This window comes from Pezoporus occidentalis, unplaced genomic scaffold (genome assembly GCF_034315485.1).
Source record: "Pezoporus occidentalis ecotype Australia unplaced genomic scaffold, CSIRO_AGI_Poc_V1 ctg43, whole genome shotgun sequence".
Taxonomy (NCBI): Eukaryota; Metazoa; Chordata; class Aves; order Psittaciformes; family Psittacidae; genus Pezoporus; species Pezoporus occidentalis.
The window spans coordinates 2,723,433-2,795,521 of NW_026915758.1; the positions used below are offsets into that span (position 1 = coordinate 2,723,433).

Consider the following 72,089-nt stretch of genomic DNA (forward strand, 5'->3'; position numbering starts at 1 on the left):
ATTACAAGAATGCTAGCTAGCTACTAAGTAAGACTTTGCCGTCATGTTGAAACTGTCTGTCATAGAGCAAGACATTCCACAACGGCTGTTATAGCATAACTTGGTGTACAAGTATTTTCCAGAGTGCTGAGCCCACCAGGAGGCCCTGTGTCCTCATCCCATCTGGTGTGGTCAGGTCTGATATCATGCAGCTGTGTATCATTGGGAAAAGCTGAGGGAGAGAAGGAGCTTTGCCTAGAGATGCTCCACCTTGGCTCAGAAGATGCACAGCCCTCACTTTGGTCCTTGTCTGAGGAACGGTGGAAGCATGTTGTACCAGCTGTGTACCTTGCTGCTTTTGACCTGGCTTTGCTCACTTGGATTCCTGAGTCCTGCCACTACAGATATTCCTACATATGACTGGGCTTTGAGCTGACCAGGGTTACTGTGATAACCCTCTTCTGCTCACCTTGTTTGAAGGCTGTGAGATGGGGCCTGAGTCAGCGAATACCCTACCCAGGACCCTCACTGTCCTACCAAGCTCCTGATGCCTCTGCTCTTGTGGAGAAGTCCCACTCTTTCTGTTCTTGGATAGTACTGTCTTCTGGACAAAAATAATTTTTATTTTACTCATTCTGAACACAATAATTGTTTTGGAATAAAGTCACTGTGATGACCAATTTCTTCATGTAGACCAGACCTAAATGGATTTCCTACTTTTGGGATTGGAGATTTGATAGAGGTCACTGTCCATAACCTTGAAAATCATTTGCAGTATGGAAATTACACGTAGAGAATTAGCAATACTGTTGTGAGAAGCATTTGCAATAAAGCCAGACGGCACAAATTGACCTCTATGGGGATTTTATTATGAAAGCAAAACAATAAGTCTGTTTTGCCAAGAGTGTTCCCAGTGTTTGCTGGCAATGCGGGTCAACCTTGCCACCTTGTGTGTTGCCTTGCAAGTCTTGCAGTGTTTGCAATTTCTTGTGGCTTTTATGCAATGTCAGATATAATATATTTTTACTACATTTTGCTTTGCATTGCTGAACGGATTTCAACCAAGTGCTTAGGAGAGAGAAAGTGAGTTGACGTAGCTTGAAATTGAGGGAAAAAATGACAAAAGTCTCAGTGAAGAAATATCAGAATGTTTCTCATAAAATGTATGAAAAGCATTTTCTTATGTCAGCATTATATCAAAGACAGCAAGCAGGACAGTTCAGGTGACTAGCAGCCTGTTCTCTGATACCAGTGAGAGCAGAATAAAGGAAAGGGTTGTACGGATTTTAATTAATTAAAAATTGAAGGATCAGAATATATTTAATGCCAGACAACACAATATAATGGAAAATAGGTCTTGTCACAAAAATCTGAATTCATTCTCTGATGTTATTGCAAGTTTGGTTGACAAAGAACCTATGTAGACATAATGTGCTTAGTTATGCCAGGACTTCTTACTTCCTTGGGTAAAAGAAATATAGACTTGAATTATGTCAAGAAGGCACACAGTAAATGAATTCATAATTGGCTGACATTTGAAAGATATCTATGGTTTGCCATAGCTATCTATGGCAAACAATCGTCAAAGAGAGAGCTTACTGGTTGCGTTCTGCCAGGATCAGTGTCAAACCTGGCTCTATAAGAGAACTTTGCCGGTTATATATTATAAATATATAGTTACTAATGATAAATTTTTCTACAAAGATTAGTGGAATCATAAATAACAATGGGAACAAGGCATTCAGAAACATCTGCTCTGAAAGACCTGTGGTTCTGATTAGCATTTAAAAGGAAGATTCAAGGTGGGTTGATTTCATTGCAAACAAATCATCATGGGAAGAAGCTGATAAATCCTAAAAGACAGTTTAATCTGGGAAAGAAGGGTAAAACAAAAATCAACAATAGAACATTTAAAGTCAAGAAAATTCAAATTAGAAAAATTAGGCAGAGACTTTTAGTAGTCAAGCTGATTGCCATTGAAATAAATTGCTAAGAGAATTATTTTAGTCAAATAACTCTTCCTGGATTAAGTGTAGCAGTAAACCATAAGTTTGTAATGTATAGGAAATCAGAAGAGATGTTCTAATGTTTCCATAAATGTAATAAATCTCAGAAGGTTGATCAATCATACCTAAAATTATATCTGTCTAAAATGTTTCAGATGTGTTCTGAAACTCTGCTACATAGATGGCAGATCAAGTCTAAAGGGCTCACTTTTTCCTGTTCCTGGACCAACTTTTCCATGGACTCCGGTGGCCATATTTGGAGGTGAGAATGAACAGCTGGGACAGAAGGACCCCTTTTAGTCAGATCTTCTGCCAAAAGTCGGGAAACATAGCCTAAAACCGTTCACAGACATTTTTTACTCTCCTGAATAGGATTTGCCTTATATTTCTCTGTACTTGCTTGTGCAGGTGATTTTTACAAGCAAAAGTCTGTCTTCACCTGAACCACAGCTCAGGACAGTCAACAGGCTCAGAATCAGAGCTAAGATATCTAAACTTATTCTAATCTGCTATATTTTGATTCCAAAATATCACTAATTTACAAATATTTATACATCAGCTTAATTTCACATACTTTAAGTATTTCGACAATGATAAACTTGAGAAAGTCTAATGAAACTGCAAACATGCCTGAAGAAGTGTAAGAACAAGAATAGAAGAAACACTGAACCTACATAAATATGCCTGTTATGGTTCTAGCTTCTGACTGCTCTTAAATTTAGGGAGTGTCTTAAGCCCTTTTAGCTTACCAATTTAGTTATCCTCAATGGATCTTTCTACCCAGTGCCCATTCACTTTGCTTTTGAAATCCTGTAAGCTACTTGCACGCACAGCGCTCTTCAGCAGGGAGTGCCATAGGTCTGCTACCTGTGGGGCAAAGAGCTGACTCCCAGGACTTCCTTAAATGAAGGAAGAAAGTAACCACTCAAACCTGACAGTATCTGAAACTACACATGCATGACTCGTTTGAAATTTGATGACTTAGGTAGTCCTATTCCTTTTGCTTACATGTATATATAAGAAGACAGTATGAATGATTCATAGCATGTAATGCAGCATTCATGGCAGCACCATGACTTTCTTCATTTGGTAGGCTGCCTTACTTACAAACCTTCAGGAAGTGAATTATGCCTGAAGCTTTTCCAGTACCTTACGGCCATCTTCACATTCAGCATGGCCAGTGGACTTTAAATTTCTTAGTCACAGAGTGCTGTTTACAGCCAGTTATGCCACCTTTTCACCTGTTTGTACTTGTCTCAGCCTGCTACATAGGTATTCAGCATCTTTAAAAAATATTGATTAATAGAAAGCTTCGTTTAAAACGTTTTTGAAGTGTTATTAAGCGCTTTTTTTTCCCTACATGTATGTGTTTTCCTTCTGCTATCAGTAATGAAAATACGCTATAGTAAATTTTAAAAAGATTGGCTTTGAAATTCCTGAAAGCTAGATAAGGACTTTGATACAGCACCTGTAGAGGGCAGAAGTTAAGTTAATTTTTCTTTCATAATTTTTAAACAAGATATTGTTTCTTCCTGGTATACATTGAGGATGATGCCTTTAAGACCTTGAGAAAAATTGAATGCTAGGTCCCATTAGTACTGTCAGGGCAGCTAGGTAACGATTTGGGAAGTGGCTCATGAATGGGAATTTCTTAAATGTAATTCCTTTGTTACAGATTTTAAAAGTTATTCTGAACAAATAAATTGTGCAAACTCTGTCTTTTACAGAATGTAGCAATATTAGAATAGGAAGCCTTTTTTCAATTTAAGCTAGAATAATTGGTCTGCCAGCCCAAGAAGCTGTAGTAGGAATCTGGTCTCATCTCAACTTTTATTGAATCCTGGTTTCTTAGCTGGAAATGAGACCTCAAATCCGATATTGATTGCAGTCCAACAACCTTTGGAACCCCAAAGTCTCTTCAGGTCACTACTACAGTATATTACTGTAGTAGAATGAAAGCATAGAGAGGAAGTGTTCCTGCTCCTTCTGTCACTGCTGCTCTGCTCAGTTGTGCCTTGAGACCACAGGGAAATGACCTTCTCCATTTTAAGCATAACTAGTTAAAATGCATCATGGTAAAAACATGAACAAAATGATTGTTTGCTCTTCTGAAACATTATGAAAAATTTTCATTTTATATTTATTGTGTGGTGACTATAAGGAAAAGAAACACCAATACATGAACTGAACAAAAGGCAAGCTATGAGATAAGAACCTATGTATTAAAAAGCAACTAGTAATTTGCTAGACTAACATCATATCCCTTAAGATAACCTAATCTTCAAATACATGTTGCTAAGTTTGGTCTAAAACTCAGGAGTCTTTACAGTCTGTTCTCTGTAAGGTCAAAAAATGGAGGCAACCAGAACTGCTAGCAATCCCAAAAATATGTCAAGATGATTATAGCAAATGAATTTGAAGATTCATTCTTAGTCCTTGATAATAATAATTATTATTAATGGGGATAATGAAATAATTAAGATGTCTGATCTCATATTATTTTCTGAAAAAGTAATTTTAGGAATACTGCCATCTGTTATTTACCACAGTGGTTAAGAGACAGGCAAAATTGAAGTCCTCCAGTTTCAGCAGTCTGGAGACCATGAATGTAAGTCATCAAAACATAATGAGAAAAAAACCCTGCATTAATGGGAAGAAGACTGCTACATTTAAATAAATAACTGTATAGCTTCTCAACATTGAGTAGCTAAAACTAAAGAGCTCCAGGGTACAAAACAGAATCTAATGAACAACCCCCTCTCTTATGACGGTTCCATACAGAGTTGTGCCAGAGTTATGGTGAGGTACAACAGCAATCTATTGTTACAAGAAAAAAAGGTGTTTTTTTTTAGGTTTCATTCCTTGCAAACTACTCAGAAAGTTTTCCCCTCACCTATTTATCTAGACAAGGTTATCTATTAATTAAACTGCATTATATCTGGATGAGAGAATGGATGCATTTCTATTTTACATTTCAGCAGAAGGAAGGTGTAGCCTGCAGTCAGGTTTCTCCTCTGAGATGTTTTTCAAGGGCACCATGGTGTGGGTCCCTGGCTAAGGCTCAGCCTGCCCTTAGGATAGGCTTAGTTCTAGGAGAGATATCAAGCCAAGAGCCCCAGTGGGAGTGGGCTTCAAAGGGATCACCTGCAAGCTGTTTTATTGGAATACACACCTTTTTTGCTATGTAACAGTTCATCCCACAGACTCAAGCTTAACAAGTCGTTCCCAGGTGTGCAAAATAAGGCTTCACTCACAGAAGTGCAGTGTCCTCTGCATGCAGGGGTATTAGAGGTCTTCAGTGGTACTCCTTTCACTATTGAGTCCCAACAGAGACAGAACAGCATGGCAGAAGATCATTAGCCACAATTTTTGTTTAAATGAAGTATTGTTATACTGGTGAACTACTAACTTTGCACTCCAGGGGTGCTTCTCCCATCATTTACACTGATTGCCATGAGAACTTGAGGGCAGTTACTACATCAGCATGTTCTCATTAAGGACAGAAGACTGAACCTGAACTAAATACATTCCATGGTGGAAGGAAAGAAGCAAACCTTAGCATATTTAGAGAATATTATTATCCATTACTCAAATTTTCAAAGCAAGATAATTTGTCATGAAAATAACATGGGTTTGGAACCAGATTTTCATTTAAAAATGTCACCTGCCTTGATATTAAGTCTTTTCCCATGTAAACCTAAATTTACTAGGAACTTTTCACATGATGTTATGTTAGCACCTTCTGTGAGACTTTGGTTCTGGTAAGGATAGACTGTACCTACACACCAGGTTTCGGGGCAAGCACAAAATTATATCTGGCTTTTTGTGCTACTTTGGGCAGTCCTCAAAAACCAGAGTCACTGTAACTGTAAGTGCTCAGTTTGAACAAAGTGTCTCTACCTGTTTGGCAAGACCCTATTATGTTCCAAATACATTGTTGGCCTGGTCATAGTCTCTTGATAATGAACTGCATAAAACAAGGATTAATTCATTGTTAACTGCTTTATCTCAAACTATGCAGACATTACAAATTCATTTGCATTTCAAAGCAGGGATTTGCTCAAAATATTCAGATTGGCTTGAGAACACCTGCTTTTCAAATGCAGGAAATAGCATATACACACTGCTTCTGAAAGGCAAGCTTCAATCTTATCATGAAATTCAGTGTATAAGAAACAGATGAATGGAAAAAGGCAATAGTAAATAAAATCAGGTTTGAAATGTGTGAGCAGCGTTGTAGAGATTTTTTTTTTCTCTGTATGAATACACAGGCATACATTGGAGGTTGGAGGCTTTTGCCAGGCATTTCTGTTCTTTGAGTCACCTCAACAGCAGGACAGAAGCATCAGCAAGAGGGGAGAAGTGTGGGGTTTCCAGTGCTCTCGCACATGACTAGCGTCTCATTGTGGAGCTGCTCAAGGAGCAGCTGCAAAGGAAAGTAAGTGTGCTGCCCCCCAGCCCCTCATCTAGCTCATACATGAAGACAGCACATGAAAGAAATGTGAAAGAAATAAAATTGCCAACAGGGTATTTCAAGCAGTGTTAGCTGAAATGCAAAAACCAGAAGAAAACCTTAAAGCCTCCTACATGGTATGCAAAGGAAGCACAGAGGGGAGGTGTGCCAGGGGGATTGAAAGTGATCTGGCTGAATTTTCAAAATCATGAAAGTAACCATCAGGAAATGTTTGACCGTAAAATGCAGAATGATGCAGTGGATATCACATTTTTCAAGGATGCAGAAAACTTAAATTCTGTCTCTTTTGAGGGGTTTGTCTGGCTGAACATTGATATAGATATCTGGGTTTGTCATTTTTAGCAATAGAAACAAATAGGGTTTTTTTGATTGTAATTATTTTGATTTAATTCAGGCATGTGTATTGGGAGGTGATGACTCACCACCAAGTGGTTGCTGTATATCCAGTATTTGGTCAGGAGGATCCTGTCTCTGGCTTCTTGAGACATTGCAAACCCTTTTGCAGTTAACCCTAACATGTTTCTTTTTTCCCTTACTGAAGTAGGGATATTTGTCTTGGTGAGAAAAACAAAGCTTAACCACTTATTTTTAAGGAAAACTTGTATGTACAATTCTGTGAGTATACAGTTAACACTATTTTAAATAACCAAGGCAATGTCATAATAGTCACTCGCAACCAAAAGAAGCTACCCACTGGAAAGCCGCATGAATGCTGATACATTCAGTGACAGAATCTTTTGTAATAACTTCACTGAATTGAAGATGGTTGCTTCCAATAGCCTTCTTACACTGCACATGTGAAAAACATTATTTGACCTTACCAACTTAAACACTATGCTTGGAGAATCATAGAACATTGGGGAAACTTTTGCCTTTAAATTTATTTTTCAAATATAGGATGGTTCAAGAAACATTTCAGCTGATGTCTGGTCATTCATTTGAAGGGAATTTTTGAAATGGACTTTAAATTTTAAAATTTGAAATGTGAAACCTAAATTTTCCTAGATGTCAAGAAAATTTCCCTCATGAGGAAATTCTCATGAATCTCATTCATTTGTACCTTGAGCTTCCACTGGTGTCACAAGCTGGCAAGATGCTTGCAGATCCAGAAGAGAGGCTATGGATGCAGATTAGTTACATTCCATCAAAACTGAGGCCAAGGCTCAGGCACTTGTGTTATGATGACAGTCAACTGTGGCTTTCTGGAAGCCATAGGTAAGCTGGGGCTCTGCATAACCTTCTAGAATAGCCTGTTTCTTCAGGTGCAAGACAGAAACACCAACCTGGCCTTTTTCCATTATGTCACATAATCTACCTCATTGAATACCCCAAATTTTAATGTAGTAATTCCAAAGCTATATTTCCATAAGTAATCCCATAACCACACTGACCTTCTGAATTTGGAGGCACATTAGCAGACAAACATGAAAAAAAATACTTCTTCAATCATAAAATACATCTGCATTCTAAAGGCATAAGGAGTTTGTGTGTTACTTTTTTTCTTTAATCACAGCAGTGGATTGTAGATGACCTCCTGAGGTCCCAACCAAAAGAAAAATGTCTAAGATGCTTTCTTGCATGCAATTTCCTGCAAGATGCATTGGATGTAATTCTCTGTGATTAATAATCACTAGAACTACAGTTTTCAAAAAAATATTTTCTGTCTTGTGTTTTTCAAAAGAAAAAGCTTAGTCACAAAAGGTTTAACAAAAAGGCCAGTCAAAGTTTTGTTTTGTTTTTTCCTTTAATGATATTTAGGAAATAATTTAGGGTTGCTTAACAAAATCCAATAAGATGAAAGCTTTTTTTCAGAAGTTTTTAAATGTAAAGCTGTAGTGTTCAGCATTGTTTAAAAAAATCAATTGCCATTGCATTTTTTTTCCACACAGTTTTCTTTTTGGTTTGTCTTAAGCTTTTTTTCCACTCTCTGAAACTGGAAGAGACTTTTGCTTTGATCAGGTAGACTGCCCATCACATGGAGATTTCATATCCAAATTGGAGACTTCTCTGAAAGACAGACTGCAGTTCAAGTAAGCATTGGTGTTAAAGAAGTTACTGGGTAGAATGGTATTGACTTAGTCAAGCAGGAGGTCAAACTACCTAATTATAATGGCATCTCTGGCTTAAAAAAAACTATCTCTACCTGCATAAATAATGTGTCAGGCATTATATATGGTACACAATAATGATATGATTTGTTACCTCTGATTTTCATTACATGCACAGCAGCTGGTCTATACTTCTCAAAGTTCCTTTTTCATAAAAGTATGATCCTTGAAAAATTGAAGATATTAAGAAAAACAAAGTCAGTGTGTTGCACAGAATTTACATTCATGAGGAGGCTGACAATTTTCTGACTGTCTTGTCTTCTCTTTTTCAGTTGTTTTTATCTTTTTTGTTTTCCTGGCTACCAGAATCAACTAATAAAAAAATTGTTCATAGAGAAATTCTTCTTTCTTTTCCTCCATGCCAGTCTTTCTCCAAGTTTGCCCACCAATGTAATTACCCATGTGTCCTCAAAAGTGTTCTGAGCTCATTTAATCATGAAACACAGGAATTAGACTTTCAAAAATGTTCTCTTTGTGTAACTCATGCTTTGAAATTTTTATCTTCATAGACATGTCTGTGCTTTGACTCCAGTGAGAGTAAGGATTAGAAAGACAGGGATTCAAAACATAGATGAAATGCCACTAACAAAAACTAATGGTTCTTTGAAGGTAGGGGAGGAGGAAAGTTCTGCAGAGATACCACCCCACCAACAGTCTGAAATGCAGGAACTGGGAGATGTGAAATGCACAAGCAAGAGCACTCCACCAAGAATTGCAGAAGCTGCTGGTGAGCATGCAGGCTTGTTTGGGGGCTTGTTTTTTGGGGAAGAAAATGAGCAGCAGCTCAGAGGCATTCTCCAAACTTTTCTGATATGTCAAAGCCACATTTGGCATTGCTATTATAGGTGAAAAACTAAGTTCCAGCAGAAGGCTGGTCAACTCACACAGTCAGAACTGGAAATCAATGGTTTGCATTAAAGCCATTGCCAAAGTTTAAGTCGATTTCAGTAGGAAGGAAGGATGTGAGTTGCCACAACATTTCAATATGTACTTCAACAGAAATAACCCCTTCAAAAAAAATATTTTATTAGAAAATACCTGAAGCCAAATAGAAACACCTGCACAAAAATTTCCTGGAAAATGAAGGGAAAAAAGAGCTCAATATGATTTATTTTCTTTTAGACATCAGGCCACTTCACAAAAACATCTATTTCTGCTGGAAGAGCATAGAATGTCATGTGTCAGCAAAATAAACAAAGAAACCAACCCAAACAAACAAAATCACACAAAAAATATAATACAAGGAAAGAAGAAACAGATCATGCTGCCAGGAAATTTTAAGAGTTATAGCTGGAATCTTTAAAAAAGTCAAAAGGGTTGATGTATCGGAAGGGTGTTACATGACATTTGGTATGTGCTTTCCATGGAAATGAGGGCATAATCCTGCTCCAGAGATATCAGTAAAAGGTTCCATATTGACTTCAGTGGGAGTCTCTTAAAAAGCAAGGTCCACATCTGTCCAATTCCACCCATGTAATTTAGACATTTATCTCCAGTTAATGTCACAGAGAGCCAAAAGCTTCTCTCTGATATTACATAGCTGTGGAGATGTCTGAAACTTACTGGGATCTTCCCAATCAGCATGAAAATCCCCAAGGTGCCTCAGCTTGTGTTCCTACATATTGTTAGGAGCACCTGGCTGGGGAGTTGGCACTGACTGCTGCTTCAGGGCCACTGCGATTAAAAGTTCAGGTGGAGAAGTGCCTGGGGCTGTAACTTTGAATGTTTTTCTGTTTAATTTGGTGGTGCAGCTGGCTGCCGAGACCCCTCCCCCATCTGTCGTTCCCACCCTCACACTGCAATTTGCTTTCTTTTCTGTCGTGCACTGGCAACTGTCTGTGGGACTCTACTGGAAATGGGACTCTTAAAATGATCCCTCTCTGAAAAAAAACTTTGGAAAATACCTGTGTTTCAATACAGCTCACTCCTGTGGTCTGGCTAACAGCTTTGCTCCATGCGCAATTACATCAGGAAAACTAAGCAGGCAAAAATCGGTGATGCGAAGGGAGCAGGAGGCAGGAGGGAGTGAAGAGGCAGGAGGGATGCAAGTATGTCTAATAGGGTCTGCCATGGGAGGGAATCTCGGCACAGGTTCCCTGAGGGACACAGCCCACCAGCTGCACCCCGAGCATGCTGAATTCCTGCTTACAGCACTGTGGTCATTTCAACCCAAGCCCACTTTTTGTGCAACAGTCACGAGGACTGATTTTACAGTTAAGATGTATCCATGTATAGCTTTTAGGCCTTGCCTAACATGATGGAACTTATGATGTATATTTTGGAGAATACCAGAATAAACAGGTACAAGGGTATGCCCATTTTGTCGAAGTGAGGCTTTACTGAACTGGTCATTTGATTGTTTCTGTGTAAAAGGGAGTAACAATGAAACATCAGTAATATAGTCAAACACTGCTGAAACTGCAAATGTTTGAATATTGGGATCAAGATAGTTTTAATTGCATGGAATTTAAAAACAAAACAAAAAAACAAACCCAAAACCAAAACCAAACAAAAACCCCAAACAATACAACCAAAGTTTACTTCTGTGAGTCATCATAAAACAAACTCTGCTTTCTGAGCTATTTTGTACTTGTAGAACCGCTTTTGTGTTAATGTTTAAACCAACAGTTTGATCAGAACTGCTAATTTTTAGATCTGGAAGATGAAAATCGTGATACTTCAAACACTAGGCTCATTAATGTAGTTCTGCTGTCTGTATGGTGGCCAAGGATCTTAACAACAGTAAAATGTAAGACCACATGTAGGCCCTTCCTTATTGAAAACTCAAAAATTGCTTATCTTACTGTGGCACAAGAAGCAGTGAGAATCAGGAAAGAAGAGTTGTAATAACAATGCCTGAAGTCAAGTTCTTTAGTGAGTTGCCCTGTGCTAAACATGGTCTATAAATCCTTTGCAGCAGACTGATTTGAATGTTTTCTTGCACTGCTGATTTCCAGGTGAATACTTGCTTGCACAGAAGTAGGTTAGAAAGAAAGCAGACTTGAGGAGAGTGGCCTGTGCGTTTAGCTGCACAGTTAAATGTGCCAAACTGCACTTTCAGGCAAGCATTTTCAGCTTCCAGTTTGGTTCACTTCAAGTAGAGATTCACATGCACTTGGCACAAGGCAGTAAGCGGTAGCCAGGAATGAAGTCGGGAATTCGTTAAAAAAGCCAGGAGCACATCACGGAATAGAAGCATTCACCTTAAGGATCAAAGAATTAACGTGACTCAAGAGGCACAGCAGTATTGTGTATCTGACAGTTATCTTCTGCAACTCACAGTTGTGAGATCTTCTTGCAGACGTCTCTGAATGTCAGCCTGATTGTTGGTTTTTTGTTTTTTTTTTTCCTGTGGCGTTTGCCTATGATGTATGATGTGGAATGAAAGCAAAGACCCCATGTTTGAAATCATTGAAAACCCCCCAAAGCTCTTCAGGATATTGGGTGATGTTATCCATGTGTGTTTGTCTGGGGGGTGGCTGTTTTTCTCGAAGGAAGCAGGGAAGTTAATTAGACCCTACTGAAGTAACAATGAAGATTTAAATCTTCTTCCTTTGCTATTCATGAGCAAATAGACTAAAGATGGTTGAAGCTGATCTTACTGGGGCCCCTCACATGTGCATCTGGTGGCTTTTAGTGCTGCAGATATTTCTTATTTAAGGTTTTCAAAATGCTTTCAAGCCTGATACTTATCTAGATCATCCAAATGTTTATTTACATGTACATACATTTGCACCTAGAAAAGAATTGATTGATTGATGAAATGACTATATGTATATTTATTCTGTGGACATATGACAGTGTTTTGGGTTTAGCTATTTCAGATTGCCATCGGATGTTAAAAAACAGCCAACTGAAATAGAAAGTACTGTACAGTATTTCATTCCTCTGTTACACTTCTTTATTACAGTGCAGAATCTGATTCTAACCTGAAAAGGATCTCACGGATGACTTGAGCAGCATTTCCCACAGGACAAAAGCCTGATCTGTGACATAAAGTGGCAGAAAAGGCCCCTACAATCACAGAGGTGCATTAAAACAAGTCACCTTTCCTTAATTTCAGCCTAGGGTGCTTTGCTAACCACTGAAGTCCTGCTTCATATATTCAGTGTCTGGAGGACAAACTGCCATGAAATGTACAAATTACCCCTTTCTCTAGCTGACATACACGAAGATAATCACCCCTGGCTTGGAAAGGCTCATTACTGGTGCTCATGTTAGTAGCTGGCCAGTCAGAAATTTTTCAGGGAAATATTTTTATGTCAGAAAAAAGCTGATGCACCAAGGTGGAACCTCTTACAGGGAAATGCTGAGCTAGACAGAAGTTTTGGTAAGAAAGGATTCTCAGGGGCACTTTGCAGTGTCTTGTCAAAGTCAAATCTAATGAGGGAGGGAGAAATGTTGTCCCTTGCAGGGGGACAACAGGGCTGACACCCACCCTCAGGACATGGGCTGACACCTCAAGCTCCTGTGCTTGCTCTGGCCACTGGGAACAGAGATGGAGTGGGGTCCAGAGGAAGTTTCTGCAATGCAGGGCACCTGGATGCAGCTCCAGGGCTGATGCAGCTCCAGGGTTGCAGCAGCCTCCTGCACCCCCAGACACTGACTTTGATGGGGAGCCTGGTGGTGTCCATGTGAAAATGTTCTGCATGTGGCATAAGGAAGAAACCCTCCAATTTTCCAAAATATTTATAAAACAGGGAAACAGATTCTTGTTCAGCTGTTACCCATAATTTATTGGACAGATTAGCCACTGCAGTTAGTATCAGACAACCCCTCCTAAGACATCCAGTCATGCAGTAACACTTAGTACTGCTTTACATTTAACAAATGTTTTTCAGAGGGCTTCTTAGACAAAGTAGACTTTTCAAAATTAGACTTTCAGTCCACACAGCAGATTGAATAATTCATTTTGCTACTACATAAATGGCAGTTTACTAATTTCAGCTTCTGAACTTGACTGTCGTAAGGAACCTTCTGGACCATTTCTCAGCAGTCCCTCCCCACAGAGCTTTGTGGAGGCATGAAAATTCCCTCCCCTGGCTGCAACCATCACAGCCATTTCTTATATATATGTGCCTGTGTATTAATATAGACATGCAGTGCACAAGCAGGCACACATCACTACACAGGAACAGCTTGGCATACTGTATGCGGGTGGAGAGTTAAAGTAGCAAAGGGATGGTATGAATATACAATTTGGGTCCTTTTAGGAATATTCCAGAGTAGCAGTTTTAAATGCAGAGCCTGGCTGTGATTTTTGTTTAATTTATATTTCGATATTACCATACTTTTAGAAGCACATAAAGATTTGCAAATAAAAAAAAATCAAATGTGTTTTTTATTAGAAAATGGCAATCTGATACTCTCCATTGATACCTACTACATTCAACGTGATCTTGTTTTTGAAGCTGTAGATCCTGTAGAGCAAGGCTGGTAGGCTTTTTTACATTTCCTTCCCACAAAGGACTCCTTTGCTCAAAGATCTGCAGTGTTGTGATACTGACTTGCAAGTGGGTCACTGGTAAATCTTCTCTACACCCAGGACCTTGAGGCAGCATGTGATGCAAACTTGATAATTTATGAGCCCCAGATCTGACTTGATTAGCTCGTGAATCTTTAGTAAGAAGGCTAGGCCCCCAGAAACCCCCAGGCTGAATTAAGTCTGTTGGGAGCTTACAGACTGACATATGTGGTCAGGAGCTTGTAACCTCTGCTTTTTTCATTATTTTATTCTCCTTCCCATATTTAGAAATCTTGGGTCAGTCTTGCAAAGTTTACAATTCTATGGTAAATCTGGCAGAAAGATTCCCCTTCAGTGGGTATCCCAGGGCTTTCAGACTCTCAAACCTTGCCTTTAGTAGCAGCAAAATCAGGCACAAGAAGCTCTGCTGGAGGTATGCACCAAGCCTGCTCCAACCTCTGATGGATCATAAAGGTCCAAAATAGTGATTGGGCCTTTGGACAGCTTCAAACCATATGTATCGTGGTGATATTCAGTCTAGACTAAATTTAGTCCAAAGTAAAGCCCCTGGACCACATATGGTGCAGATGTAGGGGCCTCAGCAGCAAGGGCTTTGATACACTGATCTGCTTTTATTGTGCTGAAATGCATATAAATATAGATAAAACCTTGCAATATTAAAATTTAGCCTGTGCTGAAAATCTCCAGCTTTAGTAAATCTGATCAGTTATAATCCATTGGTCTTTCAAAACTCATTCATGAAGCGCAACAGAAAGTTCACATCCTGGAAAAAAATATTAATGTGATTTTTATAACCTATAGCATCATTTATTTTTTCCGTATGTCAGATAAATAAAAAGGGTCATTCTTCTAGTGACAGTGTTACCCACTAAGATAAAACAGATCTAGATTCTGTCTAACTTCAGATAGAAAACTTCTGGCTTTGCTTTTTTAATTTCAATTTAAATTAAACTATTCACTTATCATCCTGGGTAAAAGTGCATATATCTTAGTAAAAAATGTTCAGTGTGAAAATCCGTGCATGAAATGCCTGGTTTACTATATTTATAATGAACTATACAGGCAAAATGAGGTTTGTTTATTATCTTTTGGGGAATTGTGTTGTTTATGAATTGTACTTAGAATCATAGAATCAATGAGGTTGGAAAATATCTTTAAGATCATCAAGTCCAACCTTTAACTCAGGACTGCCAAGTCCACCACTAAACCATGTCAGGACTCAAACGGTTTTTGAACATTTCCAGGGATGGTGACTCCACCACTTCCCTGGGCAGCCTGTTCCAATGCCTGAGCACCTTCTTGGTAAAGAATTTTTTCCTCACTGAAAATCCAGTCTAAACCTACCCTGGTGCAGCTTGAGGCCATTACCTCTTGTCCTACTGCTTGTTACCTGGGAGAAGAGACCAACCCTTACCTCACTACAACCTCTTTTCAGGTAGTTGTAGAGAGCAATAAGGTCTCCCCTGAGCCTTCTCTTCTCCAAACTAAACAGCCCCAGTTCCCTTAGCCATTCCTCATAAGACTTGTGCTCCAGGCCCTTCATTGCCCTTCTCTGGATCCACTCCAGTATGTACCCTTTATTTAATCCCACTATTTTAAGTGTTTCTTCGTCCATTTCAGAAGTATAAACGAATGCCTGTGACTCATACTAAAGACTATACACCTTTGAAGGATTAAATTAAAGAAATTAAGAAGAAGAAGGGAAATGTAAGTACCAACCCCCACAACATTTCAGCGCCCACTCAAGTTCAGGGGAGAGGCAGTGACTGATAGGTTTGTCCAGCACATGCCATAAGGTACTGATTTTCTTCCATTCTTCTTTCTCATGCAGGATCATAGAATCCTAGAATAGTTAGGGTTGGAAAGGACCTTCAGATCACCCAGTTCCAAACCCCTTGCCATGCACAGGGACATCTCGCAATAAACCATGTCACCCAAGGCTCTGTCCAACCTGCCCTTGAACACTGCCAGGGATGGAGCATTCACAACCTCCCTGAGCAACCCCTTCTAGTGCCTCACCACCCTAACAGGAAAGAATTTCCTCCTTATATCCAATCTAAACTTCCCCTGTTTAAGTTTAAACCCATTACCCCTTGTCCTACCACTACAGTTCCTAATGAATAGCACCTCCCCAGCATCCTTATAGCCCTGATATCCCACTGATCTGAGAATGACCTGGCACACTCAGTGCAAACCTTGGAGGATGTGTGTGCGCCTCAGCACGGCCTCAGATGTTGCAATCCCTGTCTCAGTCATCCCTTGAGAATGGGATGACCAAGTATCAGGGTTAGACAAATATCAAAAGGAGCATGACCAGCAGGTTGAAGGAGGTGATCCTGCCCCTCTACTCTGCTCTCGTAAGAACCATTTGCCTGAGTTGCGAATGAGTAAAAGAAAAAAAAAAAAAAGATAATTCATAATTTGCAAATTGTTTGTTCAAAGTTGTCACTACATATTTCTGAATAGCAGATATTGTTAAAAGATTCCAAACTCTCAGAATTTATTCACACAACCCAGAAATTATTCATATTATTAAAGAATATCACTGCAACAGCTACTCTGGTCAGCATATTTAATGATAATAGCTTATCATTAAAAGCAGTCAGTAGGCATCTACAGTGGTCATAGTCTTGCAGTGTTGGAACAACTGCGAACAAATACAACAAGGACAGGGTCAGTTAATTGGTTAATAACATGGCAACATGGAGAGCTTTCCAGCAGAAGACCATGCAAAACAATAAACTTTTCTTATCTGAATTAACACACGGAGAAAGAAATACTTCTGCTATTATGCTCCAGGGAAAGATGAGGACAAACTTTTAACATAGAATAGTTTGGGTTGGAAAGGGCCATAAGATCATCTATTTCCAACCCTCTGTCATGGGCAGGGATGCCTCACCCTAGACCATGTTGCCCAAGGCCTTGAACACTGCCAGAGATGGAGCACCTACATTTTTGGGCAGCCTGTTCCAGTGCCTCATCACCCTCACAGTAAAGATCTTCTTCCTTATATCTAATCTGAAGTTAACTACTGTTATGTGGGAGTATATAAACAGAAGCATGCATAGTCTGTAAAACAGATTAAATCCTTTTGGTACTCTCTGCAGAATTGCTAAGACTTCCACAAAGAACTATTTGGTTTTGGCTACAGAACCCCAAGAAAGACAGGTACCTATCAAAGGGAGCTCAGGTGGAAGCAGCTGAAATGATAAGTTATGCACATGTTGAATGATACACAACTGTTTCCTGAAATAAATAGGATTGCTTAATGTGAAAAAGACCTGCTCACAATTTTCAAGCATGTAATAGGCTGCTGTGAAAAGAAAGAGAAAAATCCATTTGTGTCCTTGGCAAACACAGTAAAAGAGCTGTAAGGTTAAGCATTTGCAAAAACTTCCTAGGAACATGATTCTATGATTCTATGAGCAATGCAGCATTAAAAACAATAGGCTGGAAAGCCTAAAAAATATGTACCCTTCAAAGGTTTTAAAGAACATATTAGGTAAGCACAGTCTAAGGAGAGACACAAGGATGACATCCTGCCTTGGGATGGGTGAATTATAAATGGATAGATGACTTCTCAAGATCATCTGCAGAATCACCATCTCCAATTATATCTTTCCTTGATTCTTTTCCTTAAGCCCACCATAACTAATGTTTACTCTTTCCTCTATCAAGTGCTAATATCTTTGCACTAGCTGCAGTCAAAAGTATAATCAACAGAAAGATGACAGCATTAATGCAGCTGCATTTACAACAGAAGCCACAAGTTCTGTAGAATGAAAATCCTCAGGCACAAGAGTAACAATTTCCAGGATGTTTTTATTATGAGAACTGAAAACTGTGTGGTTTTGGTTTTAAGTCCTGTAGTTTTTAACTTCTGTATCTTGTAAACAAACAGGGCTAAAACAACATTTCCTGCTTCATTTCTCTCTTTGGGAAAGGAGCCTTGAAAGCTTAACTTGATACTGCAGCTTTCAGGTGAGTCTTTGGCTCTGTGCAACTCCTGTCTTGAAAGCCTTGAGAAGAACACCTGACTTCAAAACAAGTTTATTGTCATTCAGCTACTAGGTGAAAAGTTCAGTCTAGCTGTGCATAATGCAGAGCACTGAAATCTTTGATCTTTTGTATTTCAGTTCACATTTACAGTTGCGGAAGTTATACATACAATTTCTTTCAAATGCTTCTGAAACTGTTTCCTTCCACCCTCAGAGATGCTGCATTTTCTGACTGCAAATGTATTCATTTGTTGCCATATTTTTAGATTTGGAATTGCTTTCCACAGACTCTGAAAAATAATGAGCGCGCACATTTTATTATTAAAAAAACCATACCCATTACAATTAGCAATGAAGGTTAGTGTCAGGGTTTTCTGACCGACAGTAATGTGTGAATTCATAACAAGATGTAGAACAGCCAGATTTTAGCATCCTGTCAAACATGTAAGTAGAATTTAATGTATTCAAATCCATCTTTTACGGTGTTCAAGTTTACAATCTTATTAGCATTGATACTATGGTTATATAAATGTTTTCAGCTATTTGTACTATAAAATAGTGAGAAAAATTATTGGAAAATTAATTTTTTTTCCCAAAAACTCTCCATCTATTTCAATTTATCTCTCTCCCCTAATTCTGTAAAAGATTTTTTTTTTCCTGTGCATTATTACTATTCAGTTCCTACTATATTACTATTACTGCCACCAGTTACACTGAACAGCTGAACTTGAATATGAAGTGACGTATTTTTTTCCAGATAGGTAAGAGTGCAACTACAGTTAAGATCATTTGAAGGAAAAATACAGTCTGACTACCCTGTTTACCAGCTTTGTGGATATTCAGGTAGTAAATGTTGACAAGTTTGTTTCTTTTAATTATGTGTTACTTCATGAAAACTGGAGCTTTTCCTGTAAGATGTGGAGCTTGTGACATGTTTTTATTGCCTCAAATATAGATTACTGTAATATGCTGCCTTGGTACTTAGTGTAAGAACATTTGAAAATAGCATTTCTTTTTGGATAAGGCTCCTTTCTTATAATATGACGTTATACAGGGACAACACATTTTGTCTCTACTCCATGAAATGTACTGCCATCAAGATGATTTTTTTGGTAGCATTTAAGGTGACAGTTTTGGTTTATTGCATGCAGTATGAAAAATTAATTTATTTCCATGCAACACTTCTACGGCTATTACAAATATCCAAATATCCCTGAAGTTACACTCCTTTTGTGGGTCATCAGAAGTTTTACACAGTCACATTCACTCACTCCCCTTTCTTCCCTCTTACTCTCCTTACCCCAACCCCCCCCCCCCCCCATCCCCCCCCACCCCGCTCCCAGAGGGATGGGGAGGAGGATCGAAAGAGTGCAACTCCCACGGGTTGAGACAAGAACAGTCCAGCAACCAATGTACAGCACAAATCACCACCGCTACCACCAACGACAACAATGATAAGGGAAAATAACAAGGGAAGAGAATACGATACCACCGGCCAAGAAACAAGTCCGACCCAAAAGAGAGCCCTGTGCCCTTCTGAGTCACTCCCAGTTACCTTCCCAGGCATGACGTGCTGTGGTATGGAATACCTCTTTGGGTAGTTTGGGTCAGGTGTCCTGTCTCTGCTTCCTCCCAGCCTCCCCTCCTCCCCGGAACAGCATGGGAAGTACAGTCGCTACTCAAGCCACAGTGATAATCACTGCAGCTAAACCAGAGGACCAATTCATACCAATATCAGTTGCCCCTGTATGTAAGAGAAAAAACAACAGAGAAGCAAGAAGGGTGAAGCAAGATGAAGAAACAATGTATTCATCACCCGGTCCAGAATCTGATCAGGAGTCATCATCACATGACGAAGAAGAAGAAGAAGAGGTAACTTCTCGACCTCGGACCTCAACTGAGCTGCGGAATATGTTACGAGTCGTTCGGCCAAGTGGACTACTTTTGAAAAAGGCATCCAGTCTCTGAGCGAATCAGCCATTGAGGGATGATCTTTCACATCTTTGTGATCTCACAGAATTGTCTTTCTGACAAAAGAAAGAAGTGAAGCTTACATGGTGGTAGTATCAGGTCCTTTGTAGATATTTGGACCTGCTGTTGGAGAACTTGACTTTCCAAAAGTCTGAGTTTGACCTGAGGAGCCTCTGTTGCCACTAACATGCAATTTAGCACATTTCAGGTCAACATAGACCTCCCTAAAAACTGGTTTAGAAAAGAAAGGTCTTCCATCAAGTTTGTAAGGTCATCTTGTATTTTGGGACAGTCCTTAAAACTGGTGAGCAATCAGTTCCAAGGCACAGAAGGAACATATCCTTAACAGAGTTAGCAAGAATCAAGTTTTCCAGAGTGACATGCATTACACTGGAAAGACTGGTGATAGTGCTGTCACTGCTTCAATCTTTTCTGATCTGGCAAAGCTGTGGTTATATCCTTTTATATGATTAATGCCCTGTGCTTGCAGATTGACTGTTTTGATAAATAGAGCAAAATCAATCAATCCCTCAATCTCTCTTCCTTGAATTTAGATTCATTACACCTAAACAGGAGCTAGAATAAAACGTTTTTCTGTATTGATAAATGACTGAAACAGGCCTACCTGAAACACATTAAAACTCAGGATTTAAGACAGAAACTAATTTAAGGAGAAACTACTGGAATCTTTCAATTTCTGTGTCTTCTAACAGTGGTTAATGTATTTAATTTTCTCTGCAGAAACAGGCAATTTCTTTGCATTCATGTTTTCAGTAGGTGTAAACACACAGAAAGCAGGAATTGCAGATAAGTAGGAGGCTTGCCAGGAGGGTCAAGGCAGCTTTAAACTAGATGTGTTGTGGGAGGGGGGTATAATTCCATCCCAGCACTCCCAGTCAGTTGCCAACACCTATAATAAATGCTTGGAGTGATGCAGAGATATTTCAGCTGCTCCAGCCAGCAAGCTGGCTTCATTTGGAGCTGGGCTCAGATGCCTCTACACAAACACCCATAGTACGGAGAACAAACAAGAGGAATTAGAGATGTGTGCACATCTACGGGGGTATGATATAATAGGCATCACAGAAACATGGTGGGATGGCTCCTATGACTGGAGTGTTGGAATGGAAGGTTACAGGCTCTTCAGAAAAGACAGTGACGGCAGGTGGGGAGGGGGAGTTGCTATTTATGTTAGGGATAGGCTGGAGAGTATGGAACTGTGTCTGGGGACAGGTGAGCAGTCCACAGAGAGTTTGTGGGTCAGGGTTAAAGGGAGAACAGTGATGGGAGACATTACTGTGGGGATCTGTTACAGACCGCCTGATCAAGAAGACTCTGTGGATGAAGCACTCTATAGACAGATAGGAAAAGCCTCACGCTCACAGGCCCTTGTTCTCATGGGGGATTTCAACCACCTAGATATCTGTTGGAGGGGTAGTACAGCCCAGCACAAGCAATCCAGGAGGTTCCTCGATTGTGTGGAAGACAACTTCCTTCTGCAAGTAATAGAAAAGCTGACAAGGAGACGTGCCATGCTTGACCTCGTGCTCATCAAAAGGGAAAGGCTCGTTGGAAATGTGATGCTCCAGGGCAGCCTTGGTTGTAGCGATCACGAGATGGTCGAATTTGAGATCCTCAGGACAGGGAGAAGAGCGTGCAGCAAGCTCACTGCCCTGGACTTCAAGAGAGCAGACTTTGGCCTCTTCAGAAACCTGCTTAGTCAGGTTCCATGGGATACAGCCCTAGAGGGCAGAAGGGTCCAAGACTGTTGGTTGATATTCAAGGATCACCTGCTACAAGCTCAGGAGTGTTGCATCCCAACTAAAAGGAAGTGCAGCAGGAGGGCCAGGAGACCTCCATGGATGGACAATGAGATGCTGAGGAAACTTAGAGGGGAAAAAAAATGCTTATAAAAGGTGAAAGCAAGGACAGGTGGCCTGGGAAGAATACAGGGATGTTGTCTGGGAAGCCAGGTTAGGAAAGCTAAGGCTCAGTTAGAATTTAATTTGGCTAGGGATGTGAAAGGTAACAGGAAGGGATTCTATAGTTACATTTCAAGTAAAAGACACACTAGGGACAATGTGGGCCCTCTCATCAAAAGGAGCATGACCAGCAGGTTGAAGGAGGTGATCCTGCCCCTCTACCCTGCTCTTGTGAGACCTCACCTGGAGGATTGTGTGCAGTTCTGGTGTCCTCAGCATAAAAAGGACATGGAACTGTTGGAACAAGTCCAGAGGAGGCCCACGAGGATGATCAGGGGACTGGAGCACCTCCCGTATGAAGACAGGCTGAGGAAGTTGGGGCTGTTCAGCCTGGAGAAGAGAAGGCTGCGTGGAGACCTCACAGCAACCTGCCAGCATCTGAAGGGGGGCTATAAGGATGCTGGGAAGGTGCTATTCATTAGGAACTGCAGTGGTAGGACAAGGGGTAATGGGTTCAAACTTAAGGGGAAATTTAGATTGGATATAAGATGGTGAGGAACTGGAATGGGTTGCCCAGGGAAGTTGTGAATTCTCCATCCCTGGCAATGTTCAAGGCCAGGTTGTGCGGAGCCTTGGGTGCGATGGTTTAGTGTGAGGTGTCCCTGCCCATGGCAAGGGGTTTGGAACTGAATGATCTGAAGTTCCTTTCCAACCCTAACTATTCTATGATTCTATGATAATTTTGAATAATTTATTGTTTTAGAGGAAACTTTTTTCTTATTTCAAGATACTACAGAACTTTGATCACTGAAACAAGCTCACAGTCACATTTCTTCAAATACTTTGCAGAAGAGTTGACTAGCATATCTTGTGATAAATGAGCAGCTTTTTTTTTGGCGTGTGCCCACTGGCCACATCTCTACCCTTGTAGTTCCTCTTAATTTGTCATTCAGACCATCAGGTCACTGGAGTACAATGAATTTCCTGACAAATATTTAGGGCTGGTAGCTCTAAGGAAGGCAGAGCATCAGTTGCATCCTTCCCAGGCTTATAACTTTCACAGTTACAGAAGTTGATGCATAAAGTGGTCATGGAGCAAAACAATTTTTTCAGGCTGAAGAAAGTTAAACAGTTACAATCAAATGTATTGTGTCATAAAAAATGTGAATTACCTTATTTAAGGGACTCCTAGCAATTAAACTGTGGTGGTTTAGTGTGTTACTCCCTGTAATGCTTGTTTAATATCACAAATGGAAAATTCTAATAATAAAAAATAAATTCATTTGAAATAATACAGTGAGTCACTGAGTATATGAATAGCAGAAGTTCAGCTCTATTGATCAATGTGAGCAGATTCTAGCTAGAAAAGAAGGTGTGTGAATGTCACTAAAGTCCCCTTGGGCTACATTTACTATATCAGTGTTACAAGACTGTGAAACTAGAAAACTTTTGTTCACAATGAATTTGGAGATCAGGGCCCCAGAATTATAAAACAATTTACACCACTGAAGACTTGTCCTAGAATAAACTGATGTTTTGTGTTTCTCAGAGGTGCTCCAGTTTTGAGCTTCTTCAACTGCATGACATTTTTCTGCTTCATATAATTGGACAACTTAGATATGGGACGACCTTGCAGATCCCATCATCCACCCCTATGACAATGCAGGATTATCCCCATGGAATATTTATTAGTGCACTGTCCAGTCTAGTTTTGAATGTCACAACTGATGGAGCTGTTCCATTTCCCCTAGGATATTATTACATAGCTTAATAGCTTCTGCTTTCAGGAAGTTTTCCTTAGTATTCAGTCTGAATTTTCCCTTACTCAGCTTGATCCCAGCTGTAAAACCTTGTAACAAATAAAACAATCCTACCACCTCTTTGCAAAAGTGAGAAAAAGGAGAACGGGATAATAAAAATAGTAGTGCTTGGTACCGGAAATATTTTCTTATTGCTGACGTGGAAGGAAAAAAAAATGTAAAAGTATGCATATATATTTTTATCCCAAACATGCTGAAATCCAAGGGATTTTTGGCCATTGACTTAAATTGGACCAAGATTTAATGACATATTTATTCAGAGATACACATAAAGCAGAGAAAGGGCTTTCAAATTGCTAACCTATGTAGATAGAATCATAGAATAGTTAGGGTTGGAAAGGACCTTCAGATCATCAAGTTCCAATCCCCCTGCCATGGGCAGGGACACCTCACACTAAACCATGCCACCCAAGGCTTCATCCAACCTGACCTTGAACACCGTTAGGGATGGAGCATTCACAACCTCCCTGGGCAACCCATTCCAGTGCCTCACCACCCTAACAGGAATGCCAAGTTCTTACAGATGCTCAGAATTTGGAAAAATACTGAGCAGAGCAGAAAGGATCTCCTTTACTGCAAGACTCATCTGGAAGACTGTCATGCCTGTAATTCTTGTGATCCTTGGCAATTTCAGGCAGCTCCATAGGTCATCACCAGGGAAAAATGTGACTAATAGCAGTGGGGAGAAGACCTCTTCCAGGATTTCTTACCCTCCATTTGATAAGAAAGTGCATGAGGCTGCATAAGCTTGCACCTTTTTTGTGCATGTCTAAGAACATCCCTGAAGGACCATGACCCTCTGAAGAACAGCCCATCTCCTCCTTCATCCTGGTTGTGAACTGCTCAGATCAGTCCTGTCCATTGTGTGCACTGGGGGTCATTGAGGCAGCTTATCTAAGCTGCCTTATTATTTCACTTCATCCCCTTTATTTCACTCACACCCCCATATTTTGTCTTGAGTAAAGACAGAAAAGGCAGTCACAATCTTTTCCTCTCTTTTTAAATTAGAAAAAAAAAAAAATCAGCATCACTGTTATCTCCTTTTACCCTACCTCAGGTTATTTTCTGTTTTGGTTTCAGCTTTCCTATGTCCTGCTGAACCAGGAGACAACTGCAATCCCATGGACATCAGTCAGAACCAGGAGTCTGTGAAAATGGGAAGAGCTGGCCTGCTTGTATATACTTATTTTTCAATGAACCAGCTAAAAGTTTGGGGATAATGTTTATTCCAAAGCAGAATGATGCCAGAAAAATGGGAGGAATTTTGTTGATTTTTTTTTAATGTTTATTTATTATTCTCAGGATTTCTTTAAAATCTTTGTTCCCCTTTAAAATAAAATTCCAAGATTTTGTTTGAAGGAATACCTTTTTGATCTGCAGATTTTCCTGGGTATGTGTGAGAAAAAAGACCTTCTATGGAAAGCAGGAAGGAATACACCTATTTGCAAAATGTATTTTCTGTCCAAACTAGATTTTGATGGAACAATTTCATTGTTTCATCTTAACCTCCTAAAACCATTTTATTGCACTGTTGTACTTAAACATTTCTGATTATGTTATTATATCTACTAACGTTAGCTGTGAAAAAAAAAATAAAAGCTTGGAGAATAGCTGGTAAGAGGTTTTTTTCATAGACTTAACTTTATTTTTTAATCTTATTTGCAATTAGACTAATGCGTTTCAGCTTTCTAAAACTTTCTGAAGAACATCACCTGAGCCTTACAAAGGACTCAGACTTTCAGTTTACTTCACCAAAATTTTGGACTGAGGATTGCCACTACTTCACTTTCCCTGCAAATCACATTAAGACAACAATCCCTTTTATAGGAATATTTGCAGTCAAGATTCATACCAGTAAGAGTCTGCAATGTGGATCCAACAGCAAAAGTTTACCTTCACAGCTAGATTAAGGGATATGAAGTGGATGTGAAATTTCAGAAACATCAGTACATGAAATCTTTGAACATGACTGGAATACTCTGGTCTCCTCTTTCAGGAATTTGGTAATATGGAGCTCACAAAGAGGATTAAGTACAGAAATTTGAAATGAAGCAAGATAAATCATATTAGGGAGAGGATAGAAATAGCTTGCTGGTTTTTTTTGAGTCTATACAGACACTATCCTTCTGGAATACGAACCCCCAAAAGGTTATCTGACTCGTAAAAGTTTGTGTCTCCCATGTTCAAAGGAATGAAACAGTCTTAATAAAAATTGGTGCTGCACAGGCATTTCAACCAGCTATCTGCAAGAGCTGCAGTGAGCTTCATATAAAGCTTAACAGCGTGATCTTTCTTACAGTGCCCATCTAAATATGTTGTTTGGACAGGTTTGAGGTCTTACATTGAACATACTTTGAAACCCCCATGACATGTGAAAGCACTTTGCTCAGAGGCAAATTCTCACAGGAACCTTATGTTACATATTTTACATCCCTAATGCAATTATCAGGCCAAAAAATATACATGGGAGCAATGAAGCTTGACCACTCAAACATTACATTTCCAGTGCATGGTGTTATTCCTGACAGAGCCAAGGAGAGGGAGGAAATCAAGACAGTGCTGAGCTGAATTTCAGAAGCAGATTCAGATTAATGTTGGATCATGGTTGGTTTATAAGTGAGCTGTAACCTCTGCTTAGCTGCTAGTGGTCTGTCTGAGGCTACAGCATGAGGACTGCCTGCAGGGCTGCCAGGCATTTTTTATTGTTAATTTATGGTTGCCAGGGATCTTTTGTTATGGCCACGTTATTTATGTATCTTTTTTTTTTTTCTTTTTTAAAATCCAAGAACACAAACTAGTGTGTGCTTTGCAAAATCACTGCAAGCAGGCTGGAGAGAGGATATACCTAATAAACACCAACCCTGACTGAAAGGCAGAAAAAAGAAAGACCATCATTGTGGTTTTAAAATATGACTATCAGTAGTGAAACTCTCAAACTAGACTAGATAAAACCAGAAATAAAAGGGAACTAGGGTTACATTAACAGCAGCATAATAGCTGCAATTATCAGCTGGGCTACCAGTCAGAGCTCCCACTCATCAGGGCCCGAGGTAAAAGATGTCAGGGGGATAGAGTGAAAGGCCTGCCTGAAAATGCAAAACCACAGAGCATTCACTTGCTAAAAGACTTGGATGAGCTACTTGTTCATGTCTTTGTGCTCTTTTAAATACAGCCATCTAGTTGTCTTGGAGACAGACGTGGGAAAAAAAAAAAAAAGCCACTCAATATTCCTACCCCTGACTATAATCCCCTGTTATGGATCAGCTAAGTAATAGTCTAAATACAAAGTGCATAAAATATTAACCCGACAAACTGCTCTGCTCAAGTCAATGACATATGGATAGAAGATGTGGGTAACAAGAGGTTTATTAAACTGTTCTGGTTCAGCTGCAACAGGAATGACAGGGTAAAAGCACAACTTGTAAAACAGAAGGGGTAGAGGGATATGAACACTGAAGTGCAGTTGAGCAAATTCTCCTGGAAATCTCAGAGAAGCAAACAGCAAATGAGGTTGATTAAAATTACTATAATTGTGGTGACAAGTTGTATGCCACTTGAACACCCTACTGTACACAGTTCCAGATGCGAATTTGGGCTCTAATTTGCCTGTCCTTGAAGACAGTGATGAAACCCCCGTTGACTTCGAAGCAGAGCAGAAGCAGACTCTTCAGTTCATAGGAAAGAAATAAATGTCTGACTTTAACACATAAGATCAATAACCCTAAGATACATCTTAGAAGCATTGCTGAATTTTTAAAATGATAACCTCATATTAATTGCTTTTGACATCTAATAAATTGAAAAAAAACTTGAGCTACTTTTTGTTTGAATATGGTAAGTTTGAATTTGTGTAAATAAATAACAGCAAACATACAGATAATACGTTTCTGGAACAACCAGCATTTTCACCGGTAGTGGCTCTGGAAAACTCAGCTCAAGCACATTGCTCAGACTCAGATATGTTAAAAGGCAGTTGCTCTCACACTGAGCTCTCACTTTTAGAAAATCAGTCCTTCTAGAAGGCTTGAAACCAAAGCACTCAGAAGTCATCCAGAACTACTAATTACTTTTAAAAATCTTGGCAAAAAAAATTTGTTTTACCAATTTACACTAATGATGTAATGCTGTGTCTATGTTAATATTCTTCTATTTAATTCTGAGACAGTCACTATATGCTTCCCATCCATAAGTGGATGTATCTTAACATCCCTGAAGAGTACAAATATATTTTAACATTCAGGTAACTGAGGCAGAACTAATAAAGATGCTTTGCCCTTAGCTCGTACTAATAGAATTGAGTCCAGATTTGTTACCATCAACTACCAGAATGTTTTTCTCCTTTATATCCTAACACAGAAGCTGTGTGCATCACCGCAGTCTTGTTAAAGCAACTGTAATCTGCAACCTGCAAAGTTATCTTAAAAAAATACCAAAACAAACCCCCCAAAACCCAACTAAGTATTTGCTAGGGTATTTTGCTATCACCTGACAAAAGGTATGATTGCATTTGTTATAAGAGTTTGCAGTGTCAAAGTTATGCTAAAATGGAAGAAAAGAAACTGCAGTTAGGTTCCTGTTTCTGGATGGCATTTGTGCCTAATCTCTTCACTACTTGCTTTGAAATTGGCGCTCTTCTCAGAGATGTCATGGCATAACAGTCCATGTTTATCCCAGTTTAAGTCTACTGAAAGTGATAGAGATGCATAGTTTGCGTTTTTGTGCTGTTTTTTTGTTTGTTTGTTTGTTTTGTGATCCGTGAATGACATAAGCAATGTTAATCATGTAGAAAGAGTAACAAAATCCTGCATTCAGCAAGGCCTATGAGGTTTGAATGCTATGAAAATATGCTTACAATGACTGTGATTCAAACAAAAAAAAAAGCCTGACTGCTAATGAAAAATAGCCCTGAACATAGTTGAAGAGGTGTTTAAGCTTGTGGTTAGGTTGATGCCAGATGTTGATGCAGAGGAAAGGGAAGTTGAGGAAATTTAAGAAGAATAGGTACATGAACCCTTAGGATATTGGGTTACCAGCCAGCTGGGAGACACCTGGAAAACAGCAATTTAAATCTGTTTGAAGTAAGGCTTTCTTGTAGAGGGATTTGCCAGAGGGTCTGGAGAGCAAAGAAGGCACATCTGAAGCCCTTTCTGCTCCTCCTAATCCCTTCTGTCTCCCTCAACCTGCGAGGGGCAACTTCCAGAACCCCACCATCCCAGGAGAAGGGCTAGAGGCAGCTGAGGGACAGGCTGTCCTGCCCAGGGAGGTGGGACCCCCACAGCCTGCCAAGGGCTCACTAAGGGCACGGCAGAAGGGCTGTGAATGTAGTGTTTGCAGAGAGAGGTGGAAGGACAAAAAGAAGGGGGCTTTTATAGACTGGAAATATCTTTTTTTTTTAACATTAGCTTTATTTTTTTTGCCATTTTTCCATTATCTTTAATGTAAACTTATTCTTATGATGAGTTGCTGATTAGTTGCCATTTATTTCTGTAATTACCTCAAATGTCATTTCATTCACCTATATCCAAAAGACTCCTGCCAATTTTCATAGATTTGTTTTTACAAGGTCAGAATATACATATGCATGAGTACATAAATACACAGAAAAATAGATAAAAATCAATTCACTTCCACTTATACTATTTCTATATATGTACAATTAAATTATTTTAATCTCTAGTTGCTTGAATTGCTATCTTGCATAAGAATATTTCATTGAATATGTATGAAATACATTATATATATTATTTGCATGATATGTATATATGTCCCAGTTTTCAGAATTGCCTAGAAAACATCGAAACTGGAAATGAAACACATTTTAAGGGCTATAAAAGTGAGAGGACAAATAAAACCCCATCATTTATTATATACAGAATTATTCCAAATTCTGTGACTTTAAACCGATTCAGTACTCACGTAAAATTTATTTTATCTTTACCAATGATAGTAATGAAGCATAAGAAAGGCCAATTAGTGTTTAGGTCACTTTTTTGGAGACTGTTTCTCTAGGGGTTTCATTCTTGTTTTGATCAAAGGTTTCACCTGCCTCAGTTCTTCACTTGTGAAATGGGGATAACCATCTTTTCTCTGCCAGGCATGAGGTGCTCTGTGGGAGTATGCATTCACAGATATTTGGATATTAGTGCAAGAAATGTGTGTAAACACTCCAGAAGGGGGCAAACAGAACAACATAAAGTGTATTAAATGGTTACTTTCTGCTTTGCCTTATAGTCTTACTTTTTCATATTTGCTTCTTGCTTCTGCCTGAAATTTTGCTGAAGGGGTATGTTTCTAATTAATAAGAAGCTGAGATTTCTGGTTGTGGCTCAGCATTTTAAGCCTAGCTATTGCTCTTACTATTGGTCAAAACCACAGTACAGACCCTTGGGAAAAATCTAGTTCAGACTTTAAATAGTCAGTTCAAATAAAGTTCATTTTAGCTTAACCCATTTTTGTCACTTCTTCATGGTAAGGGCTTGGTGTGTGCCAAGTAAAGTATTCCAGATCGCAGGTGACACAGCAGTGAGTGGAGCACTCTGTCAGCATCTGCTTAAAGAGGAGAATGCTCTCTGCCCACTTATTGTTATCCTCAAGGACATATGTATTCAGAGGTTACAGGAGATGTTGAGTGACTCAGTTTTAGGATGCTCTGTTAAAAGGGGTTTTGGTTTTGGAAGTCTCTGCACCCTCTTCCAGTAAATATTGTCATTTCCTTAATAGCCTTCCTTAATCTGACGTGACGGACGTGACTTAGAACTGCACAAAGCCATGTTTGAACCTTCCTTCCTGCTTCAAAAGCCACTGGCCCCTTCACAAACTTTCTTGCCTCTGTCCCAGGCTTGTGCCTTTGTCCCCAAAAAGGGACTCCATGAGTGGTGTCTCTAAGCTTGGCAATAAGGCATTTATGGCATCTCTAAAATAGCGTCCCATTTTGATGCTAAATGCAACAAATTAAAAACTGTTTTCAATCATTCTTTTTCTTATGGTAGAATTTGTGTAGGTAATAGAAACGGTGATGCATTTAATTCTCTACAGGAAGTATTTTTTAAAAAATGCAGCAGCAGATTATATCTGCTTTCTGTAAGCCTTCCTGTAGCACACTAAAGATGTGGCTCTGCTGTAAAATGATCCAGTTTTGAAAAAGAGCACTCTGATATTAGTGCATTTTAACACTGCTTAATGGGTTTGTAATTGTATTCAGCATTTTAACTGGAAAGCAAGACTAGGAAGTAGGTGGGAAAATATGCCCATGGAACCCTCCCTCTTATTGATCATTATGCACCAAAACCCAGAAGATGAGCAGAGGTAGGGGATCTGGTATCAGTGGACAGGTAGGAGACACCAGGACATTACTTATCATTCAAAACTTGCATTTCAAAACCAAAGCAGCTGTGAATCTGCTGAAAAGACTGAATATTTTAATACACATATTCTGCTCATAAAAACATTTACTTTCACTTGCCAGTGCTGTCATTTTACCTACATTAACAAAAAATATTATGAATACAAGTCAAACTGGCTACTGCAATAAATGAAAATGGCATTTCCATTTATTTAATCGGCAGGTACCCAATGTCTTTTTATTCTTACAATGAAACAGCTGGGATCTTGTAAAAAGTAACAACTGCTGTGTAATAGCTGCTACATGATATCATAGCTTTCATAGGAAGAAGACAGAAATTCACCTGGCAGAGAAGATATGGCCAAAATACACATTATTAAAATACAAAATAAAGATCAACGATATCTTTTGTCATTCCTGCTCTTCAGGGAATAATTTTCTGGGTAACAGAGTCATTATTTCAAATAATACTTGAAATAATTCACTCCAAGATCCATTCTATTGCTGTTAGTCCTCATGAATAACATCTATTCCATAAATAGCCTCATTGGTAGGGACTGGGGTCTTTAGTCCTCACACTTTTCATATTCATCACAAAAACTGCTTTATTGAGCAAAGAAATAATTTGTTGAGTAAAACACTACTCAAATTAGTGGGTAGTATATTAGAATTTGTACATATTGTTTAATTTTTTTTGTGTGCTTAGGTCCTCAAGCTTCATGATCTGGGTTTTGATAGGACAACTGGAACTATTTTTAGCAAGGTGGCAGAGAAGGATGAATACCAAATGCCACATAATTAAAGATACTGTCATGCAGATAAATGCAAAGTATTTTCATTTTCCTTTTGATACCCCAGCCTGCCTCAAATTCTTCAAGAAAGAACTGTTAGCAGGTTGCAAAGGTGACATGAAGCAAAGACTAAAAAGAGTTCTGAAAGTTTATTCTCCAAAGACCTGTGGCATTTTGGACAGCTGCTGAAATACCTGTTGTGGTTCTTGTCCAGTCACACAGTATATTCTTTCTTGATTTGGAATTTCTGACTATACATTTGTGGGTCTCTATGGTAACAGGGAGCAGGCCAAAGCATTTGTGTATCCCTCCCTACAAGCACCATCACAGACAGCAATAGGTAATGTCATAAATGCTTTCTAAATAACCAGCCAGAGTCAACACTGCAAGCATCACCTGCCAATACATTTCTGTTGATGTCAGGGAATTTTTTACTGTTCTCTGGACATCGTTATTATTCACACCAGGACATTTTTGGCCCACCTGAAGAACCCTAGGCACATGTGTTAACAACAACAGCATAATGAGAAGTGATATTTTAAATAAATTCATAACTTTTAAGACCAAAGGGACTGTAGGGTTATATGGCCTGATTTCCTATGCATTAAAAGCCATAATGTTTTTCCCATAAAATTCCTTTTTTTGAGCTTAGTCATTCGTGTGTGGCCAAGCATATTCTTAATAATTCTTTTTTTTTATGGTTTTAGTAGCCACATTTCCAAAGCTAGGCTGATATTTTTTTAATATCTAATTTTGTCATCTACAGTTGGACATCAAAACACATAAAATGTCATCTTCTTCAGTCATTACCAAGTGTTGAAGCCAAGCAGGACAGTACTTACAGAACAAAACAGATGGTGCAGATGACCCTGCATCTGTCCCATACACATTTTGGGGATGACTACTTTGGGCTAGCTCTATATATGTTGAATGAATGTGCCTTGGATCTCACAGCATCTGATGTGTGCTTCTCCACCACATGTTCTGTGTTTATTTTATTTTATGTAAAAGTGAGGCCACTCTTGTGCTCAGAGATTTTCCCATAATATAAGGCAAAGTACAGTAAATACAAATGATTTGCTTCAAAAACACACTCCTGAAGTGAAAGAGAGGGAGAGTGGTTGAAATAATGAGATTTAAGACCAGTATTCAGCAATATGAGCCTGTAAAAGAGACCTTGAGAACAGAGGAAAAAGAAACAGGTTGCAAATTACCTAATGCCTGAGCATCCTGTCAGGTTTACGTTAGTATAACTGGGTTGGAGCATAGAGTTTAATGACTGACAGTTGTTTAGGTATGACCCCAAACATCATGTGCAATGAAAACACATGGGAAAAGTGAGTTATCCTACTGCTGGCGTAAGCATTTTACTTTTCTAGTGTTAGATCATCTGCTTGTTTTCAACCATGTAAAAGACTTTAACAACAAAACTGAACAGAACTGGTTGTAGGAATCCATAATCAATATTCAGCAAGTGTTTTTAAACCCTGTACTTCTGAATGAGAGAATCCAGCTCAAATTTTTAAAAAGGAGGACTTATTAATGGAAATGCCTCAGAACACGGGCACGCAATTAGGTTAACTTTTGCCAAAGTCAACAGAATGAAAGGAACATCTTCCAAAACCAGATAACCACACAAATAGCAGCAAAGCCAGAGAGCTGCTTCAGTGGGAAAATGTATGTTTAACTGCAAATGACTTATATCAGAGGATACTGGATTCCCTGACAATCTGGATATTCCCAACTGAGGTGAACTAAATAGTCTGTCAGAGCTACTCTACTGACAGAAATCGTATTAAACTATCCATAGTGCTACAAGTAAAATGTTACACTCTCCCCTCCTTAAGGGTTCGAATGCAAAATTGAGTTAAGGAGGTAAAGCAAGTTGTCAGCCAGTGGATGATAACCGTAACTGCTCATAAATGTCTGTATCAGTTTTAGTCAGTTTTATTTGTGATGTAACGGGCCTTAATCTAAACTTCAGAGAAAGAGGCCGAATTATATTAATGTTCATTTGGCCAGGCTAAGAGCAGCAACTCACTGCAGTGTGTTCTGCAGGCAGTAAAGCCTCTTTAATGCTGTGTTCTGCATGCTCCCTTGCTGTGGAGGAAGAATTCCTCCTGCATACCATAATACTTGTGCTGTATAGATACTGAAATAGCTTATTCCCACAGGATGGGAAAAGGGTAAACTTTGTTGCTAATAAACCAAAGTTAAAAATCCTGGCAACAGTGTAAAACTCAATAAGAAGCAGGAATGCCTGTGCAAAGAGGGCAGGTGACCCATGAGCTGGAGAAAAGGCTTTTGGGTTGCCCACACCCTGCACACAGGCTTGGAGAGGGTGGGATTTCAGCACAACATCTGTTTGCTCACAAGAGATGCCAGTAACATTTTGGGAAAGCCTCTTCTCTTATGCAATAAACTGCAGGAAAACAGTCAGAAGAGACCCAGTGTTTGGAAGAGACAGACATGGCTGAGGTGACATTTGTGGGGGATGCATCCTAAGCCCTGTGGAGGCTGCAGCACGTGCCAGAAAGCGCTGCAGACCCAGACAGGCAACTGGTGGAAGCGGGTGAGAAAAGAGCCAGCCAAAGCAGGAACACAGCCTGCATGTGAGGAGCCTGAGGAAAAGTTCTGCCATCAGACTCTTGCAGGTCTGGGACTGCTCTTCTCCCTCCAAACCAAAGAAAGGCTGTGTGTTTGCAGATACGTAACACCACAGCACCTGATATCACCCCCAAAGGGTGTGCAAACAAGCCCTGTGTGAGTGCTACAGGAACAGATGTTACCACAGCAGCACATCTCCAAGCAGAAGTAGGAGGCAGGTTCCTGCCTTAGCTCTCACAAGCTCTGTTTCTCTGTACTAGTTGCTCTTATCTGTCACTTTGTCCTCTAGAATTTGCATCTCATGTGTTTATATGATTTTCCTAAAATAAGAACAAAATAGTGCATTAATGTCAGAACTACAAACACATGTAGGTTTGTTTTGTTTTGTAAATTTTATTTATAGCATGAAATTTGGCACTTGCAAATATTTGAGTTCTCTGATACCAATGCCTAGTTTAAAATTTGCCTGCAAACTTTGTGCTTTCTTTCAACTTGTAGTTAGGCGACAAATCAATTTTTAAACTCAAAGGCTAAAGTAAAAACAACCAAAAAACCACCATGTCATCTTGATAGGAAACTATTAATTCTTGCATTATTTTCCCATTCAAAGGAAAAAAGAAGGAAATTAATCCCTTCCTCCCAATAAAAGATATTGGGCAAAAAATGAATTAAAAAAAATGAAATATTTCTTAAAAAAAAATATCAAAAGAAAGTTTCAACTCTTCAGGAGTTATTCTCAGTTTGTTTTATTTAAAACCATGCAATAAATTCATTTTACTCAAATTTTGACAACCTCTCCCTTTACTGAATGTTGGTGTAGTGTTTCTCGTATCTTTTAGACATTTTCCTGACAACATTAAATTTATAATGTAGGTAAATCAAAAGACAATTCTTTTCTGAGACCTTTATGTTGTGGAATAAAATTGATCATTAAGCAAGTTAACTAGCTACCTTTATTTGATCTGGTTCTATTGCTGGACTCATTACGAAAAGATGTAGATTAAGGAAACAGGGCTGCCCTGTCTTCTATACCCTAGTACCTCCTTGCACCAGCTGGGAAATAGAAAGTGAGCTCCACATGTAGATTACAAAAAAAAAGTAGGGGAAAAAAAAAAAAAAGAAAAGCTTAAAAAGAAAAATCCCTGTGGGATAAAAACTTAGAAGGTGAGGTTCAAATGAGACAAAGACCAGCCCATAGACAGTAATCATGCTGATTTTCAGTGATATTTTCATTGTAAAACAGTTGCCTAAGTCTTCTGTAGCCTGCAAGATCAATTGTTAGATCAGAGCAGTGCGTAAAAGAAGATTAATTGCAGCTGGTGCTGCAGCTTGGGAACAGCACAGGAAGGATAGACATGTTGAAAGCAGCCCTGGAGCTTCCTATTGCAAGGCTCACAGACAGGAAGGTCTGTTCTGATGCTCGTCCTTCACTCCTGGCGGCCTTTGCTTGTGCCAGAACAAGTCAGTGCTGCCGGGACGCTGTGCTGCTGTTGCTGGCACAGTGTGGCCTTGATGGTAAGGAGTGATGCTGCTTCCTTCGCTTGCTCTGGGTCACATCCCCACACTGCATCGCATGATGACTTCCCATTTCCCATTAAGGTCCCAATTTTTAAGCTGCAAAGAAAAGGCTACATAGGTGTATGCTCACCCTGGCCTCTAGACAGTTACACTGCTTCTCTCTGCCTCTCAGCCAAAGCTCCCTATTTCTCGACTTAGGCAGAAGCATTTTGAGCCCTGATGGTTCAGAAGTACCTCAATTGAATATTCTTAAGCAAAACAAACTCTTGATGTCTTTTAGTTCAGCTAGTTACCTACACATAAACGTTCAGAAAATCAAACACAAAACTCTAACACCTCAAAATCGCTTCCCCTTATCCTCCCAGCACTTGAAAGCCCCAAACCTGGGTTGTATGGAAGGACAGTGTTGACAGAAGTGTGTCAAAGAAACAGCCATACCAAGAAGGGGACGTCTTAGTGTGCTGATTTCATTGCAGCAGAATTAAAGGTACATAGGTGGAAATGCTCCAGGACAGCTGAGAACCCACCCCTAAGGAAATATCTGGGCTGGAGGGCAGGATCTCAAGAAGAGGCAAGGAAGGCAAAACACCTGGGCTGAGATGCTCACAGGCAAGTCTGACCTTAGTGAGATGGGAAGTGCTATAGGAAAAGCAAGCAGGTCAAAAGAAAAGGAAATTTTATGTGTGTCTCATATTTCCATTTTATTATAAATGTAGTTACCATGGCAGCTGCAAGTAGTTTTGGGGTTTAGGCTTCTCTACAGACATACAAGCGTCTTTTGAACTTCCCTCTTTTTTGAATGCCATATCTGTCCCTAGGAGGACAGGTGGAAAACTAACATGTTTCCTTCCATAAGTAGTATATTAGTAATGAGAACAACAGTAACAAAAGTAGTATAAAATCTCCCTAGAAGCATAATGATAGTATTTTTATATTTTCTTCCAGAACATCTAACCCAACCCTCCTACTTCAGCACTACAAATTTCATGAGGAACAGACTGGTTTCTGCATAGTTTCTGCTATATCCCCTCCTCATGTTGGTCTTTATCTTTTCTTCCAGAACATCTAACCCAACCCTCCTACTTCAGCACTACAAATTTCATGAGGAACAGACTGGTTTCTGCATAGTTTCTGCTATATCCCCTCCTCATGTTGGTCTTCTAACTCATTTTTAGAGTAAGAAGAGAAATCCATCAGTGTTCATTCATATCTCCATTCACATCATTTAACTATTTCTCTCACCCAGCAGCCCTCTTCTTCACACTCCTCTTTGAACTCAGGACCTTCTAACACTTATGGTTTGGGCTGACCTGGAGAAAAATGCTGGATGGGGAGAAACTCCCATACTGAGCTATGCCTGTTTGAGCCCAGCTGCCCACAGGAGAGACTAAGCTTTCATAACGAGGCACCCAATCACTCTGGCCACCAGAAGGTTATGGCTGTAAGATGAACTCCAAACTTAATACTTAAGAATCACTGGTACTTACTTACCCCTAAAGAATCTAGCTTCTAGAATAAAATCAAAGAATTGTAGTCTTAGCTGCTTTTATCTGAGTGTAAGTTGAGAGAGTGGAGAAAGAGAAGTAATATGTGACAGAGTCTGCTTTCTTTTGTGTTACATCTAAACTGACTCCAGGATAATACAATAAACAAGATAACAAGATGAAAGAGAGCTTGAGAGGGCTTCTTTACCATTCCCTGGTCCCAAAGGAGACTCAATTACTTCTAAACCATTCTTGAAAGATGTTGGACAAATCTGATCTTTACTATGGATGCCTGGCTATTCTCACTGCACCTATGGTTTCTAGGTAACTGTAGGGGGTTCTAGGCGATTAAAAGCAAAGCACAAATTAGGAAAGTCTGAATATACTGAGGTCAGTTCAAAGTAGCCAAGTATTTTATTTGCTAAGGATTAGACCTAATTTTCATTATATTTTCAATTGGTTTATTTATTAACTCGTATGGTGTATTAAAGGCCATGGAGTAACCCTTGCCTTATGCTGAATCATACCTTTCCAGGGCTTACCCTGTTCCCAGGAAAAAAAAAAAGAGCCACTTTTCAGCAAAGTCAACTCAAGAAAGCACTACTCATTCTCTTCAAAGATTCTTTTTTGAGTCACTTTATTTACTCACTTTACAGATTAAAAACCTTTCATACCTTACATTAGCAGAGGAGTGGGCACTGTGGTAAAATGCAGTTTGGAGTAAAAAATAAATGAGCAGTGGCTGAAGCTACTGTAAGCCACTGTGTCCCAAAAGGCCAGCCTAAACAAACGTGTGGGTTTACAGCATCTTAGAAACTGGCCACTAACTCCTAGGTGAGCTTGTACTAAGTAGAAGAAAGATGAATAACTCCACTTTCAAAGCCACGGTTTTGCAGGGAGCACACTGCCTTCCTCCTCCTGAGTGGGAAGAATGCTTATCTGGCACTTAATGGAGATTCCTCTCCACACTACTGAGTGCTAATTTCTCTTACACACACCCTCTTAATACACACACTGTCAGAATCCAGCCACTATTAAATAACTGTAAATTGGTAACTTTAATTGCTGAGGACTCGGGCATTGTAGTTCTCAGCATGCTTAAAAGAAAAGAAAAAGCAAAAAGAGTAAATCAACTCTCCTGGGTTCTCCCCTCCCCAGTCAAGAATGTCAAGTTTTCAGGAAAAGGAAGCATGGCATTTGCAGACTCAATTAAATTCGAGCAGTTAGAATTCCTCATTAGCCCCTTTGGACTTGGAGAAATACCCAGTGTTATTTTACAGTATACTGGTGATAAGAACCTAAATGTAGCTCAAGGGTAACTGAAGCTAGAAAGCTGGTAGTGCTCCATATTGTATGGGCTTTCTGTGTCACACCAAATGATTTACAGCTGTTGCATGAGGCATACATGCTTATTGCATTGTCTTTTCGTGATCAGAATATTCTTACTTCACAGCTTTGCAGCCCACAAAGTATTTCCACATGTTTGAAAAAAGGAGGTCAGATATCCTGTGGAGTTCTGCTCCTCTGCTCTTCTAACTGCAATTCTGGGTTGGTGGTCACCTAAAGACACTTGTATTTTATTGGCTGTACACATATTAATGTGATAATTATGATGTAAGGCCATTTTTGTCTTTTTCTGACAACTGCCTAAATCTCATTCTTCCTCATCTTTATGTTTCCCTCCTCTCTCTGGATAAGTTCACTAAAGACAAAAAGTTTTGAGTTCTTATTCCTCCCATGGAGAAAAGTTAGACAGTTCCTCTACTGAAAACAGCCACCGCATGGATTCTACAAAGTCTCAGCTTCCATAAGGAAAAGAAATGTGACAAGCATTATTTCAGCAGCATTGGCATCAGGCCAACAATAATAAGTCTGCAGTTCCCAGTGACCCCTCAGTGAGCTCCAAACTAAGATTATTTCATATTATCCCTCTCTCTATGTATCCTTGACAAACAATGCAAAGGAAAGGCAGAGACTTAACTTTGGGAAACGCCTTGTAAATGAAAGGTGAAATAAAGGCTACTTATCTAATATTTGCTTCACAGGCTTGTGATAGAATTGACATTTAGAAGATGGGGTAGAGCAGGGGGCAGAAGATGTGGGCTGGTATATGAACATTACCTCTAATTTTGGAACTTTTTATAGCCTTCAATCTGTTCCTGGAGTGTTTGGAAGTGTTCTGTGGATGTTGTGAGTGATCTGTGCATTTTGTATTAAACACTTATTGCATGGCTTTCTTTGTTGGCAAACAGCTAGATCAATGATATAAGCTGTCCTCTCCAGATCTATGTTTCTATTGACTGTGTTTTTGGTTTCTTTTTTCCTTTGGAGAAGATACCTGAGCCATGGTTTCAAATGGGGAAGAATTCTGCTGAAAAATGCTTTAGGAAAACTAAAATGCTAATGTGCAAGGAAAATCCCCTTTCTGACAGAGTGAAGGATCCATGAACTATACTAAACACAAGAGAAAACTCTGCATTATTCTGTCAACTTTGCACAAAATAGGTACTTTTTGAAAACAAAATTTAATATTTTTTAATAAATGTAGATGAACATGAAGTTTCATCATTTTCTTGGGCTTGTCTTCCTCTGTATCTACTAAGATGTAGCAGACACAGCCCAGAGTCACTGTTGTCCCGGTCATTGTTGCACCATGTTATTCATTGAGCACAGTAGTGGGATCTCTCAGAATCATGTGACTGATCTCACAGATACCCCTGCATTGCTCAGCCACTGCTCTTTTCCACTATAGAGGGTGCCCCTCTGTCTGTTTTTTCTCTCTGCTCCTTCATTGAGCTCACAAACATGCATCCACACCCTGCCATCCAGAACTCAGCCTTGCTGGCAAGCATGGCTCTTCCCAGTGGGTTGGGATGTCAGGGACCCCATGGGGAGACCATGCTTATGAGTGACCAGTCAACAGTAAGGGGTACCATGGATGGGATGCACAAACTTTGTGTGTGCTTGGATCTCACTGAACAGTGCATGGTGGCATGCTAGCACCTGCATGAGGCTCTTGCACCTGGTCAGGATGACCCTGAAGCAGAAGCAAACAGACAACCCAATTATATGGCAAAGAAGCATGAGGTGTCAGCAGAAGGACTTGACAAATATATTCTCCTTCCTGTAGGGTAAGGATGAATATCTGTATGTACCAGTTGCACCATAGGTAAATACACTTGGCATCACAGAAAACTCCAAAGAGGATTCGAGTGCCATGCAAGTCATGGTAGACACTGGCTGGGGAAGCAACGCATCCTAATGAGAAGCATCTCCAATTATCCTTTCAACAAGTGCCAAGTGCAGGTCAGTCTTTAAATACAGTGTGTAGCCACCTTCTCCAGAACAAACACAAAGCTGTGTGACAGAGTATAGTGAATGTGGATGGCAAGAAGATATTGGACTTCCCTGATGAGAGAAAATGCACTTCAAAATAAGAGCATCCTACAAGATTTGAAGGTTTCTATTATTTTAAATGGGAGCATATTTTTCATTAAAAAATCACCAGTCTTAAACTATCTCTAATAATCATTATGTGTCTATTTTTAAATAAGAAAACATGAACTAGATGAAATGTCTGTCCTTGGTGCCAATGATTACACCTACACACAGAAAATGTGTCAGTGTCCCTCCCTTATTCTTGAACTTCAGTGATCTTCTGAGAACATATAAATCACGTTAGCACTTTCCCTGTGACTCACGAAGACATCACAGTCCATATCCTCCCTGTATCAGCCAGCTCAGACAGCCGACAGCTGCTTAACAAAAAGGAAATGAAATTTTACTGTTAGCAGCCTCCTTCAATTCAGCGAAATGGGGACAAACACTGAATCTGCCTTTAGTATTCTCAGGGCTTCTTGTACGTTAAAAGTATTTTCTTGGAGAGTGGTTAAAATGTGGCTTTTGGTAGATGGGTGAAACCATAACTTTGTCTGTGTGGCTGGACTTTAATATATTCTTTTTGGCTGTTTTAGCAGTTTCTTGATATTCTTGTGTCTATTGTTAACTGTAAAGAGGCAGGAAAAGGATGCATTTGTTGAAATTCAGCCACTACAGGAATAAATTAGAAGGCTAAGTGATTGAAAGCAGCAAGTTTTTGGAGTATACATTTACATTTCAGAAAAAAATAATCTCTCAATACTAGGATGAGACTTTTGGTAAGAACTTTTAATAATTCAATTTAACTACATATCAATGATAGTTTGAGACAATTTGTACCAGAAAAAAAAAACAAAACATTGTCATTTAATTGAAGAAGTGTATAAAAGAAAAATTAAGTGTAAACCAAATGAAGTGAGGGTTTTTTTTTTTTTATTTTTAGATATTGGATAATTAATAATAAAATTGGACATATTTATGCAATCAGGTCTTGTTTGAATCTCACTGAGGAAAATCTTACCAGCTTTCAAGCAACTCATTTCCTTCCTATCTTATCTATTTAATCTATCTTGGGTTTAAACAGTCCAGCTTAAATTTGAGTCATGACCCTGAATACCTCTGCAAAAATGCAATGATGGAATATTTCATTCAAACTCCTTGAAGTTACTATGCATTTACTTCAGATCAAATGAGACCAAGATCTCTAATGATAATTAAAGTCCATCGATAATGGAAAGTTCCTTAATAATATGATGTTGTGATTGCACCAGCCATGGCAGTATAGCCCTTAATATAACTAAAATTTGAGTCACAAAAGAAATGAAGCATGGCTCAGTTACAGATTTTAACGTAAATTCTGCTCTATGTCTGCTCACTGGAAATACATTTTGGATCTGGATTTTGTCAAAAGATGCTCCTTGTCCACAACCATTTAGTCTAATGACAAATGAGCTCCAGAAGTGGTAGTCACATGTAGGGAAGAGGAGATGATAATTTGGTTTTAAAGCGCTTCCTTCTCTACAGTTATTTAATAATCTTTCAGACAACTTTCCATGTTTGCAGATTGCACATGAAATATGACCAACTCATCCTGTAACATTTTCAGTGGTAACATTTAGATAAACTAAAATATTTTCCCTGTTAAAATCTTTCTCAACCCAATTTTCCAGCCCCTGTAATTATCTTCAAAAATCCTTATTCTGAAGGACTGCTCCCTTATACATATTTCAGCCATTAACTATATTGTCTTTATCCTTGCTGACATTGTGGCTTCAGGCTGTGCTAAGGGCCTGCATAATCTTGTTTTCTGAGGCTTCTGCCTTCTCTGTGAACGGCAGAAGGAAAGGTGAAGCCAGGTAAGATTCAGAATTTCTTTGAAGATTAAAGTTCTAGAAAGTGTGTGGTAATCCAACAGCTGTTACTTTGGTCCTGGAGCTGTGAAACTGTGCTGCTGTTGTGCCATCTGCCAGACAGTCCAGGAGGAGGAGAGGCTGCTCCTTTGCCAGGTGGTATGATTAAGGTTGTCTATGTGTTTGTGTTTGTGTGCAGTGGGGAAAAAACTGATTGCACACTTTGTGCTTGGGCAATGCCATGTGCGACGTGTCAAGAGAATGTGGGTCACTTTACCTGCTTGCATCTGGACAAAGCACGGGGCGTAAATAAGAAAAGCAAAAGGCCTCACAGTTATGAACATACAAATAGCATCTATGCTTCATGTGCAATTCTCACAGAAATCACACACCATTCTAATTTTATACTGGCGGGTGGCCCAAGCATGATTAATTCACCACTGAGCTTTAAGGGACTTCTGGTTTGCTCAGCGGGCGTGATACAGACCACTACACCCCCAGGAAATATTCAGTCTCTGAGGGAGGCAAGAGGTCTTCATACAGGTCACCAAGCTTCAGCCAACAAAGATCTGTGGTGATTTCTGTACCTATTAATGTCTTTTCTGTATTGATACAGAGAATAAATACAGAGAATAAATATTTTTTCTGTTTCACTAAAGTCTGTCAGCACACTCTGCCTACATGTGCAGTGACTTTCTTGTAGGTGCAAATCTTTTGGATTGAATCTGGCAGTAACTGTATACTCTGATTCATGCAATGAATGGGTACTGGAAAGAATGTAGGGTATCTTGTATGAAGGTGCACTCATATAGGGTGTGTGATGCTCTTAAAAACTGGGGAGAGTTCATGCCCCCCAAAATTGCCATCTGGACAAGAGGTATTAACATACTCAAGTTATGAGCACATTCACAAAGAAAGAACTGACTGCAGATTTAATTTTGAAAGTGCCTTTCACACAAACCTTTATTTATCAGCAGTCAGATTATGTAGCTTCCACCAGGAACTCATCCAAGATGTACAGATTTGGTTTAATTTCTCAATAGTTCTTGAAGTTGCTAGTTTAAAGTTGTTGAGCCACGTCCATAAAGTTGTGATTATCAGTGGATTCTGCAGTTTGTATCGTCAACAGCACCTGCATACAGTAGACAGAGAACTGATTTCTACAAGGCAACAGAAATTAAAAGTCTGGCTAGTGGCAAGTGAAGGTGGGAAGTGTCCTTACATACCTGTAGGTTGACATGGGTAACTGGCAGCTCTGTGTTGCTTTATTGCAAAGCAAACAATAAAATAAGGCAGGCCTAATTTGCAGGGTTTTGCTGGCCTAATTTGAAGTTTTTTTGCTTCTCTATCTGTTCTTAGTGGAATCACCAGTGTTCTGTTCACACACTGAGTCACTGTTTTCCTATGTGCAGCCATACACTTGTATTGATGAATCGAGGTTTGACAGACCAGCTCCTCCTGCAGACAAGTACTCTTCTTACAGCATATCAGGTGAGTAGACTGGATCCTACCTTCCTCTTCCCATTTGCTGTCTGTCATCACCCAAGGAAGGGTAAAGAGCAGAATAAAATACGAGGTCCTCCCCCTTCAGTGGTTGATAGTCTGGACAATCTGGCCTTAAAGAAACACAGGGTGCTCAGTTGAATGCCATTTTGATGTTTCTGAATAGCATATCTCTGGAGATGAAATTGCAATCATCAGCAGAGCTGCAGATTAGCAACTGGTAGAAAAAATAGGCATATCATAAAGCATACACACTCCCTTGTTATCTCACCACTTCTCATTTAATCCTTGTCTGCAAACAGAAGAAGGGAATCCCTGCACGGCTACACTGCTGGGTTCGCATATAATCAGGTGTCAGAGCCTGCCTTACTTAGACCTTTTGTTCAGCTGCACTCCCTACTGGATTTTTTTCCCTAAGATTTGTGCTTTCACCCCTGGATAATAATATAACAAACAGCTCTTTGTCTCTTTAGGTTTGTTCATATAACTTGTATTAATATATTGACAATGTCATAAAAGAGGCATACAAAGAATCCTCTTGTCTTCCTAAGCTACAGCAAAAGCAGTGGCAATTATTGCTGATGTGTAGCACAATCTCAGACTCCAGTGGATAAAAGTAAAAAAATGCAATTTTGAAACTCAGCTGTAGAAACACAATAAACATCAGTTTAGACTTATGAGGCTTTGCTTCATGTTTAGTAAAGCCCTTTTTATTAGGGCATTTATCAGATGGTCTGGTGCTTAAAATGAATATTTTCAAAGGTATTTTGAATACAGCAGTGATGACTTCTTGAAAAACTAAATGAAACCTAATTGATTTCCAGTAAGTTTTTTTGCTGCTTGTAAAAAAATAGTATATTTGAATGTTTCAGACACTCTTATTGAAAACATCCTGTTGATACTAAATGTGATTTTTTAACTTATTTCGTGTGTGGAGACCTCAGTCTGGATTCTAAGGACAGCTACATGCTTTAAAATTTCCTGAGTTGCATTGTGCTGCTAGCCAAAATCCAGGGTCCTTTCTTTACACTGCTGTAAGTGTAAGTATGAAGAAAGAAACTAAGATAGAGCCACGTCCTAGTACTTTCTGCTCACAAGAAATGTAGGAACCTGTCTCCCTGGGAGGACATGAGTTTTCAGTGCAGCGCAGGATGTTCCTTCTACCATCTGATGAAGAAACTTTTTCTTCTCTCCCCTTCTGTTTCTTTCAATCATATTCTAGCCTTGTCCAGGTTTTGCCTGAATCTTCCTTTCTCATATCTTTACTGTACTTCTCACTATAACACGTAAGTACATCTGCTCGATCATACCCAGTAAAGCTATCTTTCCAAATAGGTCAAATTTCTAAGTATATTCACATATGCCTTTCAGTTCTGGTGGTGTTGTACTCTTGTATTTTTGCCTCAAAAAATACTGTGGCTTCTCAGGAGGAACTTAAATCAGAGACGACTGTTAATATCAATTCCAATCTACCACAGTGAAGTACCTGGTAGGGAAAAGTTCTGTAAAACTGGCTAGAAAAGTGTCCATGTAGAAGAAAAAAGAAACAAAAAAAGACTTGACAACTAGGCCTTCTAGGCCTTAATAAATCAAAGGCGGTAGTGTTGACATGTAATAGTTCATGTTCCCTTTTAATGAGGGAACCTGGAATTCAGTTGTTCGGAGCTCTGTTTCTGGTTCTGCTGTAGACTCACAACCCAGGACAGTTTCCACAAGCACTGAAAGACCTAAACGGTATTTACCTGCATCTCAAACATACCGTGAAACATAGTCACAGCTTTGAAATGCTTTCAGATCCACAAACTGAACTTTTGTCCAAACAAGAATAAAAATGTAAGGAGTAAATGTCAGTAAAATATTGATGTTACTGAAACCAGAGGGAAGCTTTTCTTTGAATTTGTGGGGCTAAAACTCACCCCCTTCATTGCTTTGACAGCTGAGGATGAGAACAGAATTTGGCCAATAATGGTGAGGTCTGTGAGGAGCTTAAGGGAGTTAGCAGCCTTCAGGTTGGTTTGTTTGTTTCATGAGGGCTTTTTTGGTTTGTTTTTGGTCTTTAGATGTCTTTTTTTTTTTTTTTCTGAAACAGCAAATTCTTTGAAACTTCAGCTGGAAAGAGTTTCTCTCAATTGTCATTTGACATGAGTTCATTTAAGTAGATTCAGCCGGAAAAAACCTACCAGGTGTAATCCACAAACCTTGTGAACCCCTGTGTTTTTATCTAATTGGCAAGATGTTTGGAGACCCACAAAGTTCATGGGCATAACCCTCTGTCTTTCACAATGGACCAAATGGAGGCATTTGCAGCTGATGCTGCTCCATGAAGTAGAGGTGAATATCTGCTGGCTTAAGGTCCCATTGACCTGCCAGATGCCATCAAGTGTCAGGACTTGATGCAACTTCCAAGATATGGTGAGAGTTTCTTCAATTCTTTTCACTGACATTGTCTAGCTTCCCAGGCAACACTTAGATATTTCCTGAGCAAGATCAGTCTCTTATGCGAGCAGAAGTCTCATTCACTTTCTGAGACTCCAGGGGGCCCAGAAACTGGGCTCCTGGCAGCATTTTAAGGGAAAGCACCTGCTATTTTTGATTAGTATATCAGCTATCAGAGCTGCGCTTTATTTAATTCATTTTGGCAGCCAACAGAAATTGCTACGTTAAAAAGAAGGGAAATCAACACATCATTTCTGCAAATCTATTGACTGATTAGCATGGGTAAATGAGTTGTAAGGTGAATTTCAGCTTCAGAGAGGACGTTTGCCTCTTACGCTTCATAATTCAAACTGAAACTGTATTTGTGGTGCATAACATTTTTTTTCTGAAGCAGAGATAAGAATTTAATCTTTTTATTTTTAACAACCTTTCTGAAAACAAGAACAGGTTGCCCAGATATGTCCTGGTGTCTCATTTCTTGGAGTTATTCAAAATGAGACTGGACATAGTCCTAAGCAACCTGCCTTAGCTGACCCTGCTAGACAATCTCCAGAAACCCCCTCCAATCCCAACTATTCTATGATTCAATGATCCCTAAGCACTGCTTGAAAAGAGAAAAAATGAAATTACAGTGGTTTAAAATAATGAAACTAAAGATCCTGAGTACTTTTTTTGACACGGCAATTACTTAAGCAAGAAAGTAGTTGGTGGGCCAGACTATATAATATTTAATATTTCAAATACAGACGGACAGCCATTACCTGAGTCAGAGCTATCCTGTGCTCTGCTAGTGTATATAGAAGGCTTCAGTGATGATTTCCTTACATCATAATGCCAAATAAACCTCTCTATCAAACAGCTTCTTCAGACATGGTTTCTTGTTGTCATTAATAGTATGTAGCTCTTAAGAGCTTAACCACATGAAGAATTTATTGTTCTCATTGAACCCAGAGCACACTCAGGTCATGAGTTTGTTTCAGCACTTTTGTAATCTTTTAGCACATTGTTAATGCCCTGCTATTAACGATAACCTTGTCCTCTAAGTCCCAATATGATCTTGGATGGTTTGTTCAGCATTTGTAAAAACGTAATAAATGGAAATGGATGCTTGGCAGGGAGAGCTCTGTCAACAATGCAGCATTGACTTGTAACGTCAAATAACATTTCCATTTCCTTAGAGAGGTTTGGGGGCTTGTTACTAGCAAGCTCTTCTTTTAAACTCTTTTTATTTCTCCTCCAGTTTTGTCAGTGAAAAAAGTTATCACAAAAGAATATGGGTTGTCATTTTTGATACTAGGTTTTATGCCTTGGTATAATATTTCTATTACATCTCAGTTCAAATGTATGATTTGTTCCTTTAACATTCTGGGGGAAGATGCATTCGGCTTGAAGGTAAAAAGTTATCACCAGGAAAATATAACTCATCAAAGGGTGCATGTGCCCACAAAATAGGTAATTCGTATTCATATTATTCTGAAATTCATCTTTCTCAGCTCAAGTGTCAGAAGGTTGGTTGCATGGAGTTATATTCATTCCAGAGAGAAAAAGGTGACCATTTCAGCTCACATTAGGCATCTAATCAGGTGACAAAAAGCAATTTTGGAGATGATTCTTCCTCTCCAGTGACTGGCTTAGACATGGACATTAAGTGTGTTAAGCTGAATGAGGTAAACCCCACCCTTGGAGACTAAAACAATAATTTTCAACCTTCACAGAATTTCATACCAAAACAAGATCCATCTCTTCATGATTGTTAGCCCAATTATAGAATTACAGAAAATTTTAAACTGGAAGGGGCCTCTGGATGTTCTCTGGTTCAATCAGCTGTTCTCACAGCAAGACCAACACCAAAGTTAAGTCAGATTTTGTATAAAGACCAAGAGGGGTGTTATTAGGATAAACCAAATAGCAGATACTAACAGGATTTTCCTTCCCTTTCCCCTTTCTCTTCCTCTTCCTTTTCCCCCTTTCCCTTCCTTTCCCCCTCTTGCCCCTTCCTTTTCTCTTTTTTCCTTTTGCTTTCTTTTTCCCTTTTCCTTTCCCCTTCCTTCTCTTTTTCTCTCAATTTCCCTTCCTTATGGATGTTTTGGTTAATTCTGTTCAGACTATCACAGTGCAAACTTGTTTTAAAAGATTACAAATGTTACAAAGAAGACAAAAATATTTCAATCTAGAAGACAAGAAATGGGAAACGCACAGCTAGGAAGAAGGCACAAACCTGCCTGTCTATGGGATGGATGCAAGTGTGACCAGCATTACTGGTAGAATAAAAAAACTCAAACTGGCCAGGAGCAGAGATAATAAAATGAAACAACTCATCATTTCAAGAGGAGAGGAGAGGGTGAAGTTGCAGTGCACTGAGAAAGTATATATTTTCAGTCAGAACCCTGTGCACAGTATAGCAAAAAATTTGGACTTTTTATGAGAAAAATGTCTTTGAGCAATATACAGCTACACTATGTCTGGTTTTGCTACTGTTGTTGTTATTACAGATCTGAAAAAATTTCAGACTTGAATCATTGCCTTGTTGTCCTAGGTGCTGTACAGTTACGACGTTAATGAGTGCTCTCCTGGTAAGCTTACAAGCTAAGTGTAATACAAGAGACAACACAACCGAATAGAGGGAATTATAAGAGAAAAAAAATATAGCCATTATACCAGGCAGTAGTCCCAACATACCAGAAAGTTGTCAGTTGCCCACGTTTGTTTGATTTTTTAAGGCATTAGGAAAACAAAACAGGCAAAGGAAAAAAAAAAGGCAAAGGAAAAGGAAAAATGAAGTTTAAGAATGCAAATCTCAAATTGAGGGAAAACATCAGAAAAAGCTCAGAAGTTATTTTTTAAAATATAACAAGGGTGAGGTTGGTATCACAAGCCAAGTAGGATGGGACTTAATAGCAAATAAGATTCAAGATTAGTTAGGGATGCAGCAGAAAATGCACAAGAAATTAAGCCTCCTTTATGCTTGTTGCAATAAACAAGGAGAACGTATTGAAGACATTCTGAAAGAACAATGTCATGTTGAAAAAGGTAGGCTAACTAATGCACAATATTGTATAATACTTTCACCTCTCTGAATGAAAAGATCTGCACTTGGGAAATATTCAGTAGTTGTAGAAAGAAAAAGAATAAAATGTAATTGAAAATACTTGGTATATTGTTTTTAATCTAGTAAGTACCTGGTATACCGTCCTTTAATCAAATGTATGTAATTATCTAATTTAAGGTTTGTTGGGATGCATGTTCATTGATTTTATGGTCTGAAAAATTTGTTTTGTATTTTTTTTTTTAATGACTAAAAGCAGACATAAGTCAGGTTTTACACTTTATATTGTACTGTCTGTTGAACAAGATGCTTTTAAGACTGAGATAGGCAACTGATGATATAAAGGGAAAAGGACAAACTGAGGAAATGTTACACCTCAGACTCTTAATGCTAGATTATTCCAGTTGCTGGGAATGTGCTTTAGTAACAAGGTCATCAGACATACATCAAATTAATCCATATATGTTCATTACATATCAGACCAGCATTTCCCTTGGAGATCTTCTGCTCAAACCTGAGTAAAGTTTAATATTCTTTGCTAGTGAAACTAAAGTATGTCCTAACACCAAGCAGCATAGTGACAGCCAGAAAAGGAGAGGTACTTAATCTGGTGCAGATATGTCATTAGCCTGATTAGCCATGGAGATTTTGGGATGATTTTCCTGGAATAACAAATGTTAGAACTGGAAAAAAAAATAATATTTGGAAGTCCAATGACAAAATGCTTTAAGCTTAGTCATAGGAGCACACAAACATAAACAATGTCATAAATATGTACTTACTTTTTAATAAGACTTTGAGATTCTGAAATGGATGACAATCCCATACTGGGTAACTGCAATGCTAAAGTTTTGGTTCCTGCCCCAAAGAGCCCAAGAGACAGCGCAACCATGCACCATGCTAATGTTGTCTTCCTAAAGACAAAGCATTTTTATATTTATATTCTGAGAAAGTTTAGAATTATATTCTGTGCTCTAGAAGCTTGGGGCTGCAATGCTAGAAGGGAACCAAAGCTGAACTGTAAACAAAACAGGGGTGCAGACAAAGTGAAACCCAAAGCCTGAGGAAACGCAGCTGACAGTGAAGAGGGACTGTGGTGCCCAGGAACTGGGACAATATAGTGCAATGCCTGTATGGGTGACCCGCACCCCAAAGGGTTTTGATCCTCCAGAAGAGCAGGAAGGCTTGCTCCCAGCTAGGGGTGTTTCTCTTTGGAGACATATGAGTGAAACTTACACTATGTAGCATGTAAATCCAAAAGGAGAGGCAAGATCTCTGAATTTAATGAGTTTGAGACCCAGGGAATGCTTGAAACCAAAAATGTTGCCATTAAACAGCGTCTTCAAAGATATAATTTTATCTGTTTCTTGGAGAATCAAGTATAAAGAAATAAAGAAAGGAAGGTTTCCATCCACACAGAAATACACAATTGCATGGAGACTGGGTAGAATATCCTGCCTTAAATTATCAGTTGGAAAATCAGTTGAAGGGTATGGAGTAAAATAGAGTTAGCCATTTAGCTTCTTTTTGGCATAGTGAAATTGTGATTTCCTATGGATAATGTCAGCTAGAAGGGTAATTATCTGAGTTAAATATCATCTAATGGAAGCTTTCTGTAGGGTAAGAATACTGATGTTAGTATGAAAAGCTGGCTTCCTTTTCCCTATATAATTTCTTATGTTCTGCTCATTAATGATCCAGTCTTTCAGAGTGTACATACCCGTCCCCCCATCCCATCTCCACATCTCACACCTTCAAGGAGACTTGAATACTACATCTAGACCTTGGAGTGACTTATTGATGAAAATAAGCTGAATGCTGGTAACCTGTCAGTATTTTATTCTGGTTTCTAATGTTTACACTACTAGACAAACCCGCTGAAAATAACATCAATATTTCTGTGCAGCTGGAGATGAAATTTAGCATTGGCCAGGCTTTGCATGTGCCAGGATGCTCTATACTAACTGTCACTTTTGTAGAACTGCCACAAAGTGAGAGAGTCTACACTAAACTATTTTCCATTCCTAAACCATTCCTGCTAAAGTAAGCAACAATCAAACGCTTATAATGATATTGATTTACTTGTGAAGTGCTTTGGGATATGTATTTTTATTCAAATGCTGTGTTATTATTTTCATTCCAATTTAATTACATTGTCATGTGCAAAACTTTTAAAGCATCTGTCTCTTCAGTGTAACATCTCCCCACTTTTTCTCTGCAGAACAGCACTTGATTGTTGTAAAGGCAGAACAAAATTTTTTCAGTCACTTCTGTGTAAGAAAATAATAAAATGTACTCATGGTAAATCAAAGTCATTTTTTTTCCTCATTGTTAAATCTAACTGTGATCATATGGATTGAAAAGAGAAAGAGAAAAATCTTGTGAAAATTGACTTGGGAATAATTCCCATTATGATGAAACACCTTTGCTTTAGCTCAGCAAGGGGAAACCAAGGTTATAGGTGCTATATCACATTAGCTAAAATCCGAGTAGAATCCCTTCTATACATTTGCTGTGTCCTACATGATAATCAGAGTTAGTTGGTTTTCATTAATTAGGGGTTTGGGCAAGGACCGGGGTTTGCTCTTGGAACAATTTACACAAAAGACACAGTAAATTACTCATATTTATAATTCCCCAAGGCCTGAAGCCCTGTTTAAACATAGTTTGTATTGCTTTAAATATGCAGGTTAATTTAAAGTAGTAAAACTGCAAGTCATATCCCATCTTCCACTTTTCAAACTCAGCTATAATGATATAAAGTGATTATATCAAGATACTTGATTCCAGTGCAGAAATGTGCAGAAAGGGAAATCAACAAGCTATACTGGTATTATCATACATATAATGACATGGTTCTACCTACACCAAAAGTTCAAATGGTCTGTGCATAATGTTTAAAAATAAATCACATTCTTAACTGAAGCAGTTGAACAGATAGGAAAGCAGTTTTGATAGGAAATCTATTTTAGGCTTGCCTTTCTTTTCCTGAACACTACCGCTAGCAGCAGCAATGGACTGTAGAGGGGATCAAATACAGGACTGCTTCAATAGCATTGGTACTTCTGTTGAATATACCACAGATTTTAAACTTAGAAGACACTTTGAAAAGGTTTAAACAAAATGAGAAGATATGTCCCTCCCTTCTTGATCCCCCAAACAGTAAAGTTAGGCTACTAGTGTTTCCTTTAGGAGCAGAAACAGTTATTCTGTTTTTTTTTTGGAGCTTCTGAGGATATAGTATTTAACTTACTGACCCATTTCAGCCACCCCATGACAAGTTCAATATTGCGAGGAGCTGATTGTTTCACAGCACACAAGGTACTACTGTAAATTTTTGGATATCACATTGCCGCTGATCCTTGAAACACCTAAAGAATGTGTGGTACATTTACTGTTTTGATAGATTATGATCAACCAACATGACCTCCTGCAGACCACAGGTCAGAGGATTTCATCCTTGCCATGCTTTTTTCTCATTCAGCAGAGAATTGCAGAGCATTGTGAAACAATGAAATAGTTCCAGAAAAGTGATATACTAGGACAAATCTGAGGCAAGCTGACAACAGAAGCACATTCAGATCTACAGGTCTGTGTTCTTATAATCAGACTGAGAGGCCATGAAGTTTGTAAGTTTGTAAAAGTACCACATCTTCCTCCTGTTATTTTTAAAATTTCTGGCTGCAACTGATTCAGTAAAAAGCTGTTGTCTTCAGGGTTGTGATTTTGAATGAAAGGAAATCCTGGTGTACTACCCTGAACGTTCTCATATTTATTAATTTCCCTAATAATTTACTTTTTTTTTTTTTATTTTTTTAGCCTCTGAAATATGGTGAAAGACTGCTTTGTGTGTATTTCTTATCAGAAATCGGTAATAGAAGAGCTGCTCAAATTTTAATGGATAATTGTCACTTGTCTTGATTTTTTAAACACTTCACGTTTCTTCACTGGTTTTCTGAGAATGTTTCTGTTCCTGGTTTTCTACAGAGATACATAATTAATAATTTCTGTGACTAATGAAATCAAGTTAATGTGGCTGATTGATAGAACCAGACAGACAAATTCTGATTTTTTCTGTAATGACTCTATAGACTTTAATGAAATTTCCTTGGATTGTGAGAACTGAGAGCAGCCTGTTTCCTGGTTCGTGCTAGTCAAGTGTTTGCCTTCTCAATACGGGGTAGACAAAGATTTAACCAACTATTAGGCTTGGTGTTTTGGTCATTGTGCCATCTGTGTTGTTCCTGTGTCCTCCTCTCTAACCTGTTTAATTTAATTTTGTTTTCTTTATTCTGTTCATCTGATTTAACCACTGATCTTTTCTTCATAGCTTGTTCCCCAGCTGCCATGAAATAAATGCATGGAAATGTTGCAGCTGAACACTTTTCTCTTTTTCAAACTTGAAGAAATAGATTAATGGGGTGAAAACATCTGCTTAAAAACTTGCTCTAGCCTTGCTTTTCCTAAACTGATCACTCACCTGAATCTGTTAATAACAGTCCTGGTTTTCCCATCATGTCTTCTTATATTCCCACCTCTTTTTATCTTGCATACATGCAGGCTTTCCATGCCAAGAGATGGGACTGTATAAACATTGACTCCAGTTTGTGCAACATAATTTTCTCATTAAAACCCCCAGATTTCATGCAGAACTACTTGATGAGATGGGAGAGGAAAATTCTAAGTCTTGGACAATACTCCCTAAGCACAGGGAAATTTCTTACTGTCTATAATAATCGTATTATGTTACCCATGTAACCAAGATTATATGATCAGTCCTTAAATAAGTTAAAACATCAAGGTCCATGGTGTTTTATAATTTCAAGTATACCACTGCGTGCTTGCAAAATATATATTTTACAAGTACCAAAGCCAGCAGCTAAAATGTACAAGATAGCTATTCAAATAACAGCTTTCAACTGTTTGACCAAAAAAAGTCATGGTAAAAAATATCTATAAAACAGACATTTTCACTTTACATTTTTAATGTATCCTGATGCCTGAATGTTGCACATCCTACGATAGCACTTGCATTGAAATCCACACAATGAAATGTGACGTGTCAGATCAATGAAATGAGCAGCACTTCTCTATGTGTAAATTGAAAAGGCATGCAGAAAGTTTATACAGAAAGACTTGGCAAAACAGATAAATTATATTGTTTGGGGTATTTTTTCTGTCACTGATAACAAAAGAGTTCGGTGGGGCATCAAACAGTGATATGCCTTGTTATTTCTTGGTCATTTTTACATCTTGCAATAGTCATTACCAGAAAAAAATATAATAGAAAAGATATATAATTTCTTAAAACAGGAAAGGCTTTTGTCTTGTTTTTTTCTATTTTCTTTTCCCCATAGCCATTTAACTTGATATCCTTGTTTTCTCCTCTATGGTCTTATTCTCTGGCTAAATAACATGGGAAAATACGTTTTACATATAAACACTGACTCTGTTTTCATCTGTTAAAGTGAAATTGTAATGCCATTTAATCTATTAAATGCATTTGCTTGCAATTATAAGATATATATTCCATACTTTCTTGCCTTAAAACCACTTCACAAGCTGTTACCTTCTGTTTTCAAAAATGGAAGTGCTATAGTTGCTCTCACTTTCTGCTTAGACAGGATTCATCAGAATATCACCAGTGACATCACACTTTCAAACAAAAGATAATGATTTAATAGCCATTTTTAGCTGGATATTTTTGTTTTGAAATCTGATATTAAAAGTACTTCCTTGGAACACTAAAAGAACCGCATGTAAATTAATCAAAGCATAGGAGCACATTGATGCTGAAGGTCTTGAAAGTTATTTTATACATTCTGCATACTTGAGAAACAACAAGTACTTAAATGTTTTGCTCCTTCAAATTAAGCTAGTCTTTAAGGAAAACTAATTCACAAAACCATGGCCCACTCTCTCTCAGCAGTCTTTTATGCCTGTGCACAAACAGAGAACTAAACATTTTGGAAAATACTCCTTCCTGGAGAAGGCACATTGGGATTTAATATTTGCCCCCAACAACGGGTTCACTTGGCTAAGCATCACTGAGCATCAATGTATAAATCGTGTGCTCTCATTCAGAGCCACTGCATTTCAACAATATAAGTGCATGAGACCACATGCTGGTATTCTCCACAAAAGTCACTTGTTATTTAAATCAGAACTACAAACCTGCTCCCTCACCTCCCCCTCTCTAGCCCCTAGAGGGGCATATTCTCATTAACATTCTTAATGTTAATTGGAATTACATGTGCACATCAAAAGGAGAATACACCTCCAGATGTGATATTTGCAAGCTTCATATTAAGCGAGGCTGTGTTGAAATAAAACACATCATTGAACATACAGTCCTATCCTGATATTGAACAGTAATATATGTTCTTATGTGCAAAACCAGGTCTTACACACAGAGGAAAATGAATTCAGTATGATACAACCAGAGCGTCCATTCCTGTAGGATCTGATCTTGCCGTTTGTCACTCGTGAAAAATTCTGCTTGCCTACAAAGTACCAATAGGCTTATGATCCAGCACATTTTCCTATAGTGGAAATTAGTTGCAGATCTGAACAATTTTGAAATGGTGACAAGAGTGCCTGACTTACTTAGGCTCATTTGTTCAGAAAAGAATCTGTACGGTTCAGCACAAAAAAATATTTTTTAAAAACTACAAGTTAGTGTCCATATTTTCTAACCTCATAAAAATAATGCGATTTTGTTAATAAAAATAATCAGTTCTCAAAATACAGTACTCTTAGAAATAAACCCACAAAAAGTAGAAAAAAATAGCCAACACCAAATGCATTTTCAAACATTCTTTAAAAATTCGCTATAATTTCACAGTTTTAATTATATTTACACTAAGTTCCCTACAATTTCTGTTTGCAAAATGTAAATGCAGAGTAGATTAGAAAACAGTGCAATCTGAAATCTGGAAAGCCCAAGCAGATTAGTTTAATCTTTGCAGAAAATTCATGCCAGAATAATCATTTCTTTACTGAGCCTTTCCACTTCCACATAATGGGAATTTTCTATTGTTACATTTAAGCAATTCACCCAGCAAATCATAAGCATCTCCAACAGAATTAGATAAAAGCTCAGCCCCAGAAACAAGTGGCAGATTTGACTCAAAAGGTATAAACTGAGGTTTCATTCCTTTGAAGAAACTCTCTTAATATTTTTACAGAAACATACGTTGAAATAATGTCAAATTTCACTAGAAATCCTAATAAATAAAACCATATGCTGAAGCACATCAGCTAGAATTCACCAAGGCTATAAAACAGATACATACAAGATAGGCAATATCAAGGAAAATGGGGTTGGAGCTGAGGAAAATATTAATTTAGTAATGATCTTTCTTCATGTAATGACATGCTAGGTTTAAGCTCCTGACATCTTGGAAGTGCTCATGTAAAATCTGATTTGCCTATTCTTCCTTGCTAACAAAGATGGTCACCAAAACAAGACTTGTTTGGGAATAAGTAATGCAAATGTCATATCTCTCTTGCTAATATTATAGGAATACAGAAAACATGTTTATCAGAATATTTTTAAAAAACAAAAAAAGAATCCCCTCCCCACAATAAAATCATACAGTGAATGCCAGGTTTCAGGTATCTTGCAGTCACAAATGCAATAGAAATGAGAAAGAAAGAGAAGAAAAAAAAAAATAGAAGCCTTTCTAGGTCATCTATTCCATCCATCTGCTGGAGTAAGATCACTCCTTACTATATACATGCTAGAGATTTTCTCAGTCTGATTTTAAATGTCTTGTTTCCATCTGTTCAATTTGACCTTACCTATTTCATCTTGGGTAGTTAAAATGGCTGCTGTATAGTGCAATAATTCAGGGCAATATATAAAAAATAAATAATAAAAAAACAACCAAAAAAAACAAAAATATCCTGCAAAAGTCCTCTTATCCTTAGTGCAGCTAATTTTGAAGATATGTTTACCCACAAAAGATCAAACTGGACAAACGATGCCTATAAGACTGTGCCGTCTGCATGCGAAGCGTCATCTTTTACTGTATCATATGGATTAGATCCTGAGCTAATCAGTCAGATTCAGAGCTGAACTGCTTTGGGTCCATCTTACAATGCAAATACTGGGGGGTGGGGAATGTTCAACTAAAGTCTTCTGTGGTTAATGAGTTGCCTTTTCCATTCTTATTAGCTAAAATACTTGAACCACTTTGGTTTTTTAAACTTAAACAATTATATTAGATGTAATCGTTATTTTATTAACATTTTTCTCCAAGGATTTTTCTTTCTGATTATGAGTACTTTGCAATTTCAGACAGTATGATGGATGCTACTCTTCTATGACAAGAATTTTAACAGCCCTTCTTCAGCACTCAATGCACACCCAATTATGCGTCTGAGCTAGTAACCTTGAATTTATGTTGCCATGGCAACAAACTGGTCATGCATTATGGATTATCATTGAAATTCTACACCCCTACCTAGCATAATGAGAGTTGGGGACTTAATCAAATCAGCCATTCTGTGTGACACAAAGTGAAGAACTAGCTCTTATTGTTCAGCCTGGAGAAAGGAAGCAGGCCTGATGGAGTGGCAGCTGCAGTGCTGCAGCCTGATAGATTGCCCTTATATACATTTGTGAATGTATAGACAGATGGTTTTCAATGCCTGGAATTTCTGGCTTTGGAAGCAGCTGGTCGGGTAACCTCTGCCGTCTCACCTTGTTGTCATGGAGCATTGCACCGAGACTCAGAATGTGAACGGGTACATTGGCAACCTGACTGAATTTGCGCGGCGTGGCACCCCCCTTTCACCCTGGGGTGGGAGGGCAGGAGGCAGGCAGGGCTGAGAGGGGAGTGCAGCTTACACAGGCTGAAGCAGGGTCCTCGGGCATCCTCCACTACCTCCTGCCCTGCTTGCACAGAGAAGGACTGGTGAAATTGTTGTGGTAAATCATTCCTAGGGATTTAATCTAGTTAGTGTCTCCTCCACTGTCTTGAAATCACGGTGTGACGCATTCGTACGCAATTCAGGCATCAGTAAAGGCACCCAGGTTTCAGGTTGCCATGCCGTGCTGTGCTTGTGTCTGAGAGAGAGCACCAGCTTAGCTAAGGTCAAAGCTGCAGAAGGTTCAATGCTGGGACAAAAATCAAACCAAATGGATATGAAAAATCAACAACCATTATATACTTCTTACCTGCAGACTCCTTTTGTGCATTATCACAGAAATTTCTCTTTCTAGTCTGAGGTATTGTAGGAAGCTACAGGAACTGCTAGGAACTCATTAACATTTTTTAATAAAATAGTAGTAAAACTGTAGCCATTCTAGAAGAATTGGACCATAATAAACATTTATAATCCTTAAACCTGTTTAGTGCAAGTATCTGAGTATTTTGACCTACATCAAAAGTAAGTTGATCTATTTAGTATTATTCATTTGTTCTTATGATTGTTTTAATTATTATAGCCATTGGAGCATTATTTTTCTCTACTTAGTTCTCCATACATCAAAGCTTTAAAACCTTTTAAACTTCAAAGCTTTTGATTCCTCATAAAACACACATCTATAAAAAAAATCCTTACTTTTCCAAAATCTTGATTAGCCAATTTTTCTGTGTCACCCTTATATTTTGGAAGTCTAGATGTTGTTACGGTAATATATTTTATTTACTTATTCATATGTATAAGGTGACCATCACCATGGTTTCTGCATAGGGAGTGCTATGTGTTTGTCAGCCTTGCCATTACGATTCACTAGACCTGTGATTTCAAAGCAGGCAACATTCCCCTAGAATAAAACCTTATCTGACAATAACATTTCAAAGAAATACTTTCTTTTAGATCTAACTGCTTCATTAACACCACTTTTCTTTCAGCCAAACTGTCTGTGTTTGTGTTTTGATGTATAAAGCGTATAGCACGCATATGTCATGAGATTTAATTTTCAATGCATGTGCAGAAAGTGAATATTTCATCAGGCTTTTAAAACACATCAACATACAGGTTATTCAGCAGCTTTGATTAATCACCATTTATCTATCTGTCTGTCTGTCTCTACATCCATCCATCCATCCATCCATCCATCCATCCATCCATCCATCCATCCATCCATCTATGTAAACAAAACAAAACCAGTCCCTCATCGTCTGAACAGCTTTTTCTTTTTCTTTTTTTTTCTTTTTTTTTTTTTTTTGTTTTTGCATCAAAAAGAGCCACCACTGTCCTGTATTGACTGGTGAGATTGCAGTAGCTCCCTAGAAGATTTTGCAGTCTATCCACAAATGATTTGTGAACTGAAATGTCCAAGGAAAGTCTGGGCATGAAAGTCTGCGCCTGATTCTGCAATGCCCTCTTCCAGCCAGAACCAAGGAAGCTGCCCATGTAACATCCCTTGAGGGCTATTCTCTGTCATGTCAATAAATCTGTCTCTTAAACTCACCTCAATCTTTATAGTGTAGCATATTTCAATTACTGTTTGGTTACTAATCTATACAGGGACTTTGAGAATTTCTTGAATTAAAAAAAATACCTTTTTACATACTTATTTAAAAAGATACATCCCAAAAATTATTCATTCACACAAAAACTGTCTTTGACAACACTGGCTATTTGACTTAGAGTAAGGAAGAAAATTCAGAGCTAGCGATTGATGGGAAAAATAAATAGACTGATATAATTATCTTTCTCAATGAAAAAGTAAATGAGTCTTTTTCAACTTTAATTTATAGTGCCAGGAATTTAAGCCAAACTCTTAAATCTGATGTTAATATCAACTTTACTTTACTTAAATCTTTTATGGTTGAGTTGATTTTATTGTGTAGGCATTTTGGAAAAGGATGTTACAGTTGGGTCTAGCAGAGTCAGCCCACAAAAATAGTAGTGCATGGTCTAAATTAAAACCTATAAAGAAAAATAAGAATGAGAATAGTGCCAACATGGGCACAGGGACCTGAGTGCTGCCTTCGGTTTAAAAACGTCCCACAAGAAAGAAGAGGAGATTTTTAGAACTCTTTTTTTCACTGAGTGTGATTTTTAATAAGGTAAGCTAACTTCAAAAACAGTGAAACAGGATGGAAAGGAAAATGACATTAAGGCTAAGAGTAAGTACTTAGGTCCAATAGTTGATTTAGGATCAAATTACGTATCTCAAAGCATAAAGCAGTGTGAGCAAAACGGTTCCTAATATTAACAGCAAGGAAATAACTAAATTTAGGACTTTTTTTTTTTTTTTGCAAATTTTATTTAGACTATGTAGAAGTTTTTTTCAAGAAAATACTTCTGTTAATCTCAACGAAAGTATTATCAGGAGTAAATTTTTCCTTGGCATAACTTCTGCTCCCAGAGAAGAATCTGAAAATCAGAAAGTATTTAAAGTTTCTGAAACACAGCATTATTAATAAACTCTGTAGCTGGAAATAAGCTATAAGCATTTCCTTGAAAACTTTAGTACTGTCAAATTTAAAACACTGTCTCTTGACCTTTTTAATCAAGAATTATCCAGTCTCCCTGCCCCCCCGCCCCAGCAATCAAGAACTGTTTCCTTGTTAAAACAACTTTAAAATGACCATTTTGTGGGTTCCAGACTGTGTGTTTTTTCTCTTGCAATTACCAAGAAGGAGACAGAAATATAGATTTTAGTCTACTTCTTTTTCTCCCCATGTTATTCATGTACCTTCTTGCAGGGGTAAGAAAGTACATATAAATGTATATTGGGGAAGATTTTGCAGTCATTTTACTGTCTTCCTCCTGCTGTTGTATGGATCACCAGTTGCATGACTTCAGGCTGGGAAGTCTCTGGTATGTTCATGGTGGTTGCAGTTCACCTCTGTGCTGTCTGATCTTGGTTGTGGCTCTTCACTCAGCATAAGGCGGAAGAAGAAAGGATACACTTCTCATCTAGCTCCTTCCCACTTAAGTGCACTGAATGCCAAATTGGTAGCATTTTAGGGATTTGAAATATAACTGATTACATTCTTGAATTTTGCATGTTTTTTGAAGAAATACTGGTGAAAAGGTACATTTTAGTAATTTTGGAACAAGGAGAGCAGGACTGAAGGGCTGTCTAGGGCAATACAGGGCATAGGTTGTCTTGGAATTTCAGGGTTTGAGCAAAATACTCTTTCCATTTCTGAGGTACCATGACAGTTAGTGTACAAGTAATTGCAGATTTGCTTAGAGACACTACCTCAGTCTTAGTATGTAAGCCCTCCATTTTGCTTAAATTCACCCATTTTCTCACAACCAGTGGAGCCAGATGATATGTTTCCCTTCACTGTGAAATGCATTTAATCACAAGAATTGAATGCCTGTGTAGTGAGAACATTTTTATTACCCACTGTACCAGTTTGCTCACTTCCAGGATATGACTGGTGTGCTCATGAAATCTTTTTGCTGTCACGCTGAGATGTTTCATTTCTGACTGGAGCTCATCTGACGAGAAACATCAGAGTTTATGATTACACTGACAGCAGGACTCCCACAGAAATGTAATTAAAATTGTCTTTTTTTATGCATGTATGTGTGCAAGACATTTAGGATGGTCACCTGGAAAATTCACCCTTCCCATGCCTTTTGAAGGGTATTTTAAAAGCTAGGTATTTACTGGTATAATTCAAACTGCTGCTAAGAGTGTCTGCTATTGCATTTTGATTGGATATTTGCTCAAAGCTGCATACACTCAGGGTCCTGAAGGCACCAAGAAGTCTAACTGGCCCTGGCCAGCCTTCATGCCCCGCCCCCGCCCACGGACTCAGGACCCTGTTCCAGCTAACTTTGGGGCTGTCAATCCCTGCCTCAGCATCTGCTCCTTGGTCTTGTTGCTCCCCTCAGCTCAGCATTTACACAGCATTTGCAGCAATACAAAAGTATAAAACTCCTTTTTTTTTGTTTGTTTGTTTTGTTTTGTTTAGTTGTTTAGCTTAAGAGAACCTTTTAACATCTATTTGAAGTTCTATGTTGCATAATTACTCACTGCTAGTTATATGGTGGTATATGGCAAATTGAGGTGCATGAAATTGTGCATTGACATTATTTACTGATTTGCACATCCTGTGCATGAATGTGTGTGTATGTCCGTCTCACTAATACACATGAATGCTCTTTTGGACACTTTTTTTTCTCTGTGAATATCCAAACTTGTGTTTTATGTAAATATTTAAGAGTTTTGTTCTTTTAAGGCACTCTTGTGCTTAAGGTAGAAATATATCTCTGTAGTTACTTGCAGAGCAAGTTGCTCCATTAAAAGCAAGCAGACAGAGAAAAAAGATAAGGAAATGCTGTTCCACGGTGTACCCCTGCCTGAGTACTGCCCTCTATAGTGGGTGAACGCTGCTGCCTCCACGAGGGGACACTGGCTAGGGCCACTGGCTCAGCTCCAGCCACCTAGACTGATTTACACCTGCTCAGCTTTTGATTCAGAAAGGCAAAAGCTGATTTTCAGAAAAAAGATACCAGATAAGAGCTTGAGTGTTTGCAGCTTAGCAGGCAACCTCCGGAGGCAAAAGGCTGCTCTTTGTAAAAAGCCAAAAGTAAGAAGTGATTCTTTTTGGAGTAAGTTTGTGGCACATGAGATTTCTGCTACTAGATCACATGTAACAACTTAGATATGAGGATGTGCACTGAAAAGACAGTATATCGAGACAAAATGCTGCAGATTTAATGATGCTAATTGGAGTAGTTGAAAGTTCACAATGATTCTGCAGAAAAGAGGCAGGTTGGGATGATAATTTCATCTGGAAATAGCTTAAGAAACTAGAAGACCTGTGTCCCTGAGGACAGCCTCTGCCTGTGCTCTGCTGCCCTCTCTGAGGCAGTGTTATTCTTTTCCTTTAAAACTTGTAAGAGAAAGGTAGGCAGGACAAGCCTGGGGGCAGTCTGAGGCAAATGCTCTACAATGAAAGACACAGTGAAGGCTGGAAAACAGAGTAACTCACTCCAGCTTTTATTTTTAAGTTCTAAATTTAACATTAGGAAAATTAGATACACAATTATTCAACTGTGGTTCTTTATTTGGTGACTCTCCTTATGTTATAGAATAATTTGGTAGGAAACACCTATTTAAATTGTTGTAAAAACTTTTATTGTTAGGAAAAATTTCTACAATGAAAAAAGGAGAAACTTTCAAAGTAATTTCTAATGAGGCACAGATATAGCATCTAGCCAGTTTTAGCACCAGTACATACCGCTTTGTAATTCTGTAGCATACAAGCATGCCTAGATAAACACATTGACGCCGCTAAGGTTCATTGTGTACAAGAGACCCCTTGGCACACTAATAACAAATAAAGCTGAGTGGCATTAAACATGTCACTTCTACCAGAGCTTGGCATGTGACACCCGGTCACATTTCTTTTCACAGTACATTATTAGCAATTCTTCCCTGGCAAAGCCTCTCCCAAACAGATGTTAAATCAAATGGTAAGATACTTCCATATCTCTGAAAAGTGTAAAGCAAGCATTAAGAAAATGAAAATAACATAGGCTGTAGAATAAGAATTACATGCTAGACTAGATTTTAAACATCAGATTTATACAAAAGCATTATTGTTTCATGTGAATAGGCAACTAAATACGGTGATGCAATGAATGAACAAATGTAGATACTGGACTTCTTTTACACACTCTCACTCCTACCTCACCATATATGTAATGTGATACAATAAAAGCTTTCATTTCGTATACAATGACAGAGTTTAAATAAGCAGGCCAGTTTTTTCTTATAGACAACTGTCACCGAGATAAGGTTTGGAAACAGATACATAGAGCTTTTCTTGGAGAAAAAAGGTCTGGGGGAAGGTCTGTGGGAGAAGATTTTTCATTTTATGAGTAAAAAAATGAAAATTTATCTCAGATATAAAGATATTAAGTGTCTCTTCTTCCCATAGATATGGATTTCCTTTAGGAACAGCCAAAAAGCAATAACACAAACATTGGCCTAGTTGCACAGCTAAATGTTTCAGAAAATTAGTAGAGATGAGCCTTAGTGAAGAATTCCTGGTGTTGCAGTGCTCAGAAACTGGCTGAGGTCTCTGCTGAGGCAGGGTTATGAAATGCAACTTGGCATTGTGCAAACCTACAGCAATCCCAGCAGTGCAGAAAATGCCTAAAGCTTGCTGCAGGACCACAGTGCACGAGTCCTGTAAGTATGTGGGCTACCAGATGCAAAGCGTATAGTAAAGAGCATGTGAACATCCATCGCATTAAATCCACAGAAATTTTAGGACTTTTCAAAAGTAATTAGACCGCTACAGGTGACAAAATCCTGGCTGTAATTCCTGAAGATTTACCCAATGCCCACCCCAGGGAGCAAAACAGACACTTGTCCAGAAAAAAAACTAAAGCAAAAAGCATTAAAGCAATAATCTTACTTCATGTCCTGGGTTCAGCAGTAGCAGTCATTTTTCTCCTTCTTGGTAGCTGGTGCAGTGCTGTGTTTTGACTTTCAGCTCGGGAACAGAGCTGATAACAAGGATGTTTTGGTTTGGCCAAGGACTTTGTGAGCCTTATGCTCTGCCAGGGAGGAGGGGAAGCCGGGAGGAAGCAGAGACAGGACACCTGACCCAAACTGACCAAAGAGGTATTCCATACCACAGCACGTCATGCCCAGGAGGTAAGGGGGAGTTACCCGGAAGGGCTGGGAGACTGGAGGGTTGGAGGAGGTATGGGTCGGTGCTTGGTGGGGCTGGGGGGGCAAGTTATTGGTTGACTGGTTGTGAGATGATGTATTCTCTTCCCTTGCTATTTCCTTTATCATTGTTATTATTGGTGGTAGCAGTAGTGATCTATGTTATACCTTAGTTACTAAACTGTCCTTATCTCAACCCATGGGAGTTGCATTCTTTTTGATTCTCCTCTCTGTCCCTCTGGGAGTAGGGGGAGGGAAAGAAGTGGGGGAGTGAGTGAACGAGTTGCCTGACTGGGTTTAAACCACGACACTTCATTAGCCAGTAAGTTAGTCAGGTTTTATGAGATTTTCCTGATGATAAAAAGTATCAAGTGTTTGAACAGTGTATGTTTTTATAAAATAAATATGATAAAATAAAGAATCTATAAAAGGAAAGAGTGAAGTCCAAGAAATGTCATGCTAACCTTTCTTGCAAAGAAGTTGTCTGTGACTTGGGCCACCAGTGGTGCCTCTGCCTGAGTGGTGGGTGTGGGTCTTCTTCATCAACAGCCATAGCTCTAGCTCATGTATGCTGGAAGCCAGCATGCATAAACCTGGCCTAGGGGATGTCCACAGAGAGTATGGGCTGACCCAGACCTCTTTATCTGAATTTTAAGCTGCTTTGCCTAACTTCTAAATAGTGTAGTATTCATATTTCACAACAGTGCATACCCTACATAAATAAAAGTCTCCATTTCACACCTGGTTGTCCCCTGGGAGAGGGCAGGAACCACAGATCTTGGTGGAAGCAGCTCATGGCAGGTTCAGATCAGGACTCTATAAAAAAGATAAACAGACAATACCCCTAGGAGCTATCTTTGCTCTCCCAAGGAAAGAGGCACATGTTTACATGCCATATTCTCTCTACAAGTTCATTTTTTAAAAATAAGCATCAGAACCATGGGATTTCTTGTTTCCTTCCAAATATGAAATGTAGCACATAAAAAAAACACAGGTCTTTAAACAGTACACTTTCCTTGCACACTTCAGTTAATTGCTGCTTATCCTCTCCTGTGAGGAAAAAAATCTTATTTTATAGCCTCTTTCTACAGTATTCAACTTTGATATAAATATGTGCAGTCCTCAAGTTAGGGTTTTGTGTTTTTTTTTTTCCCTTAACCAGAAACAGTTGGCTGGAGCATAACTTAAATTGATTTTTTTAAAAGGCGTAATATAATATTATGTGCTCTTATACAGCAAAAGAATTGGCTTGTGTCTCCTGCCTTATGTTCTTTAGATCAGGACCATCTTTCTGCCTCAGTGAGTCTATCACTGTGTGACCTCTTTAACTGTAATCATATCTTGGAGTCTTTGATTACAGTAAAAGCTGATGCCATGGTGAAATTCCCTTTAATATTTACATTGCTGAAATGATGCAATGTCCTTCTTATCTGAAGTGCATTACCTCAGTGTGTCTATGAATCAGCATCATTACATCTGTGTGAGTTCATCCTTAAAAAGGATTAAAAAATATTCCCTGTTCTGGGAATGATGGGAGAAACACTGCTAATAACAATTCTTATTTTACTCAGGGTTTATGACATTTCTGTCCTTATTTTGCTTTTCCTTTCACTTGGGCCATTTAACAGTTGAGAGTGAAACAGGTGTTGAAGCCATTGACGTGACAGAGATTTTTGGTGTAAACTGCTATTTTTTTTTGCAAGAAGTCCTTCAAAATTCTCTGTGCAAGGGGAGTCCGGAGTGTGTATATATATGCATGCATTTTTTTCACGACCTCTTTTATTATCAAAATTGGTTAGATTGATTTACTTATATCTGATGTCCAAATGTGCAGGATGAGGCTTCTGTGGATACTAGCTTAGTAGTAGGACAAGAAGGCAAGAGAATAGTAACATCTGCTATGTTGTGGGAGTGCCACTAGTAATTCTAGTTAAATTTATCCTGGAGTTTGTACTGAAGCAGGAATTTTTTTTTGTTGTTTTTTTTTGTGTTTAACACAAATTGCTTAATTTATGGTATATTATCTGGGGTAACAGGAAATGAATGTTATGTAATTCCAGCTACATGTTTCATTTTGTCTTATTTGTCTGGGTAGAATTTTAAGTCCATATGCATGTGTTTTTTGGAGGGACACCCCCCCCCCCAACGTGTAACCTTCAGTATTGTAGGTCTCCTTTGAAAATATCACAGCTTTTATTGTTCTTTTACTTGTTCCAGCATCCAAGAGCATGGAAAAAAGAGCATGTATATTCTTCTTGGATGAATATATCATATCATATCATATAATATCATATCGTATCGACTTTCTACATGAACCATAGGCTGAAACATATTTTATGCCTATATTTGAATACATTGTTACTGGTCACTGTTGATGAGCCCAGGGAAAGAAGTGTATGTTAATCTTTACTTGAGCCCTAAAAGCTCTTGCCCGTATCAGTTGTATGAACTTGTCTAAATTATTCCCTAACATTGATCATGATAACAAGAACCAATTTCCCCCTTGAAATATTTTTATGAGATTTTGTTTTTTCTAATTAACATTTTTCCTCATATTCTTTTACTTCACTTATCAGTTTTGCCAACATCTTGGAGTTTTGGCTATCAAAACTGTTAGAGGTTCAGAATTTCTCCGAAATTGAGAATTTTTCAAAATCATTGCTATTATTGCCAACTTACCAATTAATCAAAAAAAATCTAATAATATTTTTTCAGAATTCATATGACAGTGTTATACAGTCAATGCATTTGTGTCAGCCAGAATGTTAAAAAATGGATGTGGTCATTAATATCACTCAGTTTCAAATATGGATTTCACATAGACACTATGATTATTGTATGCTTAATCTATTACGAAACAATTGAAAAGATAAAAAAAAGCAATCAAGGAAAAAATAATTTTGGCTATAATGTCTAGACAGGTTTTTATTCAAGTGTAGTTTTTCTCAAAATCAAGTTACATCCAATTGAATGGGGTACCTCAACATTTGCTGTTTGACATTATCACATGTAATTTCATTCATATTACTGTGAGACTGATAATGTCACTTACTTGGGCTGACTGGTGCTGTAGTGGAAATCCAATGAAACTACTTGTGGAAGCTGTTCAGGAAAAAAAACTGCACTGGCAGTCTGCATAGAACAACATACATATTGAATATGTATATACATACATACATACATATAGATGTTTACCTTTATTGAGTTTGCATCAGTTCTGCTATCATCCATGATTTTTTTACCTGCAAAAGACTCGAAATATAAAAATATAATCATACAAGTAAGAAAACTTCTGCATTTCTTATAAATGGGGTTACATGCACATGCAGAAAGTAGATGTAAACACTACTGGTATTCACTACACCACCTACATCCTCCTGAAACAGTGATCAAGCTGCTAAAGCTGTAAAAATGCAACCTGCTAGGCCAACCAGTATTTTATTTCACATCTATTTATATCTGTAAGTCACTTACCTGTCATATTTAGATATGATCTTGGGGGAGAAACCATCTTTTTTCTCTGTATTTGAATAGAGCATTTTATCCACAGAGCTGTGCGCTGTGGTAAGATCTCTGTGCACTGATACATAAAAATAGTATAATTACAAGGCATTTTGAAGCTAACGAGATCAAAAAATGGCATTATGAATGCTCTAGACTTCTTGGCAATGAACAGTTATTGATACACGCTCAGACAGCCATGCACAATCTCTTTAGCATTTTATCTAGGATCTGCCACAGCAAAAGCATCATTCAAGAGCCGTCTCTTTAGACAGAAGAAAAATCCAATGCCAAGAGACCTTTGAAAAAGTCTGAGGGACAGATACTGAAACCTTCAGTCCCATTACACAGTACTGTATTTTACATCTGATCTCATTTCTTTTGCTAGAAACAAGATCTCACTGCTGGCAGTGTATGTGTCTAGTGAACTCATCTAGAAAGAGAAGCAGAATTGGGTCCTGCGCTGGATGGACTGTCAGTACCATCATGTGCATCCATTTCCCACCTAGACACTAGAAAACACTGTAACCTGCTTGTCTTACTGGCCATATAGAAAATCCAGAGGCATATTCTAGGGAAAAGGATGATTTGCTTTAAAACATAACAGTACAAAACGCAGTTAAAAAGCCAGTTTTTTTGCATACCTCCCCATAATATTAACACAGATATTAGTTCATCCACATGGTGTTTGAATAAATTGAAATAAACTTCTGTGCAAGTTTTCAGTGAGTAACACAAGGTTTTTTACTCTTCCTTCAAGACACTATGTTATTCTTGTCAGGACCTTACTAAATCAGGTATTTAAACTTGGTCATGCTATATAAACATGATATGGGAGAAAGTAATTGCTTATTATGAAATAGTCTAGCTAAAATTAGACACTGATCCTTCAGTATCTATTTAACATAGGCCATTAATTTTAAAAAACTGTTTTCAGCTTGATGTTGAATGGCAATAAGAAGAAAATGTCACTTTTAGAACAAGTATTACAAATGTAAGGCCATATATTTGATATTTACAGGGTCTTATATATTTTGGTGCAAATGTTATATAAACCCTTTGATGGTCCCAGAAAACAAGATGCTGTATTTCTGCTTTTTCATTCAAGAAAACTGAAGCACAATGAGTATAAAGTGCTTACCAAAGCAAATCAGAGAGGTACAAGACACGATTTCTGTTTGCAAAAATTCCTTCGGTGGAAATATGTTAATTAATTGAAGACAAACTTCTCTAGGTATTTGACAAGTTTTGATAGTCTTAATATTTGGAAAGACTGTTTAAAAGAGATGGCACTGTACGATGGCCATCAGCTGGAATATCTGCCTGGAAAGTGGGAAAGGAGCATAAGAACAAGGTGAACTTAAAATTGTTTTCTTGCCTGGATTTTCATAGGCAAAAGACCATTCACCATAGGTACTGGCCAGAACTATTTTCTTTAAAGGGAAGTTTTTGTAACTTCACAGTCAATTGGGAACTGAAGTTAACCTTGTCTCTTTTCATGCTTAAATCAGCTACTGTTAGGGCTAGTTGTAGATATAGAGGACGTGATTGCTCGCTTGTGACAAAATATGCCACAGCTCCTCTCTGGAAAAATAAATGAACAAAAAACCAACCAGGTGCATCTGGGGACAGTTAGAAGGTGTGTTGGCCCAGGAAGGGCTTGTGGGTTAATTTCAACTTACCTGACTGAACTGATTGGATAAAGAAGCATCAAATGGCAATATCCCCAAAGCAGCATTTCTTTCCCAAGAAGAAGAAATCCGTGCCGTCAAATTGGTATTAGTTCAGAGACAGTCAGAAACTATCTTCATGGTAATGGTGGATGAGAGATATAATTTGTTAGGAAATTGGTTGTTCATCACACCAGGGAGAGTTCAAAGCACCTAAGAACAGATGTAGTTACAAAGATCCAAAGGAAAGTCTTTTTATCTTTAGTAAAGTCTGTGAAACTACCTTTCTGCTTGTATCAATCTCCTGCTCTCATTCTCTCAGAGTGAAGATGACGTCTAAGCTTACATCTGTGCTTACATTTTTGCTGCTGAAGCCAAGAGTGAATGCCATGACTGGAGTCCATGGTAGGAAAGGGTTCAGGTAGGTGCTTGTACCTTGGGCTATCCAAGTCTGATGCAAAAGAAATCCTTTTTTCTTGCGCCAGTGTGTAGCCATGCCACATTGTGGTGGAACTCTGCATTGCGACACTGGGTTACCATGTCGGTGGGACACGGTGGAGAGAGGACCTTTCCTGCTTAGGTAGACATGAGTGCTTCACAACAGACCATGGTCTTTAGCTTTTCAGAATGGAAGGACCTGCCAGAATGGAAGGTGTTAGAATATATCTAACAACTTCCTTGCTGTGAGTTATTCTGAAAGTTACTGAAAGTAAGATAACTAGGGATGGGTAATGCCATACCATTAACAAACAGGCATATAGGAATTGCACATTTAACTCAGAAAAAACATACAGCTTTTCTTAATTGTTACTCTTCCCCCTAAAAACACTGGATGCTTTTCAGGAGTCCCAGCATATAGGAATTGCACATTCAACTCAGAAAAAACATACAGTTTTTCTTCATTGTTACTCTTCCCCCTAAAAACGCTGGATGCTTTTCAGGAGTTCCGGTGCCTGAAACAAACTCCTCTAACACCAAAAAGACAAGCAGAGAGAAGTCTGTACTGATCCTAGTGTTGGTATTGAGGAGACTGTCTGAATCGCCTTGTTTTCTATGTTCAATCAGAAAAAAAAATCAAAAAGGATTACTTTGCCAGGCTCCTCTAGGGATAATGAATGTTCAAGTACTTCCACCTTCCACAGGGGGAGCTGGGATAGAAGACAGAGTTGTTCCATGGTGCTTTTGTGCTTTGGCTGCCTCCTGCTTCCCTCCACTCTGCTCCATTCTCGTTTGCTCCCTGGGACTTCATCTGCAGCTTAAGCGGTGGAGAACTTGGCATGCTTCAGAAAAGGGGCTGAGCTTCCCTGCTGACACCACTTTCCGCGGTCACAAGTTCATGAGCATTGCTAGAGTTACAGGCTCAGAACCAAATGTCCATAGGACTTAAAACGATTTCCCTCTCTGCCTCTGCCGGCTGCTCCCACTCATTGATTTATGCCTGTGATGCTCAGAGCTGCGGCATAAATCTGGTTATGTAATAGAAACTTGATAACAGAGAAAGTCAATATGGGAGGGCAATAGAGCTGAAATTACACACTGGCACTACTTTGTATTAACCCTTTCACAGTTCAGCTTGGCTGCTTCTCAAAG

The 72,089-nt window shown here is 38.6% G+C and overlaps 1 long non-coding RNA gene across 1 annotated transcript; it reads left to right on the forward strand.

The window, feature by feature from the left end:
• Nucleotides 1-34,135: 34,135 nt before the first annotated feature.
• On the forward strand, nucleotides 34,136-55,007 carry LOC134171897 (uncharacterized). The gene is made up of 3 exons (XR_009967765.1): nucleotides 34,136-34,640; nucleotides 44,146-44,224; nucleotides 53,216-55,007. It is a non-coding gene; the product is annotated as an uncharacterized LOC134171897 (long non-coding RNA).
• Nucleotides 55,008-72,089: the final 17,082 nt, after the last annotated feature.